We start from the raw sequence: 72,089 nt of genomic DNA on the forward strand, positions 1-72,089 counted from the left end.
GGGGCGGGCCTGCGCTAGCCGGCAGCGATCGCACCGTCGCAGTGCAATTGCTGCCGGTTTCGCACCCAATAGGGCCACCATAGGAGGTGTAGCTATTGGGCGCAAACACGGATGCGAAAAGGGCCTTACCTTTTCGTCGTCCGCGGCGTCTTTGCGGAGTCGGCCCCGGTGACGCCCCGACTCCTCCTCTTCCAGAGCCGACCCGCCCCCATTTTGGTATCGCACGCGAAAAGGGACATTTCGCGTGCGAAACGTCCCTTACTGCGTGCGATACATTTAGAAAATAAGGCCCTTAGATGGATAACATAATAGTTATCCATCTAAATGGCTTACCCAGATGTATTCAGCCCTTATCTGGCTAAATTCAGGCTGAATAACTAGGTATGGGAGCATTCCTGGGGGGTGGGCAGGAGGCGCTCTGAAGAGGAACGGAGTTAGCTGCATAAGTTCGGAGTTAGCCAGTTAACTTATGCAGCTAACTCTGGTCGGGCCATAGTTAGCAGGATATACATAACCGGCTAACTTTAAGACAGCCAGGTATATTTAGCGGCGCAACCAAGTATGTTTAACAGGGTATTTATAACCAGCTAATTAGCACAGCTGCACAGTGGCTTAATATGGACCCTGTAAGGTATTAGAGAGGATATAAGTCTTCAGGACCCTCACCCCTCAGAGAACCAGTTTGGTTTATTACTCATATTTCATAGATAATTGATCACCTCACTTCTAGCTCTAGGAAAAGAGCCTCTGCAACTATCAGTCCCATATCTCAAAAAATTTTAATTTGTATTTGAAAGATCGGGTCGTGTTCTGATTTTCCATCTGCATCAAGCTATGTAGCCTGTTTCTCCAGGACCAAAAGGAGGGTGGTGTCTGGTCACGCCATGTTAGTAGGATGTTTTTTTCCCAATCAGGCAAGCTTTCCTAATAAAAAGTTTAATTCCCTTCCTCTTGATTTTAAATGAGGTACCTACATCAAAAAGAACCCCTTCAGTTATAAATACCTCTGACTGACCCACCAAAGATATTAAGAACTTATATCCCTTATCTCAAAAAATTATTGTAACTGGGCATAACCATAAATAGTGACCTAGTGCTCCCCTATCTTTTTGACATTTAATACACAGCTCTGACTCCAGAAAACCGACTTAGTAAAGCTGTGTTGGAGTCAAGTAGACTACTCTACTCAAATTTTTGTAATTGCAATTCCTGAAGATACACATCCCCTGTCAACTCGGGTATCCTGGCAATACATTAGTGATATTGTCATAGAGATTGACAATTCTTTCCGCTACTTTACTAAGAGAGGTTCATAGTTAATATCATTCCCTAGGCCAATAAGAGATTTATATATTCAATCTATCCCTAACCTGTCCTGGACTTCGATCTTAAAAAGAAAAACCCTCAACCTTAGTCTGAAACTTTTCCATCAAATTAACCCTAGACATTGTATGCATGTAATGCTGCAACTGGAAGAATGCATAACATTGCTTAGGATCTAGGACAAAGTTATTATTATTATTATTATTATTATTATTAGATTTAATATACTGCATGTAAAGTACATTTCCAAACAGTTTACAATCAAACATACTTAAAATCAAGTCAAAGTATAAATAAACAGAGGTATACAGTAAAACAAACTTTATACATAAGGCCCAGTAAGAAATCTCATTTGTGATGTTGGAAGTGAGCTGTCTCCTAAACTGGCATGTCAGGCATCCTTAAGCGCTGCACTGAAAAGCTGATTTGCTACAATCTACAAATTACCTATGTTTGGGGTGCCATCATGTGGTGAAACTCCTAATAAGCGACACCTTACAATTTAAAATAACTGCTGACAGCATTCTTTGTAGTTTGTAGATGACACAATATCCATAGTCTAATACTGACGTGCATATTGATCCACAGACTTTAGACAGATTTTTCAAAGTGAATATGCGCGCACAAATCTGCTTTGAAAGTTTCCGGGTGTATGTGTAACCGGCAACAACCTGCATGCACTTGCAAGCACAAAACGTATAACATTGGCTTGGGAAAACTGAAAGGATGTCCCTGAGTTCTGCCCCGGCTCAACTCCACTCCCCTGGAACACTTCTTTGTACCGCAAATAAAGGTGCACATGACATGGCTTTGACATGCACATGCACAAGCACAACCGTGCCCTCCCCCAAGGCAATTTTCAAAAGGCCATTTACATGCATAAAAAAAGAGTCTGTGCATAAAACTGCTTTTGAAAATTATTCATTTTAAGTGTGGGTCATCCTGGTCGTGGCTGCATCATTAACAACTTGGAAGGGATCTGGGAGTTTAAAAAAAAAAAAAAGAGGGATAGTATGGAAAAAATCACAAATATATCTCAAGAAGAAGATATAAGAAGGTGGGGTTTGTTATGACTTAGAGTGAGGATTCAAATTATAGTTTTGCTGCTCTGAAACTGGATTCTTTGTAGGTTATGATATTTTTCTTGGATTAACATAGGAATGCTTCCCATGATTTTCTTTGGATAATATCTATATGACTTTCCTGACATTGTCCCAATAATCCCTAGAAACATTCATCTACACCAAACCCTGTATACCACCATTCCCTACCCACCCACATCAAACCCAATATACCACCATTCCCTATCCATCCACACCAATCCCAATTCACCACCATTCCCTATCCATCCACACCAAACCTAATACACCACCAGTCCCTATCCATCCACACCAAACCCAATACACCACCATTCCCTATCCAGCCACACCAAACCCAATACACCGCCATTCCCTATCCATCCACACCAAACCCAATACACTGCCATTTCCTATCTATCCACAGCAAACCCAATACACTGCCATTCCCTAACCATCCACACCAAACCCAATACACTGCCATTCCCTATCCATCCACACCAAACCCAATACATTGCCATTCCCTATCCATCCACACCAAACCCAATACACCACCATTCCCTATCCATCCACACCAAACCCAATACACCACCATTCCCTATCCATCCACACCAAACCCAATACACTACTATTCCCTATCCATCCACATCAATCCCAATATGCCGCCATTCCCTATCCACCCACACTAATCCCAATATGCCGCCATTCCCTATCCATCTACACTAAATCCAATACAACACCATTCGCTATCCACCCACACCAATCCCAATATACCACCATTCCCTATCCATCTTCACCAAACTCAATACACCGCCACTCCCTATCCATCCACACCAAACCCAATATCTACCATTCCCTATCCATCCACACCAAACCCAATATCTGCCATTCCTTATCCATCCACACCAAACCCAATATCTGCCATTCCTTATCCATCCACACCAAACCCAATACACTGCCATACCTTATCCTTCCACATCAAACCTAATACTCTGTCATTCCCTATCCATCGATACCAAACAGAATAAACCGCATCCCTTATCCATCCACACCAAACCCAGAACACCACCATTTCCCATCCATCCACACCAAAACCAATACTCCACCATTTCCTACCCACCTAAATACAATTTCATATTTTGGTCTTTTACATGAAAATTCCATTCCCTTTTTTTGACTCAATATCTTTTATAGTTTCTAAGATATGCACAATATTGCACAATCTAGAGAAAAGAAGATGGGGACAGAGAGAGAATAAACCAATAGAAAAAGAAAGATCTTTATACATTTACCCAGGTCAAACCTTTTTATATGAATACTAATTTGTTCTAAGGGAATAATTTTCCAAGCCATTTGCATGCATAAACCCCAGTTTTATTAACATAAATGACTGTTCTAAAATTAACCTGGTCTCTGTGTACAGCCACGAGTGAGGATGGTCCGGGTCTGGGAGCAGCGCTGCAAGGGTGAGTAGGCCAGGCGCGGGCCTACAGCGAATGGGGCACGCAACATTTACTCATGTTTTAGCTTGAGTTTTTCAGTGCTAACATTGCCCTGGTATGTAAAAACCACAATGTGTTTTTTGAGGAGCTAACAAAACTAAAGTATTTAATTATTTATTTTTATATACCGACATTCGATCTGACATATCACATCGGTTTATAGGAAATAAATAGTGCTAGTAAAAACATTGTTTTCCTATTATTTCTTACAGTATAGATAAGGCAATTGGACTGCATAGGATCCATCCGAGGGAATTAAGGGAAATGAGAAATGTCCTGTCAGCTCCGCTGGCTGACTATTTCAATGCTTCCTTAAAGTTTGGAGTAGTTCTGTAGGGCTGGAAAAGGGCAGATATGGTTCCTATTCACAAAAGTGGAAGTAACAAGGAGGCTGGAAACTACAGGCCAGTTAGTCTGACCTCTGTGGTGAGCAAACTAAATGAATTGCTGCTAAAACAGAGGACAGTGCAATTTTTTGGAATCCAATGGATTGCAAGTTCCAAGGCAGCATGGTTTTATCAGACCTAAATTTTGTCACACAGAATTGATCAATTTTTTTTATTGGGTGACCAGAGAGTTGGATCAAGGTAGAGTGCTTGATGTTTTATACTTGGATTTCAGCAAGGTCTTTGATATGGTTCTGCACAGAAGACTTACAAATAAATTGTGCGCCCTTGGTATGGATCCTAGAATGCCTGACTTGGTTAGAAACTGGTTGAATGGGAGGCAACAAAGGGTGGTGGTAAATGGGGTTTTCTCGGAGGAGGGGGTTGTTACTAGCAGTGTGTCTCAGGGATTGGTCCTTGGACCAGTTCTTCTCAACATTTTTGTGAGCGACATTTAGGAAGGATTGTCAAGAAAGGTTTGTCTTTTTTGCCAATGATATCAAAATCTGTAACATGGTGTACAGACAGAAAGGGGTGGAAAACATGAGGAGGGATCTAGCAAAGCTTGAGGAATGGTCTAAGGACTGGCAGCTAAGATTTAATGCTAAAAAATGCAGCGTAATGCATTTAGGCCCAGATTTATCAAAATGCGATAAGTATCGCATGCCATAGCAAAAGGAGTGTGGTTTATGCTAATAGACAGTTTATTGCAATTTGTGCTAATTACCTATGTGACAAGCTAAATTAGTGTAAATTGTGATAACATTTTCAGACTTTGTGATAAGTGCCAGGCCTGTTATATTTCCTGCATACAACCACTGGGGGGGGGGGGGGGGGAGAGATAGAGTGAGAGAGAGTGAGCGAGAGCACCTAGCCGTAATGTCCTCTCCCTAGATAGGTATTTGTATCCCTATGGGAAGCCCACCTAGTAACTCGAGGTGAGGTTTAGGTATTCGTGTAGGGGGTTGGGGGCCACTTTGACATTCAAAGTGAGACATATGAACAGAACAGTGGACTCATGTGAAGATTTGATGACCTTAGGAGTGAGGAAACTCACTCCAAGATGATATTTGTGCAAGGTTCTCTCAACCTAGCTTGATGGACATTCTACTTGGGTAGAAAGAGAGAGAGAGAGAGGACAAAGTTGCAAGCAAACCATCCCTCCTTCTGCTAATTCAAAACAATCTCAGGGCACCTGGATATCAAACGTTCCCAGGTATGCAGAGCAAAACATTTTTTGTATCCTTATTATTTTACATTATTGGGACTTTGTGCCTGCTATTTTGAAATATTTTATTGGTATCTAGAAATTTTTGATATGAGTTTTTAATTATTGGATATTCCATTCATCAGCTGTTTCGAAATAATCTGTTCTTTTTGTTAGTATGGTTTTGCTGCTATTGATTTTATATTTTTTGATTTGTTTTATAAAGACTGGTGATGTTTCTCTTTTTCCTTTGTTAAGCTGCATACAGAGACCCTGGCTTGTTGCACTTTCCAATTCAGTTTTGGTCTGCATTCTTCTAGTTATGCGTTTTGGTCTCTTTATTCTTTGTTAGGTGAGGGTCAGCACATGTGATTCAAGTGAGGTTTTCTGCTGTCGTGTAATTTCTGTGTAGGACTCTATAGCAGCCTGGCTTGTTCTGTTTTCCTAATAGGAGGTGTATTGATGTCTTAAGGCCTGGTGTAATATTTTCAGTGTTGCCTTTTCTGAGGTAAGGTATTTACTGTTTGAGTTCTGGAAATTTACTATTTTAGATGTGAGCGGAGACCAAATTAAACTATTGTTTTACTTCAACCATAAGATTGTTTGATTTTTGGCGCACTAAGTATAAGTGAATTTTCTGGTTTACACAGTGTTTACACATACATAGCCCCTGAGGCAGCCCCTGTTGAGGCAAAACTCAGCATGAGTCGGGCACAAATATAAAATATACGTCTCCTTTCAAATAAAGCTCAACTTTGGACTACCAGAACACCCCTGGACATCCCCTGTCTTTAAGTGCATGTATGTGTGCATGAACCGTAGATCATGCACATATATTTATGTTTATAAACTAGCGATTCCACGAGTAATTACATGAGGGGATAGGAAAATCCAGGCTACTTACATGTATATGCTAATTTTCAAGCACATAACATTTTGAAACGTCACCCCTCAGAAGCCAGCATTCAAAAGCCATTTAGACAGATAACATTAAGCTTTTGGCAAAGTTTTGTATATTCAGCCCCTTAACTGGCTAAAATCCAACAGAAATAAATCTACCCAAATCACCACTGTATACAGCGATGCAATATAATAAAAAATAAAACAAGAGCAACTTGGGGCTGCTCTGTCGCTGCAGAATTGTGTTTTTCAATACATGTTTAAAGACCCTATTTTGTGTAAATTCAAAATTACTCAGTTGACCTACACTCTGTGGAGCTAAATTTCAGAAAAACTTTTCAAAAAGAACTGAAAAAATATTTTGATGGAGAAGGTGGAAGTTTCATATATAGTGTAGGTGACTCCGCACCAAATACATAATTGGTTATAATCATTAACCGCCACCACCTCCGAAAAAAACAAAAATTAAAAAAAAAAATTTTTTATATGAATTGAAATTGTAATCCCATAACAATTCAAAAACATCCGTGGTGGTATAAATGTTTACCTCTCCTCGCAGAAAAAACTAATGTGATCTTCTAAAATTACCCTTTAATTTAATACCCTTTAATTTAATACCCTCAAATTAAAGGGTAATTTTAGAAGATCACATTAGTTTTTTCTGCGAGGAGAGGTAAACATTTATACCACCACGGATGTTTTTGAATTGTTATGGGATTACAATTTCAATTCATATAAAAATTTAAAAAAAAAAGCATGTTTTTTCGGAGGTGGTGGCGGTTAATGATTATAACCAATTACATATTGGTGCGGAGTCACCTACACTATATATGAAACTTCCACCTTCTCCATCAAAATATTTTTTCAGTTCTTTTTGAAAAGTTTTTCTGAAATTTAGCTCCACAGAGTGTAGGTCAACTGAGTAATTTTGAAGTTACACAAAATAGGGTCTTTAAACATGTATTAAAATGCAACAGAGGCAATCCAGAGGCGTTCTGGGGAGGAGTTAAATTATCCAGCTAACTTAGCTGATTTTAAACTGGAGCCACTGAGCTAAGTACTTGCTTCATTAAGTGTTGTGAATCTGCCCACATGCCGTGGGCAGACTCCCCACTTACCGGCTCAGTTCGCGGCAGGCTGCCGCTGCTGCCGTCCTCTGCGGCCCAGAGGCCGCAGCAGCTCTGCCGAGCTGCCGCCTCTGCCGACGCCACCGACCACATCCTCTCCGGCCCGGAGGCCGCGAACATCTTCGGCCCTGCGTGCAGGGCTGACGCTGCTGGCCTACCTCCGCGGCAGGGAACTGCGACGTCATCCTCTGGGCCCTCGTCAGATGGCAGGAGGCTATCCTGGGGCCTGCCTGCTCCTTCTTGCGCCTGCACAGCCAGGTACCACTGTCCGTGGTGCTGCAGCTCTTCAGGGCCTTCCCTTAGGCGCTGGCGCGTGCCTCTACACAGCATTTAAAGGGCCAGCGACAGGAAGTGTTGCTGGCTCCACCTGATGACAGCTTCCTGCTTCAGCCCTATAAAAGGGATTCCTCTTCAGTCTCTCATTGCCTTCAGATCGGGTTCCACCATCGTCTGTGTCTTCTGACTGGTCCAGGTCCTCCGTGGTCTTCTTCTGCTTTGATGGCTTCGTGTTCGTCTTGTTCCTGATCCTGATGTCCGTATCTTCAGATGTCTCTGTGTTCCAGATGTTCTTCATCCAGGTCTTCAGGTTCCTGATGTCCTCTATCCCTGTCATCAGATGTCTTCGTGTTCCTGGTGCCTGATGTTCTGGTCTTCTGTTCTCTCGATGTTCCTGATGTCCTCGCCTTCGTTTCTGCCTCCATGCCTTGGTTCCCAGATGTCCACCTTCTTGGTGTACCACTGTCGTGGTCCGTGACCAGTCCTATGGATGGGCTGTGTAGGGCACCTCACCATACAAGGCCATCCTCATCTCCGCAGTGCAACCCTCTGGAAGACTTCCTGCTTCAGTCCATTGTTTTTAATCCTTGAGAATCGAATCCTGCTTCAGTCTTGTCCCGGTATTCAGAGCCTATTGCAACCCTGCGTCCGTCCATGTCAAGTCTCTGTTCGAATCTGATCTGTGTCCAGCGTGGTCCGCGACCAGCCTAGGAGGGGCTGTGTAGGGCGCACCCCAGTGCAGTCCTCTTCAGTGTCTTTGTCATGTTCTGGTTTCAGTTTCCACTATTCCTCCTGGAGTCCGCGTTGAGCCCAGCATGGTCTGTGACCAGTCCCGCAGGTGGACTGTGTAGGGCGCGCTGCATTGCAGTCTCGAACCAGTTCTTGATCCTTGCTTCAGCCTTCATCTACAGTGTCTCGCTTCAGCCCTCGTCTGTGATGTCTTTGCTCCAGTCCTAGTCCAAAGTCTTCTGTGTTCTAAGGACTCTGTCTGCCCTCATCCTCTGTCTGGCCTGCCGCCTATTGCCGTACCCAGCGGCAGGTCCGAAAGGGCTTAGAACGGTCAGAGGACTGTTCATCGATCAACATTGCGTTGTTGATCATCCTGGGGAGGGCAGGTCTGGTAGAGGGTCAGACCTAGGACCCCTGCTCTTGCTTCAGCCTTGTCCTGCTCTTATTACCCATACTCGCACCAGCTCACCTCCCGCGATGTGTCTTGGGGCTCCTCTCTGGGTCATGCCGTGGCTCAAGGGCTCACTCCACCTGCTTAAGAGATGACCACGCCCCTGTGCCTATAACCATAGCCGAAGGCCTCCCAGCCCTCGGTCCAAACAACTGCCGGAGGGCACACTCGTAACAGAATCCGAAGGCCCCCGGGCCTCGGAGCGTAACAGGATCCGAGGGCCTCCAAGCCCTCAGATCATAACACTAAGGGTTTTTAAAAAGATATCCAGGTAAGTAGCACCTTCAAACACAAAGGGACCTGCTGTCCAATCGCCCTCCCCTGACCCCTGCTTCATTTCTCTGTCCCAGACCCTGATTCTGAGTTCAACTTTAATGAACAAATCAAATCCGCCGTAAAGTCTGGATTTTACAAATTGCGTGTTGTTCGTAATCTTAAATCTGTTCTTTCCTTTTACGATTTTTGTACTGTAGTCCAGGCGCTAATTTTGCCGCTTTTAGACTGCTGTAACTGTCTATATCTTGGTTCATCCAACTATAATCTAAAAGCACTGCAGATGTTGCAAAACTCAGCTGCCAGACTGATTTCCGGCTGTCCCATGAGATAACAGATTACACAGGTCTCGCTCTGCGCATTACAGGATTTGTCTCGGTATAGGATTACAAGATTTGTCTGTTATTGATTAGTTTTGGGGGATTTTTTTGTTAATGCATGTTTCTTATTTTTGTATGTTCTTATTGTGCACCGTCAAAGGCCTAGGCACTGGCAGTATATAAATAAAGATAAAGCTTTCTCATTAAAGTTCCCAGCTTTAAGGTTTCAGGGATTCCTAGATGTTACCATCACCTGTGCCCCTCACCCAGTTGCAGCCCTTATAATGAAGAAAGACCCACAAAGAGCAATCCTTCAGAGTGAAATCATCTGAAGCAAGGTCAGAATTGTTATTTCCCTCAGCTGATTCCCATCTAGGCCTAAATTACACTAAACGGACTATGTAGGATAGGTAGAATAAAGGAGACCCACTAGAAACAAACACCCAGATGCCCATGCAGTAACAAAAAAGAGTGCATATTATAAAGTTTCTAACTATAAATATATATACATATACTGGGAAGAAGTCTGCATCCAGCTTGCAGGTACCATCCAAGGAAGAGACCAGGGAGGGTCCCTTTCAAGATTACATACTGCCAGGAATGCAGACTTGCCAACAACTCTATCTGTGATTTATTGCTGTTTTCTTTTCTGCATGGAAGTGCTTTATTCCAAAGTACATCTGCTGTGAATTTTCATCTGCAATCATGTTACTCAGTAAAATGATTTATTTTTGAACAACTCCAAATCAATTGTGTGGTGTATTTTGACCTAACTTGAGCTGGGATTTTGAGGAAAGACCTCCAGACAATCTATTTATTTATTTATTTTATTTATCACCTTTTTTTTATACCGACATTCGTGGGAAACATCACGCCGGTTTACAGAAAACCTGAAAAGGATGGAAAAAATACACAAAACAGGGATGGGGAAAGGTGAGCAGATGGAAGATAGAAGAGGGAGAGGCAGCAGCGAAGAAAAGGCAGTAGGAAAGCAAAAAAAGGAACAGTACTGGGAGGGAGTACAGGCAGGTGGTAAAACATTATTATATGAGCAATATACAGCCAACTTATATGTTCAAAGAAAACATCTTTAGAACTGTACACTCTGAGGGAAATTAGGGGGTCGCAGGACAAAATTATATACATTCAGGGAGGGGACAGTGCAGGGGGGGGGGGGGAGAAAGTGGGTCATAAGAGTTGAGCTGATCTAAGGGCATTGAGTAACTTTACCTCTGCCCCCCCCCCCTGCCATGAAAAGAACCCAGGAGCATGGGTTAACGTCTGGCCCCAGGTGTCCCCCTGTAACAGGCTAGCAAATGGAACAGGACCTACTCAAACAGGAGCAGTAAAACCCTAAAATGTGGTTATCTTAGGTGTGCCTCGGCTCGCTTAACTTTAGGATTCTGTAATTGGAAGCAACACCCCAAGCATTCATTTAGTACAGGGGGGTGGATTTGTCAAGGCAGCTTGATTGTTTAAACAAACTCCAAGGATTTTTCATGTAGCACCTTTCTGAAGCTTAGAGAAATCTTGAATGAACTCTTGCAGGTTAACAGCCCGATGTCCTTCTCAATTGGGTCATTGCTCATTAGAAACTTGAATGGCTTGTGGCCTAGCAGATAAAATATGTTTGTAAGCATTTGGCACAAGCACAGAAGGTCAAAGAGAATGTACTGACCTTTGCTCGTGGAAAATTTGTTCAGGACTTTGTGTTCGTTTCAATCATCATTCCAGGCAGCCTTGTGGCCAACAGTGTCAATGAAGCATCTTAAGAAGTCATGCTAAGAGGAAGTCAGCTGGTGTACAGTGTAGAGCTCACTGTGGCTTTAGAACAATTCCAAGGCCAACATGGCAGGTAAATGGAAGGCAAGTGCAAGAAGTTAATATACATCTGTACATTGACAAGTTAAATGTTTCATAACAAAACGATACATTCAAAGAGCAAAGCACAGGAAGAGGACGCCATCTTCTTTATCCTATTCCCGTCTGAGAAGTCAAATTACACCCAAGATGTGCCTCTGTACATCATTTCAAAAGTACTAAGAAGAAATAATGCACACCTGGTATTAGGTAAGCAGTTTACTGCTAAAGCATTTGCATTTGATAATCATCAGACCAGCATTTTTCAATTTCTTTTGTTGGGAGACTTGCTTTGAAGTTACAGCTCCTGGGATCATACAACATGGCACTTGGAGGAAGCAGGTCATCTCTCACGGCTCACCACAGAGCCCTTTAATCCCAGGCCGAATGCTTTTGGCACCTCTGCTAGGCTCTGAGACCAGAGGCGCACAAACACATTCACAGCCAAAGGATGAACTGTTTTTTTCAAACTTGAGAGAAATTTCAAGAAAAATTATCTACTTCTCCCCAAATAACAGGATAATCTGGGGCCGATGGGTTAATTTTTACCATTTTCCTCTTTTCTGTCCAAAAAAGTCTCCCATTAAAGTCTGAAAGCAAGTTTTGTAAATAAAATATTTCCAAAAATAACATTTTTGATGATTTATTTTTCTTTACCTTGTACTGTGATCTGCATTCCAGCACAGGCTCTGGTTTTATAGGAGCTGGGTGAAGAAGCAGGGACAAAAGGGTTTCGAAGTGATGAATCAGACACACATGAAGAAGCAGGGGGAGGATTGCCCTACATTTGTTGGACTCTTGGCAATTTTCAAAGGGTCTGCCTATTAAGGGCCTGATTCAAGGTGTTCTCCCAGAACAGGAGAAAACCCTCAATGACTTGACTCCTAAAACTTGCAAAACTCTTAGGAGTCAAGGGAGACATTTAAATACCTCCAAGGATTAAATGCACAGAAGGCAAGTTTCTTTCAACAGAAATGAGGCTCCAGAATAAGAGATCGGTGGATGAAAGAGGGTAGACCCAGGAGTAAATTAAGGAAATATTTCTTTACAGAAAGGGTGGGTGGAGGCATGGAACGACATCCCAGTGGAGGTGGTGGAGACGAGGACAAGATCAGAATTCAAGAGAACATGGGACAAGTGCAGGGACTGAAACACGGATTTCCTAGAAACACAGAAAAAGAGGGCAGACAGACTGAACAGAAAGAGAGAACATCCTGTAATTCTGTTTTTCCTTACGCTACCCCTTGGTAAAAACCTTTAATGGTGGTAGAGATTGTCAAAGTGCTACTGCACTTATTATAAGCTGCATTTAAATGACACCAGTCAGTGCAGCAGTATTCGGAAACTTTTCAGTGCCTCTTACCAGGTAAAGAAGTTGCCTTCCCATGCAGGGAACACTTCTCCCACATTCAAATTGGTTCAACACTTGGGACATTTCAATTCCTTTAGTGGGATAAAGAAACGTAACTTTCAAGAATCTGAATTAAATCAGGCCTTCGAAGGCTACATTTTTCCTCCAGTGTGGCTGTATTTCTAATAATTGTTAATAAATTAGTTAATGCCCCTAGAAATGGCTCTATTGTTTAAGGAAGTCATTTGATGCTGAATTTGCCGATTTGTTACACCGTCCCTTAAGGCAAAGTTTGCAGGGTTTCTTTTATATTTGTCAGTAGTTTCAAAGGCATCCATTGATTTCACATTTTCCCACCTATAAAAAAAACAAACCTCAAGGGGCCTCTGTTAGAAGTTCTGATAATTTCCTACCTGGAAAATATTCTGAGCAGGATTGGGGCTGGAAGGATATTTTTTCTACATATTATGAAATGCATTTGCCTGCATAAATCAGTGCCTCTATAATAACTTCAAATTATACTCACAGCCCATAATAATGTTCTGCCTTGCCGGCCATTATAATTTTCTTTTCTGCTAGCTACAGTAGTTCACCACTAGATGGCAATCACAACATCTGCTAGAAATCCTCTTTTCAGAGGTAGCAGTCATAAATTTTTCTGAATCCATTCCCTATCGTAATTCCTGAGCAAGCCGGACATTTGCCAAACATTTTTTGTCATGTAGTCCATCCAGAAGTTATCCCTATCATTTTGCATAAGTACATATAGTATATAAACAACATTATTCAATTAAAAGCATTAGTGAAACTCAGCAGATTCACATACTGGAAATACAGTCTTTGCTTAAGAATTGAGAGGCCTAACAGCTGTATAGATCCTGCAGAAAGTTGTATTTTTATTTGTGATACTTTGAATTGAACAAATGTCGCAGTATTGGAGCTTTCCAGAACATAAAAGTCTCTTCTTCAGTCTTACGTTCCACTCTTTCTCATGCCACTATCATGAACTTCCTTTCTCTAGCCCCCTTCTCTCCCCACCCTATGGCTGGATTGAAATCCATGGCACATGGAAGTAAATCTGAGGCTGCTTTACAAACTGTGGCAGCCAGGGATAATTCTGAGCATAAGGTCCAGGGCAGGCAGGACTAAATCCTCAGTTGGTCTATGATACATGGCCCACAGTAGCGGGAGTGCAGCTGCCCACGGTATGCCCAGTTTCCACCCACAGCAGATCTATAGCTAGTCATAGATTTCAGTAGTTTATTAATGGATTGCACTGTATCACATAATTTCACTAAGCTTCACACAAGTGCAGGGGTGACCAATTCCGGTCCTCAAGAGCCACAAACAGGCCTGGTTTTCAGGATTTCTACAATGAATATGCATTAAATAGATTTGCATGCACTGCCTCCATTGAATACATGGTGTGGCTGTGCTGCTGAATATTCCACCAAAGTTAGCCAGATAAGTTTATCCGTCTAGCGTTAGGGCCATTCTACAGTATGACCAGAGTTAACCACATGGTTATGATTATGGTTATGGTTAAAATTTATTTATATGCTGCCTCTCTCCGGGGCAGCTCACAACAAAGCATATACAATAAAACATAAGTAAGTAAACATAGTAAAATAACATAAAATAAGCATCACTAGCCACAGAGTGATAACTCACAATAAAATGAACATCCAATCAATCCATTCTCATGACAATATTCATACAACAAAGACAAAACCATGCAGAATAATTAAAAAAAGAAAGATATCCATAGCTTCTGGCATGGCTAGCCAGAGAGCAAAAGTAAAAACATATCAACAGTAGGCTTCCTCAAAAAGTAAGGTTTTTAGTAGTTTCTTAAACACTTTTAGGCAGGTCACAGATCTTTTCTGGCTAACATAGGGGTATTCTGGGGCAAAATTAAGTTAGCCAAATAAGTTATCTGATGAACTGTGAATATCGGAGTTAGTCAGATAACTTATTTGGCTAACTTAATTCTGCCCCAGAATGCCCCTATGTTGTCCATCTAAATTTTAGCTGGATAACTCATTATCCAGCTAAGCTTTAGCTATTGCGATTCCAGCCTCTGAGCGGCCTCCTCTCCAGCAGAGGATCCCAGTGAGCCCGGTTCTGAACTTTTCTCCAGCATTATCTGGCTCCTGTCCTCAGCCTGTGCTTCTGCCTCCATGCCAGCAAGAGACCTCCAAGAGTTTATTCCCCGGTAGACCAACCCCTTCTCTCCTGCCTTTACCACACCCAGACTCCAACCCTACTAAACTCTATCTCTCCCATGCCTCGATGCTTCGGCACTGAGTCCTTCTTTGATCTCTGCTCTAGACAGTATAGTTTATAAACACTCTAACCGCAGCCACATCTATCCTCATCAAACGTTCACATCATACAGGCCAGGAGTTTACATGCCTTAAACTGGCGTGTCACACATAGGCTCACTGTCATCTGCAGATGGCAGGTTGCTGGAAGGTCATAGTGGGTTATGCATCACAGATAGTCATGTGGTGGAGCAGTATGCACATATGTTTGTTCCCTCAACATATGCACAATTTTCACCATTAACCTACACCTACTACTTGTAACAGTGCAGGTGTAATCTCAGAGGCCCTGTAAAGCACATTGCCTCAGCACTCCTGTCCAAAACACTTTGCATATAGTACCGTAACCATCATCACAGCAGATTTTCCATGCTTTCATGATTGCATGACGTTGCTGATACACATGCATGTGAGCACGTCTGTGTGGTGCAGAACAGCTGCTATGCTGTAGGTTCATCAGTAAATGCTGTTACACACTTCTACTGTAATTAGTGAGGTGCCCTGCTCTGGTCCTACACAGCCATGCAGTCCTCTCTGTGTTGTAGGGATGTGAATCGTTTTTCTGACTATTGAAAATATCGTACGATATTTTCAAAGTCATCAGAAATCGGGGACTCCCTGAAACCGATAGGAAAACCCCACAAAATTGTTCGTGGGGTTCTCTTATCGTTTTGGGGGAGGGCAGGAAAAACAGCACACAAAAACAACCCCTAAACCCACCCCAACCCTTTAAAACAGATCCCTTAGCTTCCCCCACCCTCCCAACCCCCCCCAAAACTTTTTAAAAGTACCTGGTGGTCCAGCGGGGGTCCCGGGAGCGATCTCCCACTCTCGGGCCGTTGGCTGCCACTAATAAAAATGGCGCTGATGGCCCTTTGCCCTTACCATGTGACAGGGTATCCGTGCCATTGGCCGGCCCCTATCACATGGTAGGAGTAATGGACGGCCGGCGCCATCTTTAAAAATGGCGCGGGCCATCCAGTGACCCTTTAAAACAGATCCAGCTAAGGGATGTGAATCGGAACCGGAACATCTCTAGTGCATTGCATTCTCTGTTGACCTAGTGTAGTCAGCTGAACAGGTTATGAGCGTACAGGCTGCCTCCATAGCAACCGCCACTCCATTCTCATTGTATAGGCCTACTACTCCCACAGATGTCATGTGCTTGCCATGATTGATGATGCCCTTTAGGGGTTGCCGTCTTGACAAGCAGGCATTTTGAGACACCTAAGCCATTCAGGGGCCCATGTCAGAATCTTGCACTAAGTAGGGGTGATATATGCCTGTTTCAGAAGTGTTACCTGTGGGCAGCTATAGCTAATGTTTGTGGAGGAAGGAGTCACACCGATTCATGACCTGTTACAGCAAGCTGCCACACACCTGTTTTTGGTGTACTAGTAAACATTGCTGGAACATAGGCCTTGTACATGTGTACGTGCAGGAACATCGGCATGTAGTCCCTACTGCTAAGATACGTGAGTGTGACACTCTGTGACTCACATGCTATGTGTGGCTTGCTCACTCGGTATGTGAGGGTGGTATTGCCTTCTGATGTTGCTCTCTTGGCCCTGCATTCCAATACCCCTTAGCAGGCAGTGTGTGTTTGCCTAAATTGAGCACAGATATGTTCTGTGCAGCTTTGATGGAGTGGGTGCCCTCTGGAGAAGGTGTGCCTCTGATAGGGTGGTGGTAGTAATGGTCTTACATCATTAAGTACTCATTTTCAACAAGTACACTCACTGTTTATATGTACTATTCAGTGAGGGGCAGAGGTGTGCAGGTGGCCACGGTGACCCATCAAGTGTGCTGGAGAACGTGAATGTTATAATGCACATTTGGCTGTTGTTTTTATCACCTTGGACTCCCCCCCCCCCCCCCCCCAAGGTTTTACCCGAAACTAATTGGCCAAATAATGCAGTGCTTATGGATTGTGCTAGCTACCCACAACTGCACATGGCACAGACCCTTGGAAAGTCATGGAGAGAGGTTGTGCTGCTTAAGAAACTTCCCAGTGAATGTGGGAATGCTGTGCTGCATGGAACAGGCACTGTCAAGGAGTTGGTTAAGCTTGGCCTATAGGGATGATTAAGAGGACTGCTTAGTGCTTACCATCATGCAGCTTTACTGAGAATTCCGGGTGCATGGCTTTGTGTGTGTGTGTGGAGGGGGTAGCTCGTGGCAGGTGTGCCACATCACACAGGCGTTGGGAACATCATATTACAGAGTCCCATTTTTGTGTCACTGTTGTCTGTTAGCACCTCTCAGTATTTCATATCATGCACAGTTGACATAGAGGTAGGCATACAAGCCCTCCTTTTTTTATCACTCCCTCTGTGCTGTGCACACGCAGGAACGGTACGCCTGCCGTCTGTCGCCTATATGAAAAACATTACCTTTTCTGTGCAAAGCTAGCTAGATGTGCTCTGCCTATATCTGCAAACAAAGGGATGGGCCACTGTTTTCTAAACACTGTAGGTGCTTCACTTGTACAGTATCCAACCGTTCTGTTGCACTACACTGTGTAGTGTACTTGGTGACTCTTGCAACACAGTGTCAACTGCTGTGTGACAAGTAGGGAGGAGGAGTGAGTGATTACTGTATGGTAGACAATTTACACAGATGCAGAGCACAGGATGTAGAGGGATGTGCTCTGCACCTGTGCTGTGTACCAGGTAAACTTCCACAGACTGGCTGCCATGCCTATACTGGCCTGCCTTTTGGATCTGGATGCTTATGTGTAAGGTTAGCCTTACCTTACACATAATATACAGCCCCCCCCCCCCCCAAACCATGCCAGTACAGGAGTGTGAACCAGAGTGTGGAAGGTAGCCTGGTCTCCAGCACCTGCAACACCCTTCTAGGACCTCTGGTGGTTGGCCATAGCCATTGTACAACAGATGGTACTCCCTCACTCATTATCCCAACTTGTGAGGCAGCAGCTGAGAGTGTGTAACGAGACTAAGTAAGTACACAATGTATTTGGTTTACAGTGTAAGCTACAAACATATGTGGTCACATACCCTTGCAGTCCTGACAGAAGTAAGGGGATAGAAAATAGGGATGTGAATCGTTTATCTGACGATTGAAAATATCGTCCGATATTTTCAATATCATCAGATATCGGGGGGTCCCCGCTAGCGATAGGAAACCCCACGATTAATTTAGTGGGTTTTCTTATCGTTATGGGGGGGGGCAGGAAGAAAGGACACAACTTAAAAGCACAACCTGACCCTTTAAAATGAGTTTGTTAGTATCCCCCCACCCTCCGGACCCCCCCCCCCAAATTTTTAAATACCTGGTTGTCCAGCGGGGGTCCCGGGAGCATTCTCCCACGCTCAGGCTGTCGGCTGCCACTAATCAAAATGGCACTGATGGCCCTTTGCTCTTATCATGTGACAGGGGCTATTGGTGCCTTTGGTCGGCCCCTGTCACATGGTAGGTGCACTGGATGGCCCGCACCATTTTTAAAGATGGCGCCGGCCGTCCATTGCTCCTACCATGTGACAGGGACCGGCCAATGGCACAGATACCCTGTCACATGCTAAGGGCAAAGGGCCATCGGCGCCATTTTGTTTACTGGCAGCTGACGGCCCGAGCGTGGGAGAATGCTCCCGGGACCCCCGCTGGACAACCAGGTATTTAAAAATTTTTGGAGGGGGGTCCGGAGGGTGGGGAGATACTAACAAACTCATTTTAAAGAGTCGGTTGTATTTTTTGGTTATCGGCTCGGGCGCAGCCGATAAAAAAAAACCCAATCTGACTGCAAGATAAAAATTTCACGATGTGAATCGGAACCGGAATCCGAACCGATACTGGTTCTGATTCACATCTCTAATAGAAAATAAACATTTGGGTGATGAACACTCTAAGGGGCGGATTTTAAATCCCCTGCGCGCGTAAATCCGGGCGGATTTACGCGTGTAGGGCCCTTGCGCGCTGGCGCGCCTATTTTGCATAGGCCGCCGGCGCGCGCAGAGCCCCGGGACGCGCGTAAGTCCTGGGGGTTTTTAAAAGGGGCGGGAGGGGGCGTGTCGGGGGCGCGGCCGAATGACGTGGCGTTTCGGGGGCGTGATGCGGCGTTTTGGGGCGGCGACGCGGGCATGGTTTCGGCCCGGGGGCGTGGCCGCGGCCTCCGGACCAGCCCCCGGGACCGAAACACGGACAGGGCAGCCGGCCGACGCACGCAGATTTACGTCTGCTTTTCACAGGTGTAAATCGTGCGATAAAGGTAAGGGGGGGTTTAGATAGGGCTGGGGGGCTGGGTTAGGTAGGGGAAGGGAGGGGAAGGTGGGGGGAGGGCGAAGGAAAGTTCCCTCCGAGGCCGCTCCAAAATTGGAGCGGCCTCGGAGGGAACAGGCAGCGTACGCTGGGCTCGGCGTGCGCAGGTTGCACAAATGTGCACCCCCTTGCGTGCGCCGACCCCGGATTTTATAAGATACGCGCGGCTACACGCGTATCTTATAAAATCCAGCGTACTTTTGTTTGCGCCTGGTGCACAAACAAAAGTACGCGATCGAGCAATTTTTAAAAATCTACCCTTAAGTTTCCACTTTACACCACCCAAGCTGTACATGCACAGTGGACATAGAGGTTTTGCTCATGAAGTACAGAGCAGGCACACTATATAATGTGGTGCCCATGAAGGTACAGAGCAGGTCACATACAAGCACATGTAAGCACGAGTTAGCAAACAGTATGGTATGTGAAGAAGGCAACTAGAGGCAATACTGAAGGCCCACAATAAGGAACTTCTTCTTTACTTCTGGATGTCTTGTTTACCAGCATACACAGAGCTTTCGTTGTAATGGCATAGCCCATATGGTCTTGCATGCTCCAGATGAGGACAATTGAAATGTGGCAGGGCATTGGAGCATGCATGATCATGTGAAGAGCAAACCTTTTACCTTTGGTAACATTAACACAAAAAACACACAAAATGGAAGTACACCACCAGAAAGTTGATATTTCCAAACAGTGAGCACTTTATTAGGAAACATATGTAGTGCACTGTTTGAAATAAAAGCAATGTCTTAGGTAATCACATTATGCAAGGACAAGATAGCAAATAGCACAAAACAATGTACGTTCATGAATAGCACATTCAGTGTACACCTGAAAATGAACAGATGGAAATAGCATCATGACATATACAAGCATTGCACCTTATCCTTAATGCACAATCATGATCACAACTAAGAACAAAGAAAGAGGAAGTAGCACCCCAAAACATGCAGTAGTGCTGTAAAGTAACAACTACATAAAGCACTACTATGTGTGTAAACGCAAGGGCACCAGACAGTCCATGTTGAAAGAGTGCACTGAAAGAGGACAGCCTAAGGGCCAAGGCAGCAGAGTTCAGCATGTAGGCAGGAGGAGAACGAGCAAACAGTTCAGCATGTAGGCAGCAGAAGTGGGACTGCAGAGTGATGCATCACCACAGCAGGAGCAGCACAAGACCCAGCAGCATGGAGGCAGGAGGCCCAGGAGCAGACACAGCAGCATGGAGGCAGGACTTGCAGGAGATGAGAAGAGGCGGTACCCCACAGCATGGAGCCAGCACCTGCAGGAGATGAGAAAGGACGACACCCCACTGCTTAGAGCAGGAGATGGGACAGCCTGACAAGAGACAGCAGCTACAAAGAGATTGTAGGCTACTTAAAGTAGGCCGTAATAGGCCCAGAGGCTCAGGAACAGCTTCTTAGTAAGTGTGCTGCTTGAAAATGCTTCAGAAAACACCATCCATTGTGCATGGTGGCACAGGAGCTCTGTAGTGAGAACACGCTGAGCTGGTTTCTTCCATCTAGATGGCACAGCAACTCTGTGAAGAGGCCATCCTAGTCTTCTTATAAAAATTCTCTTCTTGGCACTTAGTGGCCATTTTGTTCATTATTTCAAGGCCCCTTGCCTTGCCATGGCTTCCCACTTAGGGGGGGCACATATGTTTTGGGGGCCTACCCCTGCTGCATCTTCTATCTCCAAGACTGCTGCGGGGTATGGAGGCGAGGGATGCACCTGATGACTATGACGGACTGCTCCGGAATGCACTGAATGATTTGGGTCAGCATGTTTGTGAGGTTGCTGATAGCTGCAACAATAGTGTTGGCATTTTGGGTGTTGGCTGCCATAGCTTGCTGCAGGATCCTATTTTGGCGGTCTATAGATCATCTGAGGACTCGTATCTCTCCCGCAAGTGCCTGACTTCACCTGCAGACATGCCTGCCGCAGGTGGCAGTGCTGGTTCCGGTCCTGGTGGCGGGTGGGTTGGTGGCAGTGTCAGTGTTGGTGCTGAAGAAGCAGATGGTGTCTGAGAGTGCAAACTGGGCATAGATGGGCTTGTGCCCACCATGTGGTCTGGTGATTGTTGAGTCCGCAGACTGGTGTGGCGTGCTGGATCCAGCTAACTGCTCATCTGAAGATTGCCAGTCCAGATTCCTTGCCTCCATTAATGTCTCCAGATCGAGCTTGACATGAATTGGGGTTCTTGAGCCTAGAGGCTGCATCAAGAACATGGCCTGTGGTTGCTTGGCCTCCTGCTACTCCTCTTCCTCCTCCCATCTGTAAGGGCCTCTGGAGTATTGGTATTGGATGGCTGGTCCCAGGAGCCTCCCAGCTAGTTCCTGGGGCTTCCCAGCTGGGTTCTGGGCATTCCTAGCTGGGACTGGCAGCTTCCTGCTCGAGAGCTGTGGAAACAGAGAAGAAACAAAAAAGAAGACGTAAGTACATATGCTAGCAAGTATGGTTTATTTCTTTGGCATCAAAGGTACACTTTGGTTCTTTGCAAAGTGATCTTCTTATGCTAAATTTTGGGGCCTTTTTACTAAAGGATTTTTTCCAATCTGTATCTATGGGAAAATCACTTAGTAAATGACCCCCTATGTCTACACCCCTTGCTGTCTGCCTATTTATAGGTGAGGTGAACTTACCGGCGGCGGCTTGTGTGGTGTCTAGTCGCTCATCCATGCCCTCGAACACGTCTGGTCCCAGCCTTTCTATCAGTCGCTGCTCCATCTCCGTCACTACTATGGGACAGGGAGCCCTTCCTCCAGTTTGCAGTTGATACTTCACCTTGATCTGGGCTTTCACGTCCCGGTACCGATGGGCAACCTGCTCCCCACTTCTTTGTATTCCACTGTGGTGGCTGATGGCCTGGGCAATGTTTCGTCATATTTGGCCCTTGGCTACCTTAGAGGTCTTTGCTGCGGGTTTCCGAATAACATGGCATAATGCTGGCAGGACACCAGGGATGAGAAGCTCATTCTCTTCCACATTGAACTTTATGGCCCTCTGACTCTGCTGTGGTGCTGCCTGACTGCCCAAAGGGGATGCAACTTCCTCTCCTGGAAAGGTGTCCTCCCTAACCTCACTCTCCGTCCCGCTGTCCTCTACCCTCCCTTCCTCCCTTCCCACTTCACCTTGATAAACTCACTTCCCCTCTGCCCCCTCTCTCTCTATGCCTATGCTGACCTACTCCTCCCACCACTCTTTCCTGCCTAACACCTTTCCCCATCCCTACCCTCCTATTCCTTCCCTCCTGCCTCTCTCTACTTTTCCCCATCCCTACTCCTACTCTTACTCCTCCTTTCCCTGGCACTCCTGCCCTCCTCCTCCCACTGCTTCCTCCTCTCACTACTATCCTCATGCCTCTTCTCTCCTCTCTTCCCAGGCATATCATGCTCCATGCTCTCAGCACACACACACACACACACACACACACACACCTCTTCCTCACACCTCTTCCTCTCTTCCCAGGCATATCATGCTCCATGCTCTCAGCACACACACACCTCTTCCTCACACACACACACACACACACTCCTCCACTCCTCCTCACATTCCTCCTCACCAACTCCACACAAAAAGGCAAACAGGAATTATAAGCTTTCACTCCAACAAATATCACAAAAGACAAAGGGAAAGGGAAACAGATGACTACAGAAAACAAAACAACTCAATCAGCAATCGCAAAGAATTCCTCCAAAACTCCTCTACCTACACTAACCTCCTCTCCTCTCATGCCAACGCCCAACACACCCTCAAAGAAGGAGATTCAGGAAGTCAGCACTTATACAGGGGGAAAAAATAATGTGCTGTATGATGACGCATTGCATACTGCAATGACACACCGCTGCGTGCGATAAGGCACCACTTCGGGCGGTATTTACCTATGAAATGTGCCTGCCACCAATTTGAATACACACACCCCTTTTGTTTATTACTCACGTAATTCGCACGATAAACAAAGCATTTTGATTAATCTTGGCCGAAGATTGGTTTCAGTGGTGGTATTCATTGGCAGGCATTATCAAGTCAAGTTTTCTAGTCCCTTTTAAAACTGATCTATTATATAAAGCAGAGATTACCAATAATTGAAGTGAATGATAATTTTCATGTCTTAATCAGCGAGTTGTTTGAGAATCTTCCATTCTCGTTTGATTGATTTATTCTTCGAGATTCTATTATTATTTTTATCCTTATTTTTGCTGTTCTGTATATACTGATATTTTTAAGTTAAATTATATGCATTTTTAATAGCCATGTTTTTAGTTCACGTTTAAATCTATTTCTGGTAAAATACATAATGCCTCAGGCAAAGAGTTCGAGAGCTTTGGACCTGCTATTGAAAACACTCGATCTCTTGTTTGCATCAGATGTGTGTTCTGTATTTTGGGAGCAGATAAAAGGCTTTTATTTTGAGATCTTAGTGTTCGCTGAGGATTGTTGTATGGTTGAAGTGTCACTCCTAATAAACCGATGTTATTGGCATTAATGATGTTGAATATCATCATTAATGCTTTATAGTAGATTTTGGATTGCACTGGTAACCAATGTAGCGACATCAGTGTGGATGTAATGTGATCATATTTCTTTGATCCTAATAATAGTCTTGCTGCAGCGTTTTGTACTAGTTGCTGGAAGACCTAGAAGTAAGGAATTATAGTAGCCAAGGTTTGAGAAAATTAGCATTTGCAATACAGTACGGAAGTTCACAAAAGTTAATATTGGTTTCAACTGATGCAGTATATGCAGTTGGCGTAACCTGCTTAATTAATTTACTGATGTGCATTTTCATTGTGAGGATTTAGCTGTACACCTAAATCCTGTACTTGATTTGAGGGGTTAATTTGAAAATTACCCAGGTCTAGGGCATGTGGTTTAAATGATGATGAGTTTCTACTCAGCCAAATGATTTCAGTCTTTTTTGAGGTTTAATGTTAGTTTGAGTTGTGATAGTTCTTATTGTATTGTTTTCATATATGTAGAGAGTATCAAAGCTGTGTTTTCAAATGGTTTGGAGAATGGGATGTAAGTCATCAGCGTACAAGAAGAAAGTTATTTCTAGATTAGTCAGTAATTTACACAGTGGGAGCATGTAAATATTGAATAGGGTTGCTGTGAGGGCTGAGCCTTGAGAGACACCTGTATCACACTGGAAAGTGTCTGATAAATGGTTGTCTAGTTTGACTTGGAATGTTCTGTTAGACAGAAATGAAGTGAACCATCTGAGAACTATGCTGTCAATCTCTATGTTTCTCATCTGATGGCATAACAGTATCAACGGCTGCTGTTAAGTCAATTAGCACAATGCAATAAGATTCATCTGTGTCAAGCCCTCGTAAGACTGAGTCTGTTAATGAGAGAAGTAATGTCTCAGTTGAGTGATGTTTCCTAAATCCAAATTGGTTTGGGTATAGAATATTGTTATCTTCCAGGTGATTTAAACAAGTTGGGATAACACTACTTTCTCAAGAACCTTTGCTAGGAACAGCAAACTGGATATTAGACGATAGTTGTCCCAGTCATCAGTTCTACCAGACTTAATTTTTAGGATCAGCTTTATCACTGCTTGTTTTAATCCATGTGGTATAATTCTTCTTGAAAGTGAATGATTAATTAGGGTTGTGATTGTCGGAAAGATGACGTGGTGCACTTGTTTCAATGAACTGGCTGGTATTGGGACACATGGGTTAGTAGCAGGTTTAATTTTAGCAATGATATTACTGTATCGCTCCATGGTGAGACCGCACCTTGAATACTGTGTACAATTCTGGTCGCCGCAATTCAAAAAAGATATAATTGCAATGGAGAAGGTACAGCGAAGGGCGACCGAAATGATAAAGGGGATGGAACAGCTCCCCTATGAGGAAAGACTAAAGAGGTTAGGACTTTTCAGCTTGGAGAAGAGATGGCTGAGGGGGGATATGATAGAGGTGTTTAAAATCATGAGAGGTCTAGAACAGGTAGATGTGAATCATTTATTTACTCTTTCGAATAATAGAAAGACTAGGGGGCACCCCATGAAGTTAGCATGGGGCACATTTAAAACTAATCGGAGAAAGTTCTATTTTACTCAACGCACAATTAAACTCTGGAATTTGTTGCCAGAGGATGTGGTTAGTGCAGTTAATATAGCTGTGTTTAAAAAAGGATTGGATAAGTTCTTGGAGGAGAAGTCCATTGCCTGCTATTAATTAAGTTGACTTAGAAAATAGCCACTGCTAGTACTAGCAATGGTAGCATGGAATAAACTTAGTTTTTGGGTACTTGCCAGGTTCTTATGGCCTGGATTGGCCACTGTTGGAAACAGGATGCTGGACTTGATGGACCCTTGGTCTGACCCAGTATGGCATTTTCTTATGTTCTTATGGTTTTCATTTTTGATACTCTATCGAATGTGATCACTTACCTATGTCATTTGAGTCTTCAAGTGCATTTGTCTGAGGATTGTTAGTGAATTGTTTTTTCAACCAATGATTTTGCCTATGAGTGCAGTGGCATGTTTGTTGCAAGAGGCCTTTGTGAAGTTGTAGATTTTTGATATGGCAGATGACGGATCTTTAATTAAATTTTTAAGTCTCAAACCCATATAGCATGGAGGAGTAGCCTACTGCTTAGAGCAGTGGGCTGAGACCCAGGTAGTGGCATACTGAGGGTCTCTGGTGCAAAGGGACCAATGCATTTGTATGCCTCTCCAGTGCCCCCCACCCCCCCTTCTTGTACTAATGCTTATTAAGGTCACAGAAAATCAGTGGCATCTCTAGACGGAAGAATTTGGGGAGGGGGAGCCAAAATGACATTTCCTCATATCACACCCACCTCCATAGAATGGCCTCCTGCTTTAAAAGTTGCTAAAAAAAAGTCTCAGTAAGAAAGTCCAAAGGGTCTTCTGTGTAATTTAAAGAGCTGGCTAGTTTCACACTTCTAGTAAAACTACTATTAAAATTATTGATAGCCCCATTCATCTAATTCTATATGGCTATGTGAGTGAAGTCTGGAATGTATACAGGAAGGGACAGAATGTCAATATAAATCCTGCACCTCCAGTTCTGTAACACACTGCGCATCCACAGAAATCCCCCCAACAACGGAGCTTGAATGTTTCCCTTACAACTCATCATACAAAAAAATATTTTCAAATTCTGGGGTCACCTCAGAATAATAGCAGCAGAAACACCTTCCACTGCCAGGCACATTGTGAACTAACACAAAACCCTGCAAAAAAAGACCCTCAAAATCTATACAGCAAACCTATCGGAACGTAACAGTGATAACACCAAGGACTCAAAAAACAAGAACCCTACCTGTGAAAAAGCACAGGTAAGAGATTTCAGGCGGAGGGGCAAGATGGCATCCTGATGAGAGACACGGTTCAGCACTGCTCTTACCTGTGGCGTTTGTTTGATTTATTTTCCTGTTTAAATGCCTCCTAAACGTAAGGGCAAAGTGAGGGTATATCCCTCAATACCCACACACTTCACAGAGCAGCCACTGATTTCCAACTTCCTGGCTCAGGGAGCTGAAAAACCTGGGGAGGTCAACCCCACTGTGAATTGCAATGGAGATGTGTCGCTTTCACCAGGGGATGAGGTTTCTCTCAGCCCCTCTGCTACTCGACTGCTATCAGCTCGGAGGGACTCAGCTCAAACCGTGTTGTTGGTGTCGCTGACCGATGATGTCAGCATTTCGACACCACAGGAGAGAGCACGGGGAGCACAGAGGGAGGAAGCTGTTTTGTCATCCATACAGCTTGAGAAAGAAGGAGGAATGCCAGTACCTGGTCTTGTGGCTGATGGAGGTCCCCCGATGTTTTCCCCACCCGATGGAGACCCCATATCATCTGGTGAGCTTCCATCTCTCCTATTAATCCTGTGGTAGTAACACTTGATGCCTTATGGCAGTGGTCCCCAACCCAATCCTGGGGGCCCACCAGCCAGTCGGGTTTTCAGGATATCCACAATGAATTGCATGAGAGAAAATTTGCATGTTATGGAGGCAGTGCATGCACATTTTCTCTCATGCATATTCATTGTGGATATCCTGAAAACCCAACTGGCTGGTGGGCCCCAAGGATAGGGTTGGGGACCACTGCCTTATGGGAGCTAACTGCAAGGCTTTTTCAGGATATTGAAAGCTGCAATACAAAAATTGATCAGCTCACTGTTCCTTTGGATGCTAAGGTTAAAGTTCATGAGGACTCTTTAAAAAATTTACAATCCTCAGTTGAGAAATTGGAAGGAGACCTACAGGAAATTCATAAGTACAGAGAGGTTACTATTAAAAACAGAACTGCATTATCCAGAAGGGTTGAACTTCTGGAAAATTGGAATCGTCGTCTAAATCTTAGACTTGCTAATTTTCCTAGAATAATGGGGGAAAATCCCATGTTCACCTTCAAAAGATATTTGCATGAAGTTCTTCTTCTATTAGAAGCTGAGTTCCCTTCTATTAGTAAGATTTATTTCCTCCCAGTTGCTGCGGGTGAAAGGCGTCTTCCTTTGGCTTCTAACGAAGTTCCCTTGGATATGCAAAATCCAACAAATTTTCTTGAACAATCTGGACCAGACGTTATAGATCGTCCGGCTTTACTTGTTTCTTTGATTGTACAGCAAGATATTCAAATGTCGCTATTTTTGACATTTGAATTCTTCTTTTCATGGGTCTCCCTTTAGAATGTTTCCTGACATTTCCAAGATAACTCAGAAAAGAAGGAAAGGTTTTCTTTTAATGAGACAGGAAACAATTTCCTCTGGTGGCACATTTCTTCTGAGATATCCTTGCAAAATGCATTGTTAAAAAAAGATAATGATTGCTATATTTTTTTAATTCAGAACAATTAAGAGCCTTTTTAGATTCTAGAGCCCAGTTGTACTGACAATTATTGGTTTATAGTGTCCAGTAGTTAATTAGATAGCAGCTCTAGACAGGTTAAGCCCTTTCATTAACAAGTTTCCTTTAGGATTCTCTCCTCAGAGGTTTATGCCTTCTTTTCAGTTGTAATATTAACCATGTATTGTGCCAATGTATTGATGCTGTCTTTTTTCTTTTTTTGGATTATTTCTGTTGGCTCATACAGTATTTTTTGCTTTTTTGAATGATGTGGTATCTGTATGTAGTGAAATTCAATAAATACATTTAAAAAAGCACAGGTAACTATTACATTGGGTCCCAGAATATCAATACATCACATACTGGGGAAACTAATCAAACCCGCTTGCTATAGATCCCTACACAGACACTATACGCTAGCAGAATCTCTCATCTTGGTCACAAGCACAGTGCAGAGACAGACCCTCACCAAACACACAAAAAAGGATCACAAATTAGACAAAAACTGAAATGGAAACCCTAAGAAGCCAGACTCTGTGTGTAACAATAGAAAAACAGAACCACCATTCCTCATAAAACAAAATCAAGAAACAAAAATCATCAATTGTAATAGTAAAACCATACTAATATAAATCATATACATTTTTTTAAATTTCCCAAGCACCAATAAAATATTTCAAAACAGCACATATATCAAATAACACTCAATATCTGGGAAATCTTGATTTCCAGTCACCCTGAGATTGTCAAAGATTAGGGGATTAGAGGTGACACATAAAATTTATCCTCTCTCTCTCACACATACTCATATGTCCATTCTCTCTCACACATACACTGTCACACACACACACACACACACACACACACACAAACATGCTCTTATTCACACCCACAAACAACCTCTCTCTCTCACAAACACAGACACACTATCAGGCTCTAAGACTCTCTCTCTCACTCCAACCCCCACACACAAGCTCTTACTCCCCTGGATTCTCTCATACACATTCTCATTCTCACTGGCTCCCTCATATAGACACACAAACACACCCAGGCAAGCTCCCATTCACACACTCACAGACTCCCAGGCCAAGCTCCCATTCATTCTCACATCGCTTCCCCCCCCTCCAAAAGAAATGCACACATTCATTCTCACAAACACACACACACAGACTCCGAGGCAGTCACCAATTCATTTTCTCTCTCTCTTCTCTCTCTCTCACACACACACACACACACACACACACACACACACACACACACACACAGAGGCAAGTACCCATACAGACCCCCCGGAATGCACCCATTCATTCATATACACACACACACACCCAGGCAGATTATCATTCATATGCATGCACACACTGAAAGCAGACCTCTCTCTTTTGCCAACACCTCGGAGCCTCTGTTGTTCCTCTGCTGCTGCTGTCATTACTTCTGTGTGGCTATTGGGAGGTACCAATCACTGCTACTGGCACTGAAGCCCATTCTGCTGCCTTCTCTGTGCAATTCCTGCGGTATTAAAAAGTTGTTGAGCTTCCAGTTCCTCCATGCTGATCTCGACAATAAAGATAACATATGCCAATCACTAAAAATTCAAATTGTTTTCTACCTTTGCTGCCTGATCTTAGTTTTTAAATTGATAGTTCACAGACGTTTTTTCCCATGTTCCATTTCTTGGTCTTTTGCCAATTCCTTTTACAGGGTCTCTTTTTTTCTGTTTCTCACTCTCTCTACCTGTCTTCTCTTCCTCCCTCAAACATACATTCAGGATCTCATTTTCACATGCTGTTTCTCTCTCACATATTCACACACACACACACACACACACACACAGGTTCTCACTCTCACATACTGTCTCTCACACATACACACACACAGGCTCTCACACTCACTTGCTGTCTCTCTCTTGTACATACATACTGGCTCTCTCTTTCACATGTAGTCTCACTCTTTCAAGCACACACCCAGGCTATCTCACTCTCACATGCTGTCTCACACAAACACACAGGCTCTAACTCTCACATATTGTCTCTCACACACATATAGAGGCTCTCACCTGCTGTCTCTCCAAACATACCGGCTCTCACTCCCACACACAGTCTCTCAACTCACTCTCCTTGGCAAGCACGCACACACACACACAATATCTCAACTCACTCTCTTACACACACAAACACACACAATCTTTCAACTCACTCTCATACACATGCACACTCTATGGAGCCTCAGCCTCCCTCTCACCTCTGGGCCTCCTCTTCAGGGGTCACTGCGGGATGGGCTCCGAGGCAGCCCTGATCTTCTCAGGCCACTGCGAGGTGGGATCCGCAGTGGCCCTGCCATAAACACTGCTCCTCTTCTCATGTGGCCCAATGCTCCTCCTTCTTTCTGCCCGTGCAGCTCGGGCAACATTTTCCTCCAAGGCCGGACAGGCAGGAAGGAGAAGGAGCACCTGGAGGTTTGGAGGTGACTTGTTCTCTTTGGCCGTGGTGGGATAAGCTCCACCATGGCCCTGCTAATCTTCCTGCAAAATTGAGCGTCTGGTTTTCGACCCAACAGCCACCGGCCGACTTCAAATTTTTTTTTTATTTTTTTTAAACATTTTTTACTCCGGGACCTCCGACTTAATATCGCCATGATATTAAGTTGGAGGGTGCACAGAAAAGCAGTTTTTACTGCTTTTCTGTGCAATTTCCCGGTGCCGGAAGAAATTATTTATTTATTTTTTTATTTATTTGAGTTTTTTCTATACCGGCATTCGCGATGGGTTTACAATTAACAAGGTGTGACAAAGGAAAATAATAATAACATTAACAGGTGCTAAAAAGAAAAAACATAGCAGTTACAATAAAACAGGGACGATATACAACTTGGAACTTTGAAGCGGCGATAGTAGTTAATAGAGAGAAAAGAAAACTGCCAACTTGGCAAAGTTATTGGTTACCCTGTTGGGTGATCAGAGTTACTTAAGGAGAATTAGGGTTTCAGTAGGTGTCTGGAAAGGCTTTCATAAATAACCAGGTTTTAAGTCTTTAGCGCCTACCTATGGGTAGGCGATAATTTCTGAAAGTAAAATGTGCGGCTTGACTGCACATTTTACTTTCTGTATCGCGCGGGAATACCTAATAGGGCCATCAACATGCATTTGCATGTTGAGGGCGCTATTAGGTTCGGCGGGTTGGACGCGCGTTTTCTGCCCCTTACTGAATAAGGGGTAAGGGAAAACACGCGTCCAATGACAGGTTAACAGTGCGCTCCGTCGGAGCACACTGTACTGTATCGGCCTGAGTGTCAGCAATCAGCACCCCCCTATGGCCCTGCATCTGGGGACATTTGTGCCCCCCCTCAGTACGCCACTGGAGCCAGGGAAGCCAGGGTTCAAATCCCACTTCTGCTTCTTGTGATTATGGCTGAGTCACTTCACCTTCCATTGCTTCAGGTACAAACAAGAAGCCAAATTATCAAACCTATCCACAGTACAGTATTTATGCACACAGATGGGCGGAGATTAATGCTAGTATTGTATAAACTGTGGAATGGAAGCTTCAGAGTTAATAAAGTACTGAGTATTTCTGCTCTGAAAGTACATGTGCACCTTTCAGTACATGCAAACATTTCCAAAGCATACTTTCTCTACCTATTTATTAATATATGCATGTATATTTTAGGAATATAAAAATATAATATGTACAGATGATAACCCTGATTTATAGGAAGAGGCAGGTATTTTATAAAGTGTGCACATATACCGTATGGCTGGCCAATACCTTCACCAGTTCACCCAGTCTAACTCTAGCTCACCTATACCCTCTAGTGCAGCAGTTCTCAACTGGTGTATCGCGGCACTCTAGTGTGTCACGAAGCACCGGCAGGAGTGTTGTGCACCTGCTGCTCTTCCTCCCTTTCACCTCAGCGAGACAAGCACTGTGGCCGTTCCGGCTCGGGCTATCAGCACATTCAAGCCCCAAAGCCAGCAACAGGAACGTGACCTTTTCTTCTTCCCACCGCTATGGCCCGGAAGAGGAAGTGATGTTTACCGGGCACGTGGGAAGAAGAAAAGGCCATGCATGCATGCTGCTGCTGCAGAAATTGCATCCCAAGGCTCTCCTGGGCCCCGCTACACTCAGCAGTTTGCCTGTGCTGTGATCATCGCGGCACAGAGCAGTCAGCTGAGAATGTGGCCGCCGGGATTTCCTGCCATGCAGCTGTTGGGGAAATCTCATCCATTAGCTGCCCAGACACGGAGCTGAAGATCGATGCTGGCTGGTCACTTTGCCAGGGGCTGCCCCCCCCCCCCGGCCTGGCTCTGACCTCCCCTTCTCTCGCCAGTGCAACACCAGCAAAAAAACATAAAAATAATAATAATCAAATTGCAAAAAAATAAAAGGCTGGGATGGGGAGAAGAAAAAGCATAGAATTACATTTTAGGATGACTGCTCTGTGCCGTGATAGCAGCACAAGCAATCAGCGGAGTGCTGCCTTCTTACCACTGCAGGGCAGGGAGGTCATTCCAGATGCAGTTTCTAGCCTGTCAAGACTCTGCTTTTAATAGCAGCATATCGGCTACCTTGTGCTATAGCTGCCATGTGTGCTGTGGGTGGGGGTGGAGGTGGGGGTGAGTGAGTGAGACAGAGAGAGTGAGCCAGCATGTGTTTAAGTGAATGAGAGAATGTGTGTGTAAGTAAGAGAGCAAACGTGTGAGAGCAAGAGACTGCTCAGGAAAGTCACTGGTGTGTGTGTGAGAGAAAGAGATTGGTTAGGGACGTGACTGGTGTGTGTGTGTGTGTGTGTGTGTGAAATAGACTAGTCATGGGCCTTAAGGAAGAAGAATGTGAGGATAGAGCTTCAGCAGCCCTTGCTGCTTCTGGTGAGTGCTATTGGCCTACAAGGGAAAGGAGTAGGAGAGTTACTGGAGAGGATAAGTAAAGGTGGCTTTCTAAGTTTATCTTTCTTGATTGACTGCCATTTTAATTATTGGGTATTATGTGATGTGTCTGCTGTTAGAAATATTTTATTGGTGTTTGGAGAATTTTTAATAATTTTGAAAAATTTTAATGATTGGATGTTATTCTATTTATCAGTTATTTTGAAACATTTATTATATTCTAGTTTTAGAATTATTTTATATTTCTCGAGGAATGTATAAATAGAAATGTAGAGACAAAAACTGAACTGGAAACAGCAAGAAGCCAAACTCTGTATGCAGTGCAACAATGAAAAAACAAAAACATTAGCTTTATGGTCACTTTATTCTGTTTTTGGTGAGGGTCTGTCTGTGTTCTGCGTGTGTGACCCAGCTAAGGGTGTTCTGCAAGCTTCTAATTTCTTGGTAAGGATCTATAGCAACTTGGCTTGTTCTGTTTTCCTAATAGGAGGTGTATTGGTATTTAGGGCTTGGTGTAATTTTTGCAGTGCTGCCTTTTCATAGGTAGGGTTGTTACTGTTTGAGTTCCATAATGCAGGAGTATCTTTGTGTGCATTATTGCAGATCCTGGAAATCTGTTAGGTGCTATATTTCTGTTTTGCACAGAATGCAGAGCGGCTTTTTTGAGTTTCCATTCCAGTTTCTGTTTCCATATTTGTAATTTGTGGTCTTTCTGTACTTGGTGAAGGTCGATTCTATGTGTGTGACCGAGGTGAAGTATTTTACTAGCATGAAGGCATTTGTATCAATATTATTTGTTGTGTTTTCCCAATAGAACATGCATTGGTGGTAAATTACTGTTTTTTTTATAAGGAGGGCTATTGCACCTGGTAGGAGAGAGAGTGTTTATGTTGCTGTTACTGAGATGACACCAGAAATATCTCTTTTGTATGGTAAATTGAATGGTGAATGTCCTAGTTCTGTTCTGTAGTCATTGTTGGGGGGTCAGGGTGGATCCTGTAGATACAGAGTATATGGTTACATTTAGCCTGGTGATGGTCACATGTTCAGTGTGTCACGCATGTGAGAACCATCTGTCAGGTGTGTCCCGACAGAAAACAAGGTTGAGAACCACTGCTCTAGTGGGAAGGTCTGGATGAACCACCACCAGTTCTTCCAGACCTTCAACCGAAAATCTGTGGCCAACAGACAAGTCCAGTTTCATTTGAAGAAGTCAATGAGCAGGTGTAAAAGTGCACAAATAAGTTTGGTAATATATGTGCATATTTATCTTACAAAATAGCAACTACTAATCATATTTTTCAACCCTGCCCTTGAACACCCATAGCTCTCCCCTTTTATCCATGTCAATATATTTCATTAATATTCACCAAGAAAATATAACTCCCCTTTCCCCTTACTAATGTCCCACATGTTGCAAAAACCTTAGCTTAGTAGATTTCTTGGCTATTTTTAGGCATATGGAATACAGTACACCATGATCTAGAGGCACGGACCAACATCATGCCATCCAAAATCCTACAATATTAGACATTTTTAACCTATTCTCAGCCTTTAATCACAAAAAAAAATATTTAGGTGCCTCCAAATGACGACATTACTTTGTAGAATTTCCAATGCACCTTGTATATCAGACTTCTGATGCGGCTCAATCATGATGTCATGACATAGTTCAGAACAATAAAAGTAAAAGCAGTTTAGTTTCCTATGGGATGAGGTTTTATTCCATATTCCATATCTCATAATTTAGATTTCTAGAAACAGTGACTCCATGTCACAATTATGTATTTATCTTTCTTATCACTTTTTCTATTACAGAAATATTCCTGAGGATGACATGTAGTCACCTTCTCTCAGACTGAGTCTCCAAATGTCATGTGGGTGACAGCTGGCTGTCACGTGACCCTAGAACCAGAAGCAGAGTTGTATTTCAAGGGGCCATATCCTCAGTGGCTAAGAAGTGAATTGCAATGTCTTTCACCAGTCTCATTGTGCATAAGCTCAGACCGTTCTTTTGCAAGTGATCTCTGTTGGGGGTGTGGATTCATTTTCAAATGACATAAAAATCACAACAAAGCACTCTGCTTCATTATGCAATGCTCGAAAATTAAATGCAAAGAATAAAAAAAACCAACACAATTCATTGGGTTTTTCATTTCATTTCAGAAATACAGGCCCGGGCCCCGAGCTCTGTCTCCTGCTACCACTGTCCTCCCCCCCTAGAGCCAGTGAAATAAAACAATTCCACAGAGCCTTCCCCTATCACCTCCCTCTCTCCCCCCACCTCAGTGTAGCTTACCACATCCAGGAGGTTGCACTGATATGAATGGGCAAGGAGTGATTCCCAATTGCTGCTGCCCACTGGCTCATGATGTGAAAATGGTGCCAGATGGCCCTGAGACTGGCAGCCATTTTGTTGTATGGCTGCATGGTAAATGGCCAAACAATAAAATGGTGCTGGCTTCAGGGCCAGCTGGAGCCGTTTTCAAATCGGGACCCAGCAGGGCAAGAGTAAGCAGGGATTGCTCCTGCCCCATTTAAAACACTGGAACCTCATGTATCGGGGTGGGGGCATAGGAGAAGGCACTGCAGGGGGGATTAATTGTTTTATTTTGGCGGCACTGGAGGACGGGTAGCTGGGGGATGTGCAAACCCGGCCCCTTCCTTTCCACTTTGGTGTTTATTTCAGTTCAAATAAACAAAACAAAATAACATCACACAAAATGGGGCGGATTTTAAAAGCCCTGCTCGCGTAAATCCGCCCGGATTTACGCGAGCAGGGCCTTGCGCGCCGGTGCGCCTATGTTCCATAGGCCTACCGGCGCGCGCAGAGCCCCGGGACTCGTGTAAGTCCCGGGGTTTTTCGAGGGGGGCGTGTCGGATCGGCGCGGCATTTTGGGGGCGGGATGCGGCGTTTCGGGGGCAGGCCCGGGGGCGTGGTTTCGGCCCAGGGCGGTCCGGGGGCGTGGCCACGCTCTCCGGAACCGCCCCCAGGTTGCGTCTCGGCGCGCTAGCGGCCCACTGGCGCGCGGGGATTTACTTCTCCCTCCGGGAGGCGTAAATGCCCTGACAAAGGTAGGGGGGGGGTCTAGATAGGGCCGGGGGGGTGGGTTAGATAGAGGAAGGGTGGGGAAGGTGAGTGGAGGGCGAAAGCGAGTTCCCTCCGAGGCCGCTCCGATTTCGGAGCGTCCTTGGAGGGAACGGCGGCAGGCTGCGCGGCTCGGCACGCGCCGGCTACACGAAATCGGCAGCCTTGCGCGCGCCGATCCAGGATTTTAGCGGATACGCGCGGCTACGCGCGTATCTACTAAAATCCAGCGTACTTTTGTTTGCGCCTGATGCGCCAACAAAAGTACGCGAAGGCGCGCTTTTTGAAAATCTACCCCAATGAGTACGAAAAAACTAAACAATAATTCCTTCGGTTAAACCTCTTATCTCTGTGCTTTTATTTCTTTTCCCAGTGGTCTGTCCGGCAGACCTTGAACTTCACTGGATGCTCTTCTAGCAGCATGGGGGTACTGACAACCCAAAACATGGAATGAGTATGAGAGAATGCCGGGATCCAGACAATATAATTATACAAAGGGGAATCAAATAACAACCTCTACTTTACAGTAAAACTTCAGCATACAGAAGAAGAAGACACCAACATAAACATTTTTATTTTTTTTATTAATGTTCACATATAATAAATACCTATCTAACATTAAAATCTCTCTAACACATACACCCATCACACACATACTCATACATATAAAATCACATATCTCACTGTTTAAACACGAAAATTCAAATTCTATAACAGTATGAATCAATAAAGTGCAGCAATATAATTATCAAAGCAAATCTGATTCTGTAACAATATGAATCAATAAAGTGCACTGCAGATCCAGACAATGGCATTCAACAGCTCCCGAAACGCGTCTAGCTTCCAGATTAATACTGTATGCGACGAGAGAAAACCTGCAAAGAAAGGTGCATTAGCTGCTGAAAGGTTACTCTCTCTTTGAAGTTACCAAAATATGCTAAGAAATGGTAACATCTGAGCACTGCTCAACAGCTGACCCCCAACGGGTTACAGAAGCAAAGGACTTTTCATTGCATTCAAATTTCCAAAGCTGTGAGTTGGAGGTTTCAGGTGATATCATAGTACAGACGGTCCCTGAAAACTCACCTCTCCTCTTCTGAGACCTGCCACCATGGAAATCTGAACCCTTAGAGTGAATCCCAATTAATCATTGCATTATGGAACTATATTTATGGGATGCATCCTCTGAGACGCACTGTCACGGGTTCTGAGATGCCCTGAACTCCACCTCTTTCACCTAAGTGTACGAGGTTGAAGAAGCCTTCTTACTAGCATGTGCTCTCTCTCTCTCTCGCTCTATCGCACTTCCCTCTGTTTCTTCTTCCCACAATCTATTGCTTTCGTGCTGCTGAATCCCATGGTGGATTGTAAAGTACTCTGGGATTCTGTTTACAGGAAAGGAGCCATGCAGAGATTTGGGGTAAATGGTAAGCTGATTATGAAAACCACCACTGGTAATCAGAAGCAAAGGATTCATACTGAATTATACCAGGGAAATATCTTTCCTAGGGCAGAAGTAATCAGGAAGAAATCTTTAGCACAATGTAAGGACAATGTTCTGCACATATCCTGCCTGGCATCACCTTGATGCAGCCTGTTTTCCTGACGATGCTTAAAGTCCTCTGCTACAGTTTTATAAATCTATTTCTTTTCGTTACTATTGCTCAGATTCAGAAGCACAGTCAAATTGATAAAATAAAGTGGATGCACATTTGCCAGGGGTAGAAAATGGTATACAAACCCCTCCGTATGCATACACACACAACGACCATTCCCCCATTCTTATTATATACCAGTGCAAACTGACTTTCAGTGACCAGGCAAGAGGAAATGAGACCATGTGGACATTTAAGAAAGAACTCTGCTCTTCATTAGCAGGAGAAGAAAAAAAAATCCTGTTTCACTGGTTAAGATTGTCATGAATGAGAATAAGCACAAACCAGCACAATGGTATAGCACCTACATACTAACAGGCCGATACAGTAAGGACGCGTTAGAAAGAGTGCGGCAGTGCCGGGCGCACCCTCATTTGGCGCACACACAGTTCTAATCACCTACCGCTCGATACTCTATTTAAATTGCTTGCAAATGCTAGCCGCGTCCAACGCGTGTCCATGAAGCGCAATCCATTTTACTGTATAGGCGCTTTATACAGCACCTATACAGTATCCTGGGTGCACTGGTACCTGTCATTTCAAATGACATTTGAAATGACAGGAACCAGGAAGTGGATCCCAACTTTAACCAAAAGAAAACCTAAAAACCTAAAATCCCCTCCTCCCGAAGTGACTCGACATGTAAAGTATTGTGAATAAGTGTAACCAGAGTTAACTTACTTTTTCTTTCTTTCAGCCCTTTCAGCCCTCTCTGCCCTCCTCCGGAGGCGCCACAGCTCCCTGCCTCCCGGGGGCAGCCGGCGGCGAAAGCGGCTTCCAGCGGCCCCCGCCGGCGAAGACGCACGCCCGTAGTGCACGGGCGCTCAAGCCAGCGAAAGCACATGAACGGGCGTGCGTGACGTACGCCGTGACATCACGCACGCCCATTCATACGCTTTTGCTGACTTGGGGGCCTGTCAATTTTGGCGCTCAAGCCACCGATGCGCATGACGTCACGGCATACGTTCATACGCTTCGCTGGCTTGTGCACCCGAACTGACGGGCGCTCAAGCCAGCGAAAGCACATGAACGCGCGTGCGTGACGTATGCACGCCCGTTCATACGCAGGGAGGCAGGGGAGCTGCGGCGCCTCCGGAGGAGGGCAGAGAGGGCTGAAAGAAAGAAAGAAAAAGTAAGTTAACTTTGGTTACACTTATTCATAATACTTTACATGTCGAGGCGTTTCGGGAGGAGGGGATTTTAGGTTTTCTTTTGGTTAAAGTTGCTTCGGGAGGAGGGGAGAGAGGACTGGGGCTGCCCCGGAGACTGGCACTCATGGACGCGGCCAGGGCAGGTGAGCGGGGGCTGGGGGAAAGTTTGCCGTCTACCCTTACCCTTGCCTCTAACGCAGGGGTTAGGGTAGGCGGTATATTAGCAGGTTAAACGCGCAGCTAAACTGCAGGTTAAAAAGGTGATAGTCGGGGCGCACGTTACTGAATGGGAGGGAATAGCTAATCCGATCGTTTACATCTCATATACATGCCGCGGGCGGAAAGGGTTACCCGTTGATTTAAAGAAGCGGTAAGGATGGGTTAAAAGGGATAGTGAATCGCGGGTTGGACTAACGCGGCCAAATTGCGAGTAGAAAACGGGTTAGAAGCAGGGTAACCGCGGCCGCACTTTACTGTATCGGCCTGTAAGAGATGTACATGGCACAAATTTTCCTTTTGCTTTCATTTTTGCGTTGCTTTTGGCATGAATTTCATTTTATGGGGGGGTGGGGGTTGTTATATTTTGTTTTTATTTGTTTCAGAAAATAAGTGTGCCCAATTTGCAAATAAGGCACACTGTTTTCTGAAACAAACAAGAACGAAATTTTTAGGGATTTTCAAAGCCATTTTCAATTCCTCTAACATTTAAAGAAATGGAAAAAAAAAGCCTGTTTTTGGTTTGGATTACCATTCATTTTTAAACAAATGCATATCCCTAAAACTAATAATGAAATCTATCTGATGGAAGTTGTACTAAATATCATTACCTTGCTCTTAAGTGTCAGCTCACTCTCACAAGACCAATAGATTTCTGCAGATGCCTGCATTTGAGAAGAAATAACACATATGTTTATTTGTTTTTTATTCCTGGACTATAGTGATGCTTATTGAAGCCAAAAGCCTTGTCCCATTTTTTACCGATGCACGAATATTAAAATCCATAGATTATTTTTAATGGAGTGTCTTGGTGTCCTATTTGCATTTAAACTGCCTCATCTCTGTAAGAAAGACGGTGAGTCATTGTCAGTGCTGAAAGCCAAGATGAACAGTGGGACAATTTAACTCTTTGGGAAAAAAAAAATTGAAGAAAAATAGCAGACCCTGAGTAGATATAAAGGCACAGGTGGTACACTACACAGACTAGAGATACTTGCCAAGGAGCAGACAGAAAGGAAAATGGAAATAAGCAATGGAGACAGAGATACAACAGGTTTCATTGCACTTTCAATGCCAAGACTCGCACTGCTGATAAGTTAATAACTGTGTACATATTTCATATAATTCTGCATTTTATTGCTTAGTTGTTTTGCTGCATGCAGGGTTTTGCAGCCAAAAGCTGTAATAATTTGGGCCTTGTATAAAAGTTTGAAGAACAGACCTTCTGTCTCCACTAACAGGAGAAAATATTTTGCTACAGAAATATTTTCTCCTGGTTGTTACGTACATATGGGAGCAGAATTGGTGTATGGACTGCCCAGGTCTAACCTTAATATCTCACAGAAATGGCAACAACCTGAAAGGAGATAATAATAAACAATGATGTAGGAAATCAGGGATGCATTTATACAGGATTACTCCAGGGAGAATAAATTAGCCAAAAGATAATATTATTTATTTATTGCAGCTGATTATGCAGAAAGGCTGCCTAAGATGAATGTATTTGTCCAAACAGATATCACAAACTATGGCAGATATTTTACTTACTTCAAAGAGGAGAGCTAAACTCTGATTGGAGATTTTATTCCTCCTCATAAATTACCCAGGTTGTTATGCTGCAAAAAATATGTAAATTAAATATTTTTAGAGTGGACATGGTCTAAATCATGAAGTCATAAATATTTATATAAATACTAGCAAAGAACCATGAAACATTTACAGTCAGATCAATACCTCACAACCTGTCTCAACCACTGACTCTCTGCCTACCCAGCCCATCCCCACTACTCTTTCCCTCCCTCATCACAACCGGCCCCCCCCCCCCCCACTCTCTCTAGTCCAAGTCTGTCCCCAACACTCTCTCTCTCTCTCTCTCTCATCCTGTACCCACCAGTCGCTCCCCCATTCTGGCCCCACCACTCTCCTTTCATTCAACTTCCATTACTCCATATTTATAACCCTGTTATATCTGCAACTCAAAAAAGACTTATGCAAAACCCAGCATTTAATTATGTAAAAATTTTGTCTGCCATGTGACATGAAGCCGCTACAAGAAGCTTAATACAGGCAGCCATTAGAATGATACAGAGGAGGAGAATTAGCATTTGATGTACGAAAATATGCATCTAAGATGCTGAAGGCATCCAGCCTTGGGCCTCAGTCCACATGGTGTTCCCAAGGTACTTAACATAATATAGTATAGAGATGTGAATCGTGTGATCGATCGTCTTAACGATCGATTTCGGCTGGGGGGGGAGGGAATCGGATCGTCGCGGTTTTGTTTTTGTAAATATCATGTAAATCGTAAATCGGGGGAGGGCGGGAAAACCGGCACACTAAAACATCCCTAAAACCCACCCCGACCCTTTAAAATAAATCCCCCACCCCCCCGAACCCCCCCAAAATGCCTTAAATTACCTGGGGTCCAGAGCAGGGGTCCCGGTGTGATCTTTTACTCTCGGGCCTGCGGTGCGTTGTAGAAATGGCGCCGGCGCTACCTTTGCCCTGTCATATGACAGGTCAAAGGTAGCGCCGGCGCCATTTTGTTTTTTGTCCCCCGACGTCAGGAGCGTAGGAGATCGCTCCCGGACCCCCGCTGGACCCCCAGGGACTTTTGGCCAGCTTGGGGGGGCCTCCTGACCCCCACAAGACTTGCCAAAAGTCCAGCGGGTGTCCGGAACGACCTCCTGCAGTCGAATCGTGTTGCCGTACGGCCGGCGCCATTTTGCACAAAATGGCGCCGTATGGCCGGCGCCATTTTGTACGGCAAAACGATTCGAGTGCAGGAGGTCGCTCCCGGACCCCCGCTGGACTTTTGGCAAGTCTTGTGGGGGTCAGGAGGCCGCCCCAAGCTGGCCAAAAGTCCCTGGGGGTCCAGTGGGGGTCCGGGAGCGATCTCCTACGCTCCTGACGTCGGGGGACAAAAAACAAAATGGCGCCTGCGCTACCTTTGACCTGTCATATGACAGGGCAAAGGTAGCGCCGGCGCCATTTCTACAATGCACCGCAGGCCCGAGAGTAAAAGATCACACCGGGACCCCCGCTCTGGATCCCAGGTAATTTAAGGCATTTTGGGGGGGTTCGGGAGGGTGGGGGATTTATTTTAAAGGGTTGGGGTGGGTTTTAGGGTTGTTTAGTGTGCTGGTTTTTCCGCCCTCCCCCTTCCCCTCCCCCTTCCCCCGATTTACGATTTTTGATGATAAATCGGGGGAATTCCTATTGTATCGTGCTTCTAACGATTTTTGACGATTTAAAATATATCGGACGATATTTTAAATCATCAAAAAACGATTCACATCACTACTATAGTAACAAAGTGGATGTCAGCAGAGAAGGACCATTTGGCCTGCCCCTACCTATATAGATCTATCTAATGATTGTTGCGCCTGTCGGTCGCAGTCGGCTGCGCCCTCTGTTGCTTACCTTTTTTCTGCCTGACTCCGTTCATCTTGGGAAGATGGCTGCCTCAACTTCTCTACGCCGACCCCTCTGGTGTCCCCGGACCGGCATGGGCGATTGTGTTCACCATCTTTTTCCCGGGATCACCTAGGGCACGCGTGTGCATGCAGCCCTGTCCTTTACGTGCATCATGGCGGGAACCTCGGGGGCGTCCCCACCACATAACATCATAGGCTCAGGATATTTAAACCCATTTCACAATTCCAGCTACGAGTTAGCAAGGAATCCTCCATGCTGATCTTTCCACGTTACCAGACGCTCCCGCTCTGTGTACTCTCGCTCCAGGATGACTTAGGTACCCACTCCACGGGGGCCTTGCCTCGCTCCTCTTTACCCTCTGGGGTTATCTGCTACCAACAAGGATGCCTAAGGCACCTGCTCCTTGGGGGCCTTGCTCGACCAAGACCTCTGCTCCTCGGGACTCTCTTCTACTACAACTACCAGCATCAGAGTGAGTACTGCTGCTCCAATTCTGTCTTTGCTTTGTCTCATCTCTCTCTCCATAGACTCTCAACCTACCCTGCACCATGGGCCTGGTGAGACTGTGGAACTGCCATTTCACTCTGCAACATACAGACGGAACATTATCATCTGGTTCTCCTCTCCTAGCTGGAATCTTCACCCGACCCTCGGGTTACCATCTACGTTGCAGTACAATAAAGATATATCTCTGTGTCCATCTCTGCCTAGAGCTAGCCTATCGCTGCAAGTCATCACAGGGCTCCACCCTGTGGAAGGTGTCATCTCTTACAGCGACCAAGGGCCCACGCTTCAATGTCCAAAGTACAACAGATTGTTAACTCCATGGACCTGGCACAGCTCACAGCCTTACAGGCCATTCCTGGCCTGGCCCAGTGGATTACAGAGCAACAGAAATCTCTGGAGGCACTAGCCACTGCTTTCAACCAGTTGAACGCCCAACTGAATATGCCGACGGTTCCAGAGAAAGATTCTTCTCCTCAAGTGGTTGCAGTTCGCACCACTGAACCACTACCAGCTCCTACATGCTTCTCTGGTGATGCCTAGATGTGCAGGGGTTTTATTAACCAGTGATGTATGCACTTCTCGTTGCAACCGAACTACTTTCCCAATGCGGTTTCTAAGACTATGTATATCCTATTGCTACTCAATGGAAGAGCCCTGGCCTGGGCTTCACCTCTCTGGGAACACAGCGACCCTGTTTTGAATGATCTGACTGACTTCTTGAAACTGTTTAAATCCATCTTTGATGATCCATCACGTCAGACCATCTCAGGGTCTACTCTTCTTCACCTTCAACAAGGAAGCAAGCCCTTACCAGACTATGTTATTGAATTCAAGACACTAGCATCTGAAATTCATTGGGATTTCGGATGTCTACGTGCTATATTTTTAGAGGGCCTCAACACTCATATAAAAGATGAACTAGCAGCTCATGACTTGCCTGACACTCTGGAATCTTTCATTGATCTAGCTGGGAGAGTTGATCGCAGGATACACGACAGGACTCAAGAAGCCAAGTGTCACAAGAAGCACCCTACGGGAGGTAATCACCCTTGAGCTATGCACACGACTTCAGCCCAATCTTCTGTGCCCAGTGAAGAAGAAGAGGAACCTATGCAGCTAGGATGCAGTCACCTGACTTCTAAAGAGAGATGTTTTTGCAGACGCTCAGGTCTCTGTATGTACTGCGGCCAATCCGGCCATGCTGTCCAGACCTGCCCTATCTGTCTGGTAAAAGGCCAGACCTAGGATCTGCTGGAGCGCACTCCTCCTAGGTCTAACTGCACCTTCTCCTCCATTATCTCTCCCCGTCTCTCTCATCTCCGGAGGCCTTGAATTCTCTACACTCGCACTCGTGGACTCAGGTGCGGGAGGAAACTTTATGCTAAAAAGAATTGCAGACCATCTGCGACTTCCTACTACACCCATAGCTACCCCTCTACTGCTGTCTTTTATACATGGAGAACCACTTCCAGGGGAGGTATTGCTTACCACGCAGCCCATATGCCTTCGCACTGGGGCCTTACACACTGAGAACATCTCTTTCCTGCTCCTTGAGAAGGCTATTCACCCCGTGGTACTCGGCCTACCATGGCTACAGGAACACACACCTCAGTTCAATTGGACCACCATGGAGCTTTCTGAGTGGGGTTCTGGCTGCCATGATCGTTGTTTAGCCAAAGTTTCACCGCTGCCCTGCATGACGACAACTCCCTCATTACCTGGTCTACCTCCGCAATATGCGTCTTTTCAGGACGTCTTCTCCAAACAAGCAGCAGAAGCGTTACCTCCGCACAGGACCTTTGATTGTGCGATAAATCTCAATCCTAATTCGAAGCCTCCCAAGGGAAGGGTATACCCCCTCTCAATAACAGAGACTGACGCCATGTCGGCTTATATCCAAGAAAACCTGCAAAAAGGGTTTATTAGACCTTCTAAATCCCCGGCTGGCGCAGGGTTCTTTTTTGTTGGAAAGAAAGATGGATCTCTTCACCCCTGTATCAATTACAGAGGTCTCAATGAAATCATCATCAAGGATCGTTACGCTCTACCGTTGATAACCGAGCTGTTTGACAAACTCCAGGGGGCCAAGGTGTTTACTAAGCTGGACTTAAAAGGGGCCTACAGCTTGGTCCAAATCCATCATGGGGATGAATGGAAGACAGCTTTTAACACCCGTGATGGACACTTCGAATACTTAGTCATGCCTTTTGGATTGTGCAATGCACCAGCGGTGTTCCAGAATATAATGAATGATATTCTGCGAGATTTACTGTACCAGTGCGTGGTGGTATATTTAGATGACATCCTGATTTTCTCTCAGGACCTCCAGACTCACCAGGCTGATGTGATAAAGGTACTACAAAGGCTACATGACAATCGCTTTTATGCAAAGCTCGAGAAGTGTGCTTTTCACCAGGAGTCAGTGCCATTTCTGGGGTACATCGTTTCCAAGAATGGTTTCCAGATGGACCCTCAAAAGCTGAAAAGCATTTAAGAGTGGCCTCAACCCACAGGGTTAAAAGCCTTACGCCGTTTCCTTGGCTTCACAAACTATTACCATACCTTCATCAAGCACTACTCCACCCTAACAGCACCACTCATGGCCATGACCAGAAAAGGAGCTGATCCATCTCGTTGGTCTGCTGAGGCTGTTGCAGCCTTCCAAACTCTCAAAGAAGCCTTTGAAACTAAGCCTTGTCTTCGCCACCCCAATTCTCAGCATCCTTTCATCGTCGAGGTCAATGCTTCCAACGTCGGCGTGGGAGCAGAACTAAGCGAATATAGTGATGCCAATGTTCTCCATCCCTGATCTTTTTTCTCACGACGATTCCCACCCGCCGAGAATAATTATGGAATTGGAGATAAAGAATTGCTAGCTATAAAATTGGCCTTTGAAGAATGGCGTCTATGGCTGGAAGGTGCGCAGCACCAAATAACGGTATACCGATCATAAAAATTTGGAATATCTACGACATGCCCAACACCTTAATCACCAGCAAGCAAGGTGGTATTTACTGAAATACCGTCCTGCTGAGAAGAATGTTAGAGCAGATACTCTTTCGCGCTCCTTCTCCACGGTGGACGTACCCGATGAGCCTCGTCACATCATCAGTCCGGAGAAGGTAGTCTTAGTGGCCACGCACACCATCCCCACTGGGAAAACAGTGGTGCCACTGGGAATGAGGAAGAAATTACTAAAGTGGGCACATGACTCCCATCTAGCCGGCCATCCTGGGCAAGAATGTACAATGGCTGTGCTCCAACGTTTCTATTGGTGGCCTACCATGAAGACCGATGTCCAAGCCTACGTGGCATCCTGCGCCACTTGCACTAGACAAAAATCTCCTGCCAGACATCCCTGGGGTCTCCTCCAGCCTCTGCCTGTACCAGAGGAACCTTGGACACACGTTGCGACTGACTTTGTGGTGGACTTGCCCCCCTCTGCTGGAAACAATACGATCTGGGTGACCGTCGATTAGTTTTTTGAAAATGGCACATTTTGTGGCCCTGCCAGGATTACCATCCACTGCTGAACTGGCTAAATTATTCGTGAAGCACATCTTTCTCCTCCACTGCATGCCCAAACACATTCTGTCTGATAGAGGCATCAACACCCTTTCAAGTGGTGTATGGCCGCCAACCATTACCTCCATTACCTCTGCCACTCTCCGTGACATCTCCAGCAGCTCAAGCCACCGCATTGGAATTACAACAATTGTAGAAACAGACTAAAGAACTACTCCTCAAGGCGGGAGAAAGAGCCAAAAAGACTTACGATGCTCACCACAGGAAGGTTCCTCAATTTCAGCCTGGGGATAAAGTATGGCTTAGTATAAAGTTCCTCCACTTAAAGTTGCCATCTGCACGTCTTGCTCCACAATATGTCGGACCTTTTGCTGTCCTCCAATGCCTTGGGAATTTGACTTACAATTTGAAGCTACTGCCATCCATGAAAATTCATAATGTTTTCACGTATCCCTACTGAAATCTCTTGTACTGTCTGAATTCTCCAGCAAAGCTCCGGAACCCATTCCGCTTGATGCAGAAGATATTGCATTTGCATATACGTTTGATGACATCCTGGATGTACGCAAGAGAGGTAAACGATGGGAGTACCTTATTTCCTGGAAAGGATACAGACCAGTGGAGAACTCCTGGGAGCCCATGGCCAATATCCTGGATAAAGACATGCTCCGTCACTTCCATCAGTCTCATCCTTGTAAGCCAAAACCCCCTGGGGGGGGGGGGGGGGGCCCTTGGAAGGGAGGTACTGTTGCGCCCATCAGTCACAGACGGCTGCGCCCTCTGTTGCTTACCTTTTTTCTGCCTGACTCATTCATCTTGGGAAGATGACTGCCTCCACTTCTCTACACCGACCCCTCCGGCGTCCCCGGACTGGCATGGGTGATTGCGTTTGCCATATTTCTCCTGGGATCACCTAGGGCACACACGCGTGTGCGCAGCCCCGTCCTTTACATGCGTCATGGCGGGAACCTCGGGGTATCCCCACCACATGACATCACAAGCTCAGGATATTTAAACCCATTTCACAATTCCAGCTACGAGCTAGCAAGGAATCCTCAATGCTGATCTCTCCACGTTACCAGACGCTCCCACTCTGTGAATTCTTGCTTCAGAACTACTTAGGTACCCACTCCACAGGTGCCTTGCCTTGTTCCTCTTTACCCTCTGGGGTTATCTGCTACCAACAAGGATGCCTAAGGTACCCGCTCCTCGGGGGCCTTGCCTTGCTCCTATTTACCCTTCGGGGTTGCCTACCTATTACCAGGATGCCTACGGCACCCGCTCCTCAGGGGCTTTGCTCGTCCGAGACCTCCGCTCCTCTGGGCTCTCTCCTACTACAACTACCAGCATCAGAGTGAGTACTGCTGCTCCAGTTCTGTCTTTGCTTTGTCTCATCTCTCTCTCCATAGACTCTCGACCTACCCTGCACTGCGGGCCTGGTGAGACTGTGGAACTACCATTCCACTCTGCAACATACAGATGGAACATTATCATCTGGTTCTCCTCTCCTAGCTGGAATCTTCACCCGATCCTCGGGTTACCATCTACGTTGCAGTACAATAAAGATATATCTCTGTGTCCATGTCTGCCTAGAGCTAGCCAATCGCTGCAAGTCCCCACAGGGCTCCACCCTGTGGGAGGTGTCATCTCTTACAGCGACCAAGGGCCCACACTTTCATTGTCCAAAGTACAACAATGATATCTCCTAGTTGTCAGTCATTCAAGTTTGAAACAAGAAGAACAAATGGATGTTTGATGGAGGATCAGGATGGAGACCGCTGTGCAGATTTGGAGGCACTTTAGATAATGAAAATATATTGAACATAACTTTCAAACAACTGTGTGAGATGGCATACATGCGTGCATGTGGCTGTGCATAGTTTTACCATAGTATTTTATAACATGCGAGTATCACATACGTGATATTGTAAATCACCTGTCTGTTTACCAATGTGCAAAGACATGCAATGCATTGAAACCACATATTTCAATTCCTTTTCCAGGTCATCATGACCTTCCTGTTCTTCAGTCTGAACTCCCCCCAGTCTACTCAGATCTCCCACTAAGTCAGTACGACACAATAAACAGGTTTAATGTCAGCTACACCTGCTAATTAGCAGGTGTATAAACAGGGAAGGAAGTTGGAAAATGTATGCATGTACCTTTTAAAATATCAACCTATGTGCATCAGTGTTGGCCCCTTGACAGTCTCTTTTTTACACACAGTACCTGAATGTAATCCGCTTTGAAGCACTTAAAAAAGTGCGAAAAGTGGAATATAAAAAATCTAAATAAATAAATAAAATATATGTGCGTGGGAAAGTGAAAATATGTGCGTATTTTTTATGTTTATAAAATATGGAGTATGCAAGTAGAGGCTACTTGTGCGCGTATGTGCTACTTTTTATGCCTGTAATGTTTTAAAAATTGACCTTCATGCCATGAGTTGGAAGGAGGTTGTGTGAGAGTTTTGTACTGAATGTATTCCATCACAAGGAGTCAGTGTTGAAACTCAGCACAAGTAGAAACATAGAAACATAGAAATGACGGCAGAAGAAGACCAAACGGCCCATCCAGTCTGCCCAGCAAGCCTCACACATTTTTTCTCTCATATATTATAACAAAGAATTAAAATGTTAAAACTGATCAGCAAATAACTTGTATATGATGTCTCTATGTTAACAATCATTTGAACCTTTTTGAAAACCTTGTTAACCTCCTTAACCTTGTTAACATTGTATTTTTTGTAAACCATTATGATGGTGAAACCGAATGATGGTATATAAAAACTCGATAGATAGATAGATAGATAGATAAATAAATAAATAAATAACGTGATATGAAGAGTGGGGTAACATGACTAAATTTTGTCAGCTGAACTACAACTACTGCACGTGCTGTAGTGCTTGCATTTGTAGGCGGAGTTGAGAGGTAAGGGACTGGGCTGAAGAGACAAGCTGCAGTAGATTAGCAGACATAACAGAATTGTTTGGCAGATGAAAACATGCAGAAAACACGAAGGCAAAAAATAAAGAGTAGAGTCTGGCAATATTTTGTAGGGATGTGGAACTCCCTTGTGGAACCTTGTACCTTGTACCTTGTACAAGTTCCACAAGGTACAAGGTACCTTGTGGAACTCCATCCCACCAGAACTGAGACAGGAACCCTGCCTTCCTACATTCAGAAAAAGACTCAAAACCTGGTTATTTATGAAAGCCTTTCCAGACACAAATTGAACTTTCTCTCAACCAAATCAACTAAGACCTCCCCTCAGGGTAAACATAAACTCTAACAACTCCATAATGTTATTTCTCATTAAATGAGCAGGTTTTTTATGTTGCTTTTATTATATACGGTATATTATATACGGTATATTATATATACGGTATGTTATATATTATATATTATATTATATTATATTATATTATATTATATAATATAAATTTATTATATACGGTATATTACCTTGTTACTCTTTTATCACATTGTTAATTTTCTATCGCTTTCCTTACTTTCCAAGTTACTTTATGTCCCTGTTTTATTGTAACTGCTATTTCTTCTTATATCACATGTTAATGTTCTAAGTTTTTCTCCTCTTGTCACACCCTGTTAATTGTAAACCGACATGATGCGACTCCCATCGCGAATGCCGGTATATAAAAAATTAAAATAAATAAATAAATAAATAAATGTGCATACATATATTTTCTGTTTGGTTCATTCATTTTAGATTTTTTGTTTTGGTGCATTTTTTCAGTTTGATTCATTCGTTTCAGAAGTTTTATGCACATAAATAACATTTATTTATTTATTTATTTATTTATTTATTTATTTATTTATTTATTTAAAGGTTTTTCTATACCGAGGTATGGCTAAGTGCCTTCACCCCGGTTTACATGTACAACAACCAAATACATTTGACAGTAGAAATTTAACATTTAACAGTTTAACATTTAACAGATTAACATTTAACCGTTTAACATTGGGCAGTAGCTGATTTATGTGCATAAAATCTAATTTTGTTTGTGAGAAAAATGTACATGCATAAACTACCGAAACAAAGGAAAAGAAATGCTCATATCTAATATTTTGATATGGGATAGATATTATCATAGAGCAAAAGACATCAAAAAGCGTGCCAGAGATTGTGGCTGAGGAGTTACAAGGAAAGGCCGAACAACTCATGGAAAGGGAAGGTGAGCTAAAGAAGTGGGAAAGTAAAGAAAGTCTTCTATGTTCAGCTTTAGAGAGAATCCCACTAGCACAGAGACCAAATGTGTATTTAGAAACAAAACTTGTTCTGGGCTGGCAGAGTAACAAAGAACAATCGTACTGCAGTAAATGTCTGCAGGCTTTTGAAATCTAAATCAGCAATTAAATAATTTTCTCCCCAAATAAAAATGTCACCCTGACAGTTTATTATAGGTGTTGCATATATTACTGAATTTTCAATTTTCATAAATAAAAATCAATTGTATTTTTGTTCCTACCCTACTCCCCAAGTTCCTTCCTGTCATGGACAGCCATGATGACGATTCAGATTCCATTAATGACCAAAATCAGTAGCTAGAAAGGGCCAATTCTCCAAGGTTGAATGATTCAAGGGTTCTGTGTGTCAGCAGTACAGACAGATCCTGTCCACTGAAGGTCTCAGCAGTATCATTTATTCAATGCACTTAACCTTTGTTGGTCCTAGAGAGAAAGCCAACAACAGATGTTACTCTAAAACGTTTTGCTTTATTTTTTAACCAATCTATGCCTATGGAGGAAATATTTTGAATAAGCTCTGTGGGGGTAGGGTTGCCAACTGGCTCCATATTTTCAGGACTGGTTAATCCAGTGCTGGTTTTACTCCAGTTCATGTGGTTCTGGCTCTCCTATTGCAGTTCCTTATGAAAACAACATTAAAAATCCCTACATGAAGTGATGTACAACTAGGACCAGATCAGCCTCTCCTGAAAATTTGGTACCAGTTGGTTTAGGTGCCTAAATTAAGGAGTCGGGCACTTAAATCAGCCCTTTGAAAACTGACTTGGACTAAGTATCTTAATTTAGGATCCATTTTCACTAGGTCTCTGAATTTAGGTGCACAAAACGTAGGCAGCTGTGAGGGTGAAGTTAGGGTGGGAAATAAACATTTAACACTGATCTTAAGCATTAGGCACTTACCGTAAGCATTTAAATCAAGGCATGAACAAGATGTCTGGTAAAATGGCAGGCTATAAATTTTGTGAAATAAATTGTAAAATAAACAAATAAATGCAGATTGAAATTTAAGCACCTATGTTTTAAGTGCCTAAGTTAGAGTTTCTTTAATTTAGATAAAACTTCAGCTGAAAACTCAGGGGGGCAATTTTCAAACAAATTAGGCTCCTAAATTGGCCCTTTTGAAAATGTACTGGGGTTGTGTGCCTAAATTTAGGGACCTAAATAATGGGTGGTTACAGGAGTGGAGTTAGGGTGAAGAAACAAAGATAGAAGTTTAGCACTGATTTTCAGAATTAGGAAAGCTAATTTAGGAGCCTAAATCTAGGTAAATAAATAGCACTCATAAATTTAGGTGTCTAACTTTTAGGCACCTAAATGTATGTGAATTTCCATCTGAAAACTTAGGTATGTACCTAAGGCCTGGATTTATCAAAATGCGCTAAATATCCCATGTGATAGGAAAAGGGGTGTGTTTTATGGTAATAGCCTATTTATCACAATTCCTATAACAACTGGGGGGAGAGGGGAGAGAGAGAGAGTGAGAGAGAGAGACTAGCTATAAGGCTCTCATAGTAGTTAGGTATTAATACCGCTATATGAGGCCCATCTCAAGATGAGGTTTAGGTAGGAGTGAAGCAGTAGGGGTTAGGGGTCACTTTGACATTCAGAGTGAGACATACAAACAGAACAGCACACTCTTGTGAAGATTTGATATCCTTGGGAGTGAGGAAACTCACCCAAAGATGAGATTTGTACAATGTTCTCTCAACCTATCTTGATGGCCTCTCTACCTGAGCAACATCAAGCTAGGTTGAGAGAACATTGTACAAATCTCATCTTTGGGTGAAAATGCTATTTGTGAAAACATCACAAAGTGCAATAAAGCCATATCGCACAGCTTAATGAAAAAGGTGTAGTTAAAACTGTGCGATATGGCTTTGCAAATTACAAAGCCATCCCAGAAACTCCTCCTCTTTTCCTAATTTGCATCGCACCATGCATTATAGTGCTATTCGCATGCGAAAACGCCATATAGCACTTAGATAAATGACCCCCTTAGGGACCTAATTAAGGGGGTCATTTATCAAAGTGCTATATGGCGTTTTCGCATGCATTAACATGTGCAAAAATGCCATAACGCATGGTGCGATGCAAATGAGAGGATTTTGGGGCCAAGCTCACAGTTTTGCGACGCTGTATTGCATGGCTTTAACTACACTTTTTTCATTTGTGTAAAGCTGTGTGGGCTTTATAGTGTGTTGTGATGTTTTTGCTCCTACTGTCATGATCCGCTATGCTGGTGGGAGGAGCAATCAGATAGGGGTGTCAATCTGATGTATTCCATAGGCGGACTTAGCAATCTGTTGTTATAGACTGCCGGAGATAATAGTAAGTGGATCCTTGGGCCGGTGGCAGATGACCATGCCCCCGGGGAAAGAGCCCGAGAGGGACCACCGGCTAAGCTTAGAGTATGGAGACAGACACACACGAGTTCTTTTATTAAACAGCTCTTGAAACCACCAGAGGTGGCAGTAGTGAGCTGAAGTGACCGGTAGGGCTGTAGTCCCTCAGATACTGTAACAGCGATCCCTAGATGGCTGAGCTGTTGAGAAACTGTAGACAGTGAGTAGGCAGGGTATGCAGAGTTCATGAACAGAACTAGATGACAACACTCATAATTTGGTCTCAGGGAGCTCAGGAGCTGGAAAGGATAGGCCCTCCAGGGAAAGCTCTGAGAGAGCGATGGTAAGTCACAATGGTGTAGATAATGATGACTTCCAAGCAGAGAGAATCCGCAGATAGTCAGGAATGAGGGGGCTCGAGGAGCGAGTACCGGTTCCCGTCTGTAAACTGAAAGGTAAAGAGAGAGAGCGAGGCCCACGAGGAGCGGGTACCTCTGGTAAGTCCGAGGAGGAAGAGTAGATTAGGCAGGGAATCCAATCTGAACCTTAGCCCTTGCTAACTCAACTAGTAGTGATATCAGAGACCTTTAAATATCGGAAGCGGATGATGTCATCTCAGGGAGACGCCTCTGAGGTTCACGCCCTTGCTGGTACTTCACTTGGAGTGCGTGCGCGCGCCCTAGGCTTCAGACAACATGGCAGATCTGCAGCGTTGAGCCGGCCTGGGGACGCTGGAGAGAGAAGGCAGGGAGATGCTGCGGCAGCCAGCCGTCCTTCAACCCTGGAGGGAGTTGCCACAGAGGTAAAGAGGGCGGAGTGAAGACATCGGGCAGCGATGGTCGCAACACCTACAACCACGGGGGGGGGGGGGGGGGGAGAGAGAGAGAGAAAACCTAGCCATAATGCCCTCCCACTAGATTGGTATTTATATCTCTATAGGATGCCCACCTGGTAACTCGAGGTAGAAGTAGAGTCCATCAAGTTAGGCTGAGAGAACATTGCACAAATCTCATTTTTGGGTGAGTTTCCTCATTCTGAAGGTCATCAAATCTTCACAAGAGAGCACTGTTCTCTTCGTACGTCTCACTTTGAATGTTAAAGTGACCCCTAACCCCTACACTAATACCTAAACCTCACCTCGAGTTACTAGGTGGGCCTCCTATAGAGATATAAATACCTATCTAGTATGAGGACATTATGGCTAGTCTCTCTCTCTCTCTCTCAGTGATTGTAGGAGGGCCCTGATAGGTAGGCTGGCTCTCAAGGAGTTTAAAACTGCATTGGCAGGCCACACTAGTGCCTCTTTTCAGACAGGAGCAGGTTTGACAGCCAACACTCAATTTTGCCAGCATCGGTTCTCAAGCCCACTGACAGCCACAGGTTCAGAAACCAGACACTGGCAAAATTGATCATCCAGTTTCAACCCACGGGCCTATCTTTTTTTTTTTTTTACTTTTTTTTAACTTTTGGGACCTCTGACTTAATATCACCATGATATTGAGTCAGAGGGTGCACAGAAAAGCAGTTTTTACTGCTTTTCTGTGCACTTCCCCAGCACCAGCAGAAATGAACACCTACTTTTGGGAGGCACTAATTTCTTAAAGTAAAATGTGTGGCTTGGCTACACATTTTACTTACTGTATCATGCAGGGAATACCTAATAGAGCCATCAACATGCATTTGCATGTTGCGGGCGCTATTAGGTTCAGGGGAGTTGGACGCGTGTTTTGGACGCGCTAGCTTTACCCCTTATTCAGTAAGGGGTAATCGCGGGTTAACGGTGCGCTCCGCCGGAGTGCACTGTACTGTATCGGCTTGTATCTTAGCATTTCACATAGTTATTATAATAAACTGCCTATTACCATAAAACACACCCCTTTTCCTATCACATGCAATATTTAGTGCATTTTGATAAATCCAGGCCTAAGAGGCCTAAATTTAGCTCAGCTTTTTTTTTAATATTGGCCCCTAGGTTCCTTAGTTTCTCTGAAAATCTTCTTAAATGTAGGCACTTAATGACAGGAAGACTCATCTGTATACCTTACTCAGAAGCCCCAAGAGAAGACTCCAGAGGTCACCGCAAGCTATCCAGGCTTCAGACTCCACAGTCCCAGCTTCCAGAGTCTTCACACTCCTTGCAACAAAAGAGGACCAGAAACCTCATATGCACATTTTACCAAAAAGCCCTGGGAAAGGATTCCAGAGATCACCACAAGTTATTCAGGTTTCACACTTCATAGCACTAGCTTTCAGGAGGCCCTGTACTCCTTGTAGCAGAAGAGGACCAGAACACATGTGTCATACCCCTTACTATAATTTTACTTCAGATTTGATACAGAAGAAATTTAAATCAAAACAAGAGCCAATAAGGTTGTTATATATAGATTAATTGTAGTGTTTTGATGGCCACTGATAGACAAAAATATAAAATAAACCAATAGACTAAAAGAACTTTACACTAGCATTACATCCCTACTCCCTTAGAAATTTTAACTCAATAACAGATCAAAAAAATGAAGATAGTAGTCCAGCAGCAAGAGGAAGGCTATCCAATCTTTTGCACTGAGTGCCACATGTATGATTATCTCCCAGTTGGCGAGAGGTTGTAAGTGTGTGTGGTCACCCCATGGTTGGCCCTAGTTCCTAACCATTTAGGAATTAGTTATTTAGAAAGGGATACCACTTTCAGCACCTCCCCCCAGAGGATGTCTCTTGTGGACCTTTTGCCTATAAGTGGGGGTTAGGAGTAGGTTAGATGTAGCATTTGAGTTCAGTATTTGAAGAGTTAGGAACTCTCAGAATATTTTCTTTTATAGTGAGGCCTATCTCCTCGCTGAGGATATTTTTGGAGGAACGTCCTTTCTAGGCATTCCCTGCTTGTTAAGGACCTACCTCAGGTTTAGAACAGAGACTTTATTTAAGAAGAGTTTCTCATTGAGAGCTGTTTTACTGGAATGTAGCCTGGTTTTAACTCCTGGAGATGGCCGTTCCCCGGATCCGGAGGCCGGAGCACTGAAGACCTGCTGGTTCACTTCTAGGTCAGAGAATGATTGCAGAGACAGCAGCACCCCAGAGGTTTTTTTGGACATTTGAGTGAAGCATTTCTCTTTTTGCTTGAGAGGAGGTTTTTTTTACCCCCTCCTCTCCCATGGAGACTGGGCTGTATAGCCTGATCTCTGTCATCTACAGACCTTTCCCCCTGAGAGGTCAACAGAACTGAGGTAGGAGAGGAAAGGAAGAAAAAACAGACTAGGAGACCCACCATTGGAGCTCCTCCCAGGGACATGGGTGCAGGCTGGGTGTAAGAACAACCAACTTTGGACTCAGGTAGGATGTTTCCATGTTTTAAGGCGATCCCATGCAGAGTAGAATTTTTTCCCCAAATACTTGGCCTCTTACACACGAGGATGGTAAACTTTCAAATCAACGTATGGGCGTACATTTGCGCGCAAACACCAGCCCACGCTCAGCGGCGTGGCCATTTTATAACCTATGCACACATATTCACATATGTTATAAAATAGCCTGGCTGTGCACACTTGTGCCAAATTTTAAGCGGGCATGTGCATGAGCGCAAAAATCCCACTTCTACTAAGTAAATCTGGGATTTTAAAAGGGGCACACACCGACACCATTCCCAGTTTGCCCAGTTCATTCCCAGTTTGCCCAATTAAAAGAGAATTCCTCCAATGCCCCTCCCTCCCGATTTGATAGCATTCACTCCCCCCCAATTAGCCCCATTCCTTAAATCCCCCAAATCTGCCTAGTTTTCTTTCCTTTTTAACTTACACGGCATCCATAGCAGATGTAAAGTTACGTGATGGAAACCTTGGCGTGCGCTGGGTGGAATAAGTATTTGCACGCTCATCTCAGATTCACATCCCAAAACGTCCAAGCCTGCCCAGAGTACACCCAAGCCTCACCCATTATTGAAAACTTTTGAGATGTGCGCGCTGTGGCATTTATGCGCGTATCTGGGCAGCTTTAAAAATCCGCTCGGTACGCGCAAGCCTGACTTATTCGCACATCCCCTGATTGATCGCCCACCAGGCTTTTAAAAGTCACTTCTCAGTACAGGAGTGGTAGGAATCACATGAGGAAACTGAGCAACAGACACGTACTTGCTTATCCCAAAAATAAGCAGTGGACATCTGCAACTCTCCCTTAATAATGGTTAATGGGCTTTTCCTCCAGGAACTTTCCAAACATTTTTTTAACGTAGCTACACTAATAGCTTTCACCACATCCTCTGGCAACAAATTCCAGAGCTTAATTGTGATTTGCATAAAAAAATATTTTCTCTTGTTAGTTTTAAATGTATCTTCTGATAACTTCATTCCCCTGATCTTTGTACTCTTTGAAAAATTATACAACCAATTAACATTTACTCGTTCCATTCCCCTCATTATTTTATAACCTCTATCATATCTCCCTTCAGCCATCTCTTCTCCAAGCTGAAGAGTCCTAACCTCTTTAGCCTTTCCTCATGGGGGAATCATTCCATCCTCTTTATCATTTTGGTTGGCCTTCTCTGTATCTTTTCTAATTCTGCTCTATTTTTTTTGAGATGCGGTGACCAAAACTGCACACAATACTCAAGGTGAAGTCACACCATTGAGCAATACAGAGGCATTATAATATTCTCTGTTTTATTCTCCATTCCTTTCTTAATAATGCCTAGCATTCTCTTAGCTTTCTTGGCTGCTGCTGCACAATGAGCAAAATACTCCTGGGGGAATTCTGTGCAAAAAATGTAAAATTCTGCGCATAAAAAATATAAATTCTTTGCACAAAAACTTACAATTCTGCAAAATTCTACAAACTTTATATTGGTCAAAATAACACAATTTACATGATGGTCCTTAAGTAATTACATTTAAAATTAATACAGAAAAAAGTTATTACTTAAAGATGCAGAATTTTAAATATTTTGAGCAGAATTTCCCTAGAATTTCACTATAAGAGTGTCTCTTTTGTTCTCTCTCTCCCTTGGCCACTTTGCCCTCTCAGGCCCCAACTCCTCCACCTGCCGGTATCTCCATCTCCTCTCCATCTCTAGGCTCAACCCCTTCCACTCTATTTCCACTCCCAGAGTTTGACCCCCTTCTCAGATCTGTCCCTCCCTCTCTCACCCACATGCTCCCTTTCTCTAGTGCACATACATACACCCTCATACAGGCTCCCTCACTCTCTCGCACACACACTTCTCCTCATACAGGATCCCTCTCTCTTGCATGCATACTCTCACAAGCTCCCTTTCTCTCTCATGCATACACCCTCAGACAGGCTACCTATGTCTCCCTCTTATGCACTCCTTCACACAGGCTCTCTCTCACACATACACAATCCCTTCACACAGGCCAGCACCCTCACATACACAGGATACCTTTTTCATACACACCAGCTCCCAATCTCTCACATACATACACACTCCTTCACAATTTCCACATATAGGCTCCCTCTCTCTGGTACCCACACTCAAACATCCCCCCCTGTTCTCTCTCAAACACTCCCTTTACCCTCCCTGGTCTCTCTCCCACTCCCTTGCTCTCTCTCCTACCCTCCTGCTCACCCTCCTGCTCTGTCTCTCACCCCCTCCCCCCTGCTCTGTCTCTCACCCCCCCCCCCCTGCTCTCTCTCTCACCCCCTCACCCTTCCTCCCTCATCTCTCATCCTCCCCTCCCCCTGCTCTCTCTCTCACCCCCTCACCCTTCCTCCCTCATCTCTCATCCTCCCCTCCCCTCCTCTCTCTCACCCTCCCCTCCTCTCTCTCTCATATCCCTCCCCTTCCCCTTCTCACACTCCCCCTCCACTCCCTCACACCCCCTCCCTTCTCTCATAACCCCCTTCCCCTCCTCCTCTCTTTCACACCCTCCCCCCCTCTCACACCCCTTCTCCCTCCTCACACACACACAGACACCTCTCTACATACATTCATGCTCACCAGGGCCTTCATCTTTGTCGCGAGAGGAATGCATCCTGAGTTACGCGGGGGCCTTCCTGTTCACCATGAATGGCACGCGCGCTCCATTTGCGGTGTGTTGGGGGGGCCTTCATCTTCGCTGCAAACGGTATGCTCTGTTCACAGCATGCCAGGGTCTCTGCCATTTTCTGCACAGAATTTGGAAACTCTGCACGGGGTGGGGGGGGGGGGGATTCTGCACAAATTCTGCACTCCGCAGTAGCGCAGAATTCTCCCAGGACTAGCAGAAGATTTCAACATATTATCAACACCTAGATCCTTTTCCTGAATAATGACTCCTAATATGGAACCTTGCATTGTGTAACTATATTTTGGGTTACTCTTCCCTAAATGCATCACTTTGCACTTGTCCACATTACATTTCATTTGCCATTTGCAAGCCCAGACTCCCAGTTTTGCAAAGTCCTCTTGCAATTTCTCACAATCCTCTTGTGATTTAACAACTTTGAATAATTTGGTGTCATCTGCAAATTTGATCACCTCATTTGTTGTTCCCATATCCAGGTCATTTATAAATATATTAAAAAGCAATGGTTTCAGAACAGATCCCTGGCGCACTCCACTATTCACTTTTCTCCATTGGGAAAATTTACCATACTCTCTGTTTTGTATCTTTTAAACAGCTGGCAATCCACAATAAGACACTGCTCCCTATCCCATGACTTTCTAATTTTCTAAGAAGTTTCTCATGAGGGACTTTGTCAGATGCTTTCTGGAAATCCAGATACACTATATCAACTGACTCACCTTTATCCACATGTTCATTTACCTCCTAAAAATGACCACTCCGAACTTACTGATCACCTCACTAAGAACCCTGAGACAACCAATCGCTGAGCTGTTATTTTTCTAGAGTGATCTGGTGGCAGACCAGGAGATCTGTGACACTGGGTAGGCACTATGCTGTAAAGGACCACTCCGCAGAAGCTAACATTTCTCAGGGAAGCTTTATATGTGGCATTGCAACTTCCTTCATCTGTTGGATGTCCTGCAGTTCAGATCACGCTCCATTTTCTCCACCTTGCCCATAAATGGAATGCACACCTAAGGTTTGAACGGTGCTGCACATCAAACCGCAGTGCACACCAGCCACCAGCTGACAGCTTGCCACACACTTTTGCCTCTGTTCACAGATACCACTAGCTCTGAGGAGGAGCAGAAGGAGGAGGAAGAAGATTAAGAGCACCTGGACCCTCCTGAGGTGCCGGCTGCTGGTGGTCCAGCAGTCACCAACTTGCAGTGGCACAGGAGCCATCCTCTCCCCACCAACTTGTGGCCCTAGGCCCCTTCTGTAGGGCCCTCCTTCTCTTTTTCCTCAAGGACATCCGGATGCAGGTCCTGAGAGTGCCCAGCCATTGCTGTGCAAGGGGGGTAAGCACGTCGTAGTGCAGCTTCCTCCAAATTCAGGCCTGCACCCCGTGGCTGCAGAGATGGAATACGTGGCTGGAGCACCTGTTTCAAGCCCAGAGGCCCAGGCATTGCTGGCTATGAGGTCTACAGTTCAGAACAGTGGAGATGTCCACGAGATGCGCACAGCCCACAGAAGGCTAAGTGGATGTGATGGTGCGTGCAATGCAGGCTCAAGAGGCTGCTCTTGTGCCAGTGGATATGATGCAACCACCAGAGCCCCCAGCCCTCTAAAACTACCAGGACCTGTCCTCCGGAAGTTCCTGGGCTCTTTCTTTTATGTGGTTATCTCCCTAGCTCTTCCTAACCCTGCTCCCTTTTTGTTTTTAATTTTGTGTAAAAAAAAAGAAAAAAAGTTTAAATTTTTAACTTGGATATAAAAGTTATCTTGTTTAACTTTTGTGTGTGTCATCTTCTTCTGCATGCTAAGTACAGTATCATTGCAGAATCTAGCCCCTTTCAGGACAGCCTACTGCACACAATTTCACACCCACGCACACTGGCCTGCATGCATGCAGCCTTCTCCTCTAATCTCTCTCCTCCACTCATCTACCCCTTCCTGCTGCCTCAGTTTAGCTGCAGTTTATTTCGGTCAGCATTCTACACCTCTCCCCCCTGTCTTTGGTGAAATCTGAAAAAAAAAAAAAAAAAAGAGTGTACGAGTATAATCCTCAAACACAGTCCCAAAAAAAAAAAAAAAAATCTTCAGAAGACTCTTCTTTATTTAAAAATCTCTACCAGCCTTTTAATAATACACATTTCCAAGTAGGGATGTGAATCGTTTTCCATATCGTCTTAACGATAGAAATCGTGTGGCAGGGCAAGAAAATCGTCTTAGGCACGATTTTTTAGTTAAAAAATCGTTAAAAATCGTTTTTTTCCGATTAGTGCGCACTAACTCGAGTTAGTGCGCACTAACGGGAGTTAGTGCGCACTAACTGGGAGTTAGTGCGCACTAACTGAAAATGATACAATTTGACACTTTTCAGGTCAGTTAAGGTCAGTTTAGGAATGAATATGTATTCCTATTGGCTGCCCTCTTATTTATTCATGTTACCAAGTTTCCTACTGACAGTATATGGGGGATGGAAAATGGAAACAGTTGGTAGCTTGACAAAACAAGTAATGTGATCAGTCAATGTGACTAGAACTTGTGCCCTAACCCTGATACCAGGGGTATTGTGATCTTCCTGCACACAGTGCCCTATCCCTATTAATACCAGGAGTGTTGTGATCTTCCTGCACACAGTGCCCTATCCCTAATACCAGGGGTGTTGTGATCTTCCTGCACACAGTGCCCTATTCCTGATACTGGGGGTGTTGTGATCTTCCTGCACGCAGTGCCCTATTCCTGATACCGGGGGCGTTGTGATCTTCTTGCACACATCCCGATATCAGGGATAGGGCACTGCATGCAGGAAGATCACAACACTCCTGGTATTAATAGGGATAGGGCACTGCATGTAGGAAGATCACAACACTCCTGGTATTAATAGGGATAGGGCACTGCATGCAGGAAGATCACAACACCCCTGGTATCAGGGATAGGGCACTGTGTGCAGGAAGATCACAATACCCCGGAGGAGTGAGGGTCAGGCAGCTCCCCCCTGTCTGTGAAGCCAGCCTCTCACTAGTAATGCAGGGAGGGAGCTGTCTCAGACTTCACCATCCTCCCCCCCCCCCCCCTTACCCACACACCATTCACTAGCTGGGACATGGGGGAAGTCAGGAGTGAGGGTCAGGCAGCTCCCCCCTGTCTGTGAAGCCAGCCTCTCACTAGTAATGCAGGGAGGGAGCTGTCTCAGACTTCACCATCCACCCCCCCCCCTCACCCACACACCATTCACTAGCTGGGACATGGGGGAAGTCAGGAGTGAGGGACAGGCAGCTCCCCCCTGTCTGTGAAGCCAGCCTCTCACTAGTAATGCAGGGAGGGAGCTGTCTCAGACTTCACCATCCTCCCCCCCCCCTCACCCACACACCATTCACTAGCTGGGACATGGGGGAAGTCAGGAGTGAGGGTCAGGCAGCTCCCCCCTGTCTGTGAAGCCAGCCTCTCACTAGTAATGCAGGGAGGGAGCTGTCTCAGACTTCACCATCCTCCCCCCCCTCACCCACACACCATTCACTAGCTGGGACATGGGGGAAGTCAGGAGTGAGGGTCAGGCAGCTCCCCCCTGTCTGTGAAGCCAGCCTCTCACTAGTAATGCAGGGAGGGAGCTGTCTCAGACTTCACCATCCTCCCCCCCCCCCCCTCACCCACACACCATTCACTAGCTGGGACATGGGGGAAGTCAGGAGTGAGGGTCAGGCAGCTCCCCCCTGTCTGCGAAGCCAGCCTCTCACTAGTAATGCAGGGAGGGAGCTGTCTCAGACTTCACCATCCTCCCCCCCCCCCTCACCCACACACCATTCACTAGCTGGGACATGGGGGAAGTCAGGAGTGAGGGTCAGGCAGCTCCCCCCTGTCTGTGAAGCCAGCCTCTCACTAGTAATGCAGGGAGGGAGCTGTCTCAGACTTCACCATCCTCCCCCCCCCCCCCCCTCACCCACACACCATTCACTAGCTGGGACATGGGGGAAGTCAGGAGTGAGGGTCAGGCAGCTCCCCCCTGTCTGTGAAGCCAGCCTCTCACTAGTAATGCAGGGAGGGAGCTGTCTCAGACTGGTATCAGGGTTAGGGCACTGTGTGCAGGAAGATCACAACACTCCTGGTATTAATAGGGATAGGGCACTGTAAGAGATGACTGTAGTAGATTGAATAAAGATCTGATGTTTCTGCTCTCCTCACACCAAACAAAAACAACACACAAGCAGAGAAGCCCTTCTTACAAAGCTGAGCTAGTGAGTTAAGTAGGAGGAAAAGTAAACATACTGGTGCCAGTGTGGCTACTTAAAAAATACACTTACCAACAATCAATTACATATATTTGAACTGTGTACAGTTCCAGCCAGGACCACCTTTCTAAAATGCACAGTGATTGGCAAATTCAACATGCACTAGCATTTCAGGTGCCTGCTAACAAAAATAATAAACAAACAAGTTCTAGTCACGTGAGTGCTGATCATTACATTACTTTTTTTGTCAAGCTTCCAACTGTTTCCATTTCACATCCCCCCAACCATATTGGTAACATCAATAGATAAGAGCACAGCCAGCCAATAGGAATACATACATACATATTCATTCCTAAGTGACCTTTACTGACCTGGGAAGTGTGAACACTTTGTTTCATTTTCTGTTGGTGTTCGTTAGTTTCCAGTTCCATTTCCCATCCCCCCAACCATCACCTCAGTGGTAACCTTGGTAATATCAATAGATAAGAGGGCAGCCAGCCAATAGGAACACATATTCATTCCTAACTGACCTTCAGTGACCTGGAAAGTGTTTATTTGTATCATTTTCAGTTAGTGCGCACTAAATCGAGTTAGTGCGCACTAACGGGGAGTTAGTGCGCACTAACTCGAGTTAGTGCGCACTAACACGATTTAACGATTTTTAACGATAAATCGTTAGAATTTCTATTGTATCGTGTTCTATAACGATTTAAGACGATATAAACATTATCGGACGATAATTTTAATCGTTGAAAAACGATTCACATCCCTATTTCCAAGTCCCCTGACACGAGTTGTATTTCACCGTTCGGGTGCGTTGGGAATAAGCAAATAAAGTCAAAGTCATAGAGGAGCATGTAACGAAATTATAAAGAAATCCATACACCCCCTAGCATGAAAGCGCAACAGAACTCACCAACAAGTGACAGCACTAAATATTTTAACGAAGCGAGTTGTTCCTGCCAAACTCAAGCAAGCTACTCAAATGGCAAGAACCAGGAGCCAAGTTAAATCGCTGAGCACAGCAGCACAAAACAAAATCACGTGGTATCCAGTGGCTAATCAGAGAGGAATGGAATCAATAGTAAATAAATGAAAATTCTAAAAATTAACAATTAATACATAGGGAGGATAAGCTTAAAAGACCTAGGCGTGCACCCATATATGTGTGTGCATATGGCCACACGCAGATCTACCCCAGTATTTTATAACCTGTGCCTATCATATACACGCGTGTGACGGGGCTTTGCCAGTCACTAATATTATTCCTCAGGTATTTTTCTAGTTAGGGGCTGTAGGAGGATTGTTGGGTATTTGGGCTTCCTCCCGTTGCTATAACCCCCACCTTTTTGGGGGAGAGGCTTCACTGGATTATAAAGTCCCCTGGAGCAGGCTCAGTTTCAGTGGGAAGGCGACTGGAGAGTGAGTTAGAAGCTGAGGAAATGGAGAGCTAGAGATTCCTCCAGGATCTCAAAGAGGCAATTCAGGCATTCAAGCAAAAGGTTTTGTGGAAGAGATTTTTTTTTTTTTTTAGAAGATTTTGGGACTTGTCTGAGCAGTGCCAGAGGGAAGAGCATACCCCAGGTAACCCAAAGGACCAGATCAAAGATCTTTTTGTCCAGGTGACCAGTTAACAACGTGGGTGACGGGAAGGACTAAGGGGCGGATTTTAAAACCCCTGCGCGCCGGCGCGCCTATTTTGCATAGGCCGCTGGCGTGCGCAGAGCCCCGGGACGCGCGTAAGTCCCGGGGCTTCCTGTTGGGGGCGTGTCGGGATGACGCGGCGTTTAGGGGGCGGGGCGGGGCGTTTCGGGGGCGGCGACATGGGCGTGGTTTCGGCCCGGGGGCGTTCCGGGGGCATGGCCGCGGCCTCTGGAACAGCCCCTGGGACCGGACCACGGAGCGGGGCAGCCGGCCTACGCACACAAAGTTACGCCTGCTTTCAGCAGGCGTAACTTTGCCGACAAAGGTAAGGGGGGGGTTTAGATAGGGCCAGGGGGGTGGGTTAGGTAGGGGAAGGGAGGGGAAGGTGGGGGGAGGGCGAAGGAAAGTTCCCTCCGAGGCCGCTCCGAAATCAGAGCGGCCTCGGAGGGAACAGGCAGCGCGCGCTGGGCTCGGCGCATGCAGGTTGCACAAATGTGCACCCCCCTTGCGCGCGCCGACCCCGGATTTTATAAGATACGCGCGGCAATGCGCCGATCTTATAAAATCCAGCGTACTTTTGTTCGCACCTACTGCACGAACAAAAGTATGCACTCGCGCAAGTTTTTAAAATCTGCCCCTAAGACTTTTGACTCACTAATTCAAGAGATTTACAGATTTTGCAGATTGGATTACAGATTACTAGTTTTTGACCCAAGTTTGGGATTTTTGACATTTTCTGAACTTTTGTGCTTGGGGATATTCTTCCAACTGACCCGTTTTAGGCTGGAGCTATGCTCTAGTTATCCCACCCTCACTGGTGAAAATATATTTTCTATGGATGAAGGTGAAAGAGCAGGGTGAGAAGTGAGAGGGAAGAGAATGGTGGTCTGCTGTATGCTGATTTTAATTTTTGTGATTTTGGCTTAGATCCTTTTAAGTTGCAGTAAAGACTTTTCTTTGAACACCATTTTTGGACTTCTGTTTGGTTTTCCCTACTAATCCCACTGGAAGAACTGTATGTATGGACACTTGCTTGAGTTTTGGTATATTATATTTACCTCTCCCGTTGGTTTTTGGCTTCCTTGCTCCTTTTTTGGGCAGTTTGGCACCTGTAGCAATGGCAATGAAGACACCTCAGACAGTATTCATGGTGAAGCATCTCTCGGCTTCTGGGAAGCCTGCTCTTTTATTGTAAAATGATCTCATAGCATTTCATATGATACATACGTCACATATTTTCCTGCTACAATGTTTTCCACCATAAGTGTTTATGCTGACCTTTTACTAAGTAGGCGCAAGTGGGCAGTAGGTGCAAGCGGTCAGCCTGCAGGCAGGGAGGGGGGAGGTCATTAGCTGGTCATGAGGCAGTTGCACTGAGCTATCTAGGTGTGAAAAACCACATAAATGCAAGTAGGTCATGAACTGTTTTGGGGCTGCAAAAACTTGCACTAGATATGTTTCTTGCAGTTTTCCTGTTAGCTGGTGACAGGAAATCTGTTTATTTGCTAAAGCTTACTGCGGTCGGAGCATGACATTTTCTTTACACTAAGCGTAGGCCCAAGGAAAAAACAGTTAGACGTGGGACAGACGTTAGCTCTCTGATGTGGCTTGCCATCAGTCAGAAAGCCAAACTTCTAACCCCAACATCTCGTCTTTCCTTTTTTATTTTTAAGCGGCATAAAGAACATCTCTGTATCCAGGCCGAGATTGAGGTTTTAGAATGGATATGAGATGGGGTATGCATCGAATGCAGCAAGCCAAACAAACAAGGAAGCCTATCATCAGGAATGCAACAGGAAGGAGTCGTGTGATACCACCGATATTAGGAAGCCAGGACCATAGCCAGTCCCAGGGGGATGCCGGTGTTCTATCTGAGGGTGGCGCTACTGCAATCATGGCCTCTATCTGCTCTATGGTATGTGTGTGATTTGCTTTATAATCTGATATATATATATATACAGCAATGAGAATAGTCTTTCTGAGACCTGGAGCCAGGAGATGTTGTGAAATTGTGCATGTGTTCAGTGATGGTTGCATTAAGGAAGGAGTATTTTCTAGACATGATGTGGTGCAGAATGAATGTTTGATTGCAATATGGGTATTTCCCTACCCTGAGCCCTGTGATACTGTAATTATTATATTCCAACAAAAACAGCATTCATTTGTACCCTACTATCCAAATGCATTACTGTGTAATTGACTAGTGAATTTATAAAAGACCCATTTGTAAGTCCATGGGTAATTAGTCCATCCTGATAGGTTAAAAAACTGCATGCATCAATAGTCCTTCTCTGGAATGGGTTGGCATGTGTATGCAAACCCAGCAATCTGTTTGGTTCAATAGTTGTGATAAAGTCTATGCATCGGTAATGTACATATTGGATTGTCAATAGTTCTTGTTCAGACATTCGCCATGGCAGGAGAGATGAAGCTAAATATGAGTATACAGAACACAATTGTTAATGAGTTGGCATTCAGGTAAGAAAAGGCAGCTAATAAGAAGTTCTCTGGAGTTTTCTCAAGGCCTTGCTGTTCCAAGAGTTGTGCAGATTGGTGGGATAGGGCTTTGATCTATTTCCAGGTCATCAGGGGCTGCTTTTTGCGGGGAGTCTGGTCTCTGACCGTCTGTGGGTTGTGGAAGCTCAGGGAGAAGTTTGGGATCGGGTTTTGTGGATCCGGACGCCTTTCCATCTTTCCACGGCTTCATACAATGGATTGGCACCCAAATTGGACCTGTGGGAGAAAGCACAGTAGCATGCCCGGGAACGGGACAATGCCAGACAGTATTAGGTAATACAAAACTGACTGTTGTGGGTGACTAACTTTTAGTCCCATAATGATTATCCACGACTGTGGTCTGATTTGAATTTGATATATTTAGATAATTTAAAGTGAACAATACTTTGTTCAGCCAGTCCTGTTTAGGGGGAAGCTCAATGGCAAAGTCCAATGGCATTTCCCGCTTTCCGTTTGTTTGTGTTTATGCTCCAGGAAGAGAAGAAGCAACATTACAAACATACTGGCTATCAGAAATAATGTTTAAATCAGCACTGATAAAAATTGCAAAGGTAGAATGACTGCAGCTAGTTCTGCTTTTTGCGCTGACTGCTGCAGCAAGATTAATAAAATTTAATGATGTCATAGTCAATCTTACAGCAAGGCGTATCAATTTTTCATTCATCAAGGCTTAAATTGTGATATGTGTTTCTTGTGACGTCGGTACCTAATATAGGAAAAAACTGAAATTCAGATTAATTAAGGAGATTTCATTATGACTATAATTCTACTATTACTAATAAGAACATAAGAACATAAGAAAATGCCATACTGGGTCAGACCAAGGGTCCATCAAGCCCAGCATCCTGTTTCCAACAGTGGCCAATCCAGGCCATAAGAACCTGGCAAGTACCCAAAAACTAAGTCTATTCCATGTAACCATTGCTAATGGCAGTGGCTATTCTCTAAGTGAACCTAATAGCAGGTAATGGACTTCTCCTCCAAGAACTTATCCAATTCCACTTTGTTATTAAAAACAATGAAGCATCAGCTTAAGTGTCACGTTTACATGTTTAGATTCGCTTTTCATCTTGGGTAAGTGATAGTAAATGTCTTGAATGTGGATACTTTACTGGGTGGGCAGTCTGGGTGAACTGGGGGGAGTTCAGGCTGAAGATCCAGGAGGGTCTCGATCACCTACAAAACTGGTACATGAATTGGTGGTAATTTAACTGACGTGCACATGTTGGAAAATATGCCAACTTACATGTGCAAAGGCTGACTTACAGGGCTTAAATGCTTGAAAATTACATGTGTAAAATCTCCCCACAGATATTTCTCAAGTAAGAAGTAAAATACATGCGCAGAGCAGTTCCACAGCCACTTATCTGGATAAATTTCAACTTATACAGCTAAGTATCGGCTTTACTGGTGTTTATTGGGATATGTCTTAAAAGCAATACTTAACTGGCTAAGTAGCGGCAAAACTGCTAACTTGAATATCTAGTCACAAGTATCTTGTACATGTGTGTGCAAATGTTGCAGGATGGATTTATGCATATTTGAGAGCCACATCTAACTGGTCCCCTGTGTGAGTAGTTAGCCTCAACCAGAGATGCTGTGGGTACGGGTCCAGGTCCGGATGGGGGAGATAAAAGGTATTTCAGAGCCCCTGGCACTCTGAGGCATAGTCATAGTCACAACTCACACTCTAGTTTGACAATCTCTGATAGGTGCCTGTTGGGGTTAGAAGTTTGGCTTTCTGACTGATGGCAAGCCACGTCAGAGAGCTAACGTCTGTCCCACGTCTAACTGTTTTTTCCTTGGGCCTACGCTTAGTGTAAAGAAAATGTCATGCTCCGACCGCAGTAAGCTTTAGCAAATAAACAGATTTCCTGTCACCAGCTAACAGGAAAACTGCAAGAAACATATCTAGTGCAAGTTTTTGCAGCCCCAGAACAGTTCATGACCTACTTGCATTTATGTGGTTTTTCACACCTAGATAGCTCAGTGCAACTGCCTCATGACCAGCTAATGACCTCCCCCCTCCCTGCCTGCAGGCTGACCGCTTGCACCTTGTTTTAATCAAATTTGAAAAACGCAACAAATAAGGACCAATTCATTTTTTTGGGAGAATGAATTGAGGGGCCCCCGAATTAAAAGAATCCTAGTCATTGCATTAGGTGAAAAAGAATCTCCTCTCGGGCCAACGCCTAGGTCCAAAGCGGTACAGAAAAATGGGCCCCTCTGCTGAGGAGCATGCACAGAAGTTAATTTACTCTGGCACATTAGCATTGGATGGCGTAATTTGAAGGAGAAAGAAGAAAGAAGACTTCTTCTATGAGGCCTGGGCTCTGACCTCCGGACCAGGGCCTGACTCTCGGCTGAGGGCCTGGTGAGGGGCCTGGGCCAAGGCCCAAGCATTGTGACCCGGCCACTGGACCAGGCCCTGGGGTTGGGCTAGGGCCTAGGTTCTGGCCTACGCCAGCGCCCAAGGATAGGGACCCAGTCTCCGAACCAGGTCTTGGCGTTGAGCCTAGGTTCAGGCTCTGATCTAGGCTGAGGCTCAGGTGTCAGGACCTGGCCTCTGGGCCAGGCCCCAGTGTCAGGCATGGGCCCGGGTTCTGGCCTAGGCTAAGGCCAAGACCCAGGAGTCAGTACCCAGCCAACGCCAACGCCCTGATATCGGGCCTAGGCCGAGGAATCAGGACAAGGCCTCCAAGCCTAGACCTTGCATGGAGTCTACGGCGAGGTCATGGCAACCTACCATGGCCTAGGCCTACACAAGGCTGAGACTTCGGCCTGGGCTTAGGCCTCATCAGCGGATCCCCAGAGGACTGGCTAAGTGGGGGCTAGGGGGATCCTGGCCTTGGCATTTTTCCGGGTGGGAGAGATGGGTGGTGGGGACGGGAAGCTTTGGGAGGCCCCTTTTCCTTTTTTTTTTTTTAGGAGGATGTTAATGTTTGATTTGTGTGTTTTAAACAAAAGAAATAAACATTAAACAATATGAAATTTGTATGGGAACACCCCATCCCAAAAAAAACAAGAAAACCAAAAGTAAATGTTTACCCCTGCACACTGCTAGCTATTACCCATTGCCACTGCCTTCTGTATTCATGGCCTCCAACGGCACTGTCTGTAGTGACTGCACACTGCTGTGCAGAAGCACAAACTTGGGCTGTCCAAGGGAGCAAAGCCATCCCCCAAAAGGAGAGGATGTCTCAGGAAAACATACATATTTTACTATGCACAAATCACCCTATCTGTTGTAAATAAATGCACCTTCACCTTTGAAAATGTTTTTGTATCAGAGCGTTCCTTTCCTCTAAAGCCTGCTGGTGAGTCTGGAAATGAAATTTCTCCTCACTCAAGGTGTATGCCTTCTTCTCCTTTTCCTCTTCATCATTGGTCCCTGTAAGATGAGCATCTTGTTCCTTTGGAGGAGGCAGACTTTGGCTTTTGACTAGATTATGAAGCACGCAGCAGGCTAGAAAGATGTCACAAACCTTTGTTGGGTTATAGAGAAGACATCCTCCTGATCTGTGCAATAAGCCAACCCCCAGTGATGAGACCTCTCATGAATTTCTGACATGAGAGGATGTAGGCATTATGACAGGATCCAGGATATGTGGGCTCTTCATCCATGATGATCACCTTGCATTGCAGTCCACCTGCATGTTAAGGGGGTGGAAGGCCTTTCAGTTGTGGAAGGTGGCCTCACTGTCTGCAGGTAGACTTACAGAGGCATGAGTGTAATTGATAGCCCCCAAAACAGAAGAAAAATGCAGTTTGGTAGAAATCAATCATAATTTGTTCTTATTGCTGTCTGCTCTGATGGAAAGATATATTGTGATGTGTTTTCCCGAGAAATGCAGCCAGAAACTGATCAATACGTATGGAGGTGGCAGACTGATTTATTACAGCCGTGACCTCTAGAGGTGTTGGTGGCCCAAAAGGCCAGGGCCATGGTGGCCTTGGGGTGTACTGACATGGCATGGCCTCTCTGAGTGGAAAGTCTCTGCCTCTGCTGTAATTGCTGGCATAGATACAGTATGGTTTCCCTGTTGAACATAAACTTATACAAGATTTGCTCCTCAGACAGATCCAGAAACTATACCCTGGTCTTGTTTGCTCTCTCTATGAGTTCCCCCCTCCTCCTCTGTTGTCTCTTCCTCTCTTCCTGATTATCCATAAGTTTGTAATACTCATGTCAAACTTCACTTCCACTCACACAGAGTGCCAATCCACCCCATGACACTGACACACACCCTCAGCTAGTTCCAGCTGGCCCAGTGACATACACACTCACCAATACCCCCAGTAAGTCCCACTGAACCGCAGTAATACACACACACACACACACACACACACACACATGCCCTCAGTTAGCCGCAATTAACCCCATTGAGACACACACACACACACACATAGTTAGCCCA

The sequence above is a fragment of the Rhinatrema bivittatum genome, chromosome 5 (assembly GCF_901001135.1).
Source record: "Rhinatrema bivittatum chromosome 5, aRhiBiv1.1, whole genome shotgun sequence".
In the NCBI taxonomy this organism is placed as follows: domain Eukaryota; kingdom Metazoa; phylum Chordata; class Amphibia; order Gymnophiona; family Rhinatrematidae; genus Rhinatrema; species Rhinatrema bivittatum.